Source organism: Cervus elaphus, chromosome 11, assembly GCF_910594005.1.
Source record: "Cervus elaphus chromosome 11, mCerEla1.1, whole genome shotgun sequence".
NCBI classification, from domain to species: domain Eukaryota; kingdom Metazoa; phylum Chordata; class Mammalia; order Artiodactyla; family Cervidae; genus Cervus; species Cervus elaphus.
This window is the reverse complement of record NC_057825.1, coordinates 102,107,228-102,160,561: the sequence shown is the minus strand read 5'-3', so window position 1 is coordinate 102,160,561 and position 53,334 is coordinate 102,107,228. Positions and strand designations below refer to the sequence as shown.

Here is a 53,334-nt window from a genome sequence, read left to right as displayed (position 1 = left end):
TTTTTAAAGGCAAGAATTAGAGACCAAAAATGTTGAGGTTAGACCTCTTCAGAGACATAGTTTGGCACATTCTGCTGGGTAGGGTTAAAAGTATTCATGTACAGAAACTTATGTTGCAGTTTCTTATTTTGTTGTTGTTTAGTTGCTAAGTCATGTCCAACTCTTTGCAACCCAATGGACTGTAGCACGCCAGGGTTCTTTAGCAGCTTCTTATTATGTTCCCAAAATGATTTAAAGGAATTGTTGTCAAAATTATTTACATCTGAATTCAGTACCATACCAGGTGATGTTAGTAGGAATTTAGCTGTCAATCCACCATCATTGAAGGGGCATAGGACGTGCCTTGGGTAATGTTTTTTTTTTTTAACTTTTTAAATTTTTGACTCTGCTGGGTCTTCATCACTGTGCCGGCTTTTCTCTAACTATGGCAAGCGTGGGGCTTCTCTGCGGTGGCCTCTCTGGTTGTGAAGCAGAGGCTCCAGGTGCACGGGCTGGGGTAGTTGCAAGCACACGGGCTCAGTAGTTGTGGCTCCTGGGCTCTGGAGCTCAGGTTCGGTATTTAGGGGCTGCTAACCGTAAACCCTGAACTCAGGTTCAGTAGTTTCAGGGGCTTAGTTTCCTGTATGAGGGATTGAGCCCAGGTCTCCCGCAATGGCAGGTAGATTCTTTACCAATGAGCCACCAGTGAAGCCCAGGGTAACTTCATTTTAGCACACATAAATAAACCTCAGAATGTGTCTGCATTTTGTATGGAGGAGTCTCTGTTTGAGCTGTCTCTGTAACGTGTACAACAATCACCGTTGAATTTTTTAGAATAACCTTAGCTGTCTTGAGAAGGCCTGGGCGCTAGGCACTTTCTTTCCTCCATCTCCCGTCCTTCATTTTGGGTCACAAAAGGTGGAATGTTTATTTACATTTTGATACATATATGTGATGACCCAGGGCTTCCCAGGTGGCTCAGTGAAAAAGAATCTGCCTGCCAACGCAGGAGACACAGTTTCCATCCTTGATCCGGGAAGATCCCACATGCCTCGAAGCAAGTAAACCGGTGAGCCACGACTATCAAGGCTGTGCTCTGGAGGCCCTGGAGCTGGGGCCCCACGAGAGAAGCCACCACGGTGAGAAAGCCAAACGCTGCAGCTAGAGAGCGGCCCCCACTCACTGCCGCCGGGGAAGCAGACAAAAAATAAACAGATCATTAGAAAAAAAAATAGCAAACAGGCATTCGGCTCGCGCCATTTTCCAGTCCACCTGGCGGTTTGGTGTGGCTTTGTGACCCGGGTTTTGCTGATGAAATGTGCCCAGTGACGGGCACCACTCTTTTGCCCTACAAAACCCCGGGTCTGGAGCAGCTCTCCCCTTCTGCTGGCTGGATGCAGATGGCAGGCCCAGGAGATGGTGGGCCCACAGGATGAAAATACACCTTGGGCCCCCGAAGGATCGTGTGGGGCAGGATTGCCCTGCTCACCTCTGCAGCTATCCTACAAGTTAGGAAAAATTAACTTTTTGTCTTAGCCTCTTGAAATGTAAATGAATAATTTACAGCCTAGCTGAACCTAAACACTCTAAGCACCCCTGTGATTTGTTGTCACTCAGTCTTTTCTCTACTTGGTGTTTACATGAGTCCACATGTAACTTTGTATTTTTGAAAATTTTTTGGCTGTGCTGGGTCTTCGTTGCTGTGGACGGGTTTTCTTCAGCTCGGGTGCGCGAGGCCCACTCTAGCTGTGCTGCCGGGCTCCTCACAGCGGGGGCTTCTCTTGCTGCGGCTCACGGGCTCAGTAGTTGTGGAGCGTGGGCTTAGTTGCTCCATGGCATGTAGGATCTTCCTGGACCAGGGATCAAACTCATATCCCTTGCATTGGCAGGCAGATTCTTAACCACTGCCATAAGGGAAGTGCCACATCTCTTGTAAGTACATTTCTATGTTATTATATAGTCTTCATAATGTAATGGTTGCAGAGTAGCTGGTTAACTATAATTCCTTAACCATTCTATTGTGATGTTTAGTTTGCTTATTTTTTCTTCTCCTTTAAATAATGCTAAACATTTTTATGCAGAAGCCAGGCTTCCCTGGTGGCTCAGAATGTAATGAATCAGCCTGCAATGCAGGAGACAGGAGACACGGGTTTGATCCCTGGGTCAGGGAGATCTTTTGGAGAAGGGAATAGCTACCCACTCCAGTATTCTTGCCTGGGAAATCCCATGAACAGAGGAGCCTGGAACTATTGATGTGCTCATTTCCTTAAACACTGAAAGCAAAACAATTGTTACAAATTCTTAATAGTATAAAGATATCGATTTGAGTTTTTAAAAATTTCTCCTTTCATTTCACCTTTGTCACTACTGAGGTTGAACACTTGTCCATGTTTGTTAGTTAGTTGTTCCTCCTCTTTTGAGAAGTTTATGTCCTACTATCTATCAGAGTCTACATTTCCTGTAGATTTTAATAATTTTAGTACTTATAGATATTACCAAGAATCAATCATCCAAAATCTCAGAAAGCATTTTATTGTCAGAACAAATATTAAGGCACAAAAATACATCCGTTTTTTTCAAATAAAAATCTTTGAAATAGTTTTGTGCTACATTCAAAGCAACGTCTTCCAAATTATACAATAATTTAATTTCTTAAATAAAAAATATACAACTTTAGCCCCTAAATTTTCTTCCCAAATAACATGCTTTCCTAGTTCTAAAGAAGTTTCTTCTTGAGCTCCTATGTTATAATATACACGTCTTTAAATCTCCTTTTGTCACTTAAATACATTCTTTAGTACTTTGACCAATACATTAAACTTCTTTCTTATAAGGCGTGGTGTTTTGCATTGCTTATCACACGTTGTTGATCATACCAAGACACAAGTTCCAACACTAGGGGCTTATAAAGCTAGTATAACATGTCTCATAAACCAGTTATGTATAGTCTAGTGCAGCAGACTCAAACCCCTTTTTAAAAAAGATAAAAAAACCAATCACATGTACATCTTTTATATCTTCAGTCTTCACATTATAGTAGTGCAAATATACTGTGTTAGAGTGGGGAAGTCTAGTACTCTCTATAGGATATGTGAAAGATTTTAAATATTTTCTTCACAGGAAAGTGTAGGAACATCTTATCTCTTGGGCTCAAAAAATTCACACATTCATCTATTTTTCCTTATTTTTGAAATGAACTTTCCTTGAAAGCAGATACTAATATTCCTCTAACTTAAAACATGAAAATTCCCTTTTAAGCCAACTTCATACATCACAGAAATCTAACACAAATGGCACAGTAAGAACACTTAGGCATTTTGCCTAGAAACACAAAGAATTGGACTCTTACCCTCAGATCCCTGCAATCACAGGGAGACCCACCCTGATGGCATCCTAAGAATAAATTGGTGTGGCAGCCTCAAAGACCCTGGCCACCAGTTTCTGGAATCTTTGAGCAGAAGCAATGGTGATGAGCTGTAACAGTGCTCCTGAGTGTGACTTCTCCCCGGGGGTCCTTCACAAGATCTAGGGCTACAGTTCTGGGGCGCCCCCTCCTGGCCACGTGAGGGGGCCAAGAAGGCCCTCTGATACCTGCTTCAGGCTGTGAGTCGTCAGTAGACAACACACTGACCACTGAGGGTGACAGACAGTGTACATCCTTTGGAAAACACTTCTGAGGAGGCTATCAGGAGAAAAGACTGCTTTCTGAGATGATGAGGGAAGTCCACATGCTGGTGCGCAGCTGAGCCACATAGGCACAGCATTGCTTGTCTTGCCAGATGCAGAGAGAAATGTTTTCATCAGCACCGTCCAGGTTACGTCGGAGGCGTTTACCCCATCCCGGCACACTTCCCCCTGACTCCCTACTCACACCCCACCACCTCTGGGGCTAGGAGCCCAGGGCTCTGCATTTCAGAATCCAGCTGGAGCCATGTGAGTTGGGGATCAATCTGCTTCAAAATCTGGGGAGTGGTATCAGATACAAATGTCAGGAACAAGACGGAAATGGCCACCTCCAGCTCGGAAACAACTGGGCTGAGGGCAAAATATACACCGCGCTCAAATGGACATAAACGCTGGGAAGCACCTCAGGTGGAGTCCATTATCTTGGCAGAAACAGAAATAAGGAAGGGAACCTACACTGTTAGACATTCTTTTCTTGGGAAGGATATCCCAAAGCAAAAGCATGATGAAAGCCACGCCTTTCTCACTACAACAGGGTCCAATATTCACTATTGAAAATACAGCTGAAAGTACCTTTCAAGAGGCATTACTACTAGAAATCTTTTTTTTTTTTTTTAAACCAACCCCTATGAAATGAGTAAATGAGAAACCAATTCAAAAGTTAGGCTTTTGAAAAAAACCATTTTGTTTTGTGGCTTCACTATGGGAAAGAAAAAAAAAAGGAAGGTTATAATTCAAGTGTTTGTACTGGTTAAGACTTTGATGCTTCTTCATCAAAAACTCTGAAGTCATCCTCAACTCCACAAGGTTAGAACTCCTTCAAAGAAAGACACAGAAGATTCTAACTTTAATTCCTATTCTAAATATCCACTAGCCCTGTATCTTTGGTCAGGAAAGCAGCAAAACAGCTACCATTTCTGTCACACTGTTTCCAATGGCTTTTCAAGTTTAGCATGCTCTGCATTAAAAAAACTTTTTTTTCTAAACTTTCAAATCACACATTACATATATAATAAAATAATGTATAAAAGGTCATTTAAGGTTAAAAAATTAATTACAAGATTAATAGTGATATACTTACTATACAGTTAAATACATGTATTATTACAAAACCAAACATGCTAGGATGATATAGAAGGTTCTAGTTTCCTCAGGGCTCACTGGTAATGAGCCTCCCAGCTTGCTTGGGAGGAAGTGCTCCAGTGGAACCACGTGGCCAGGTGACCCCACCTGTCCCATTGCAGATTCAGCAGCAGTACGTTCACACCTGGCCTAAGGGAGGGGACAGGCGGAGCAGATTTTCATAAGGGACCTCTCTCTCCGTGAACTGTGTTCCCCTGAGCTCAGAGATCAACGATTTGATGTGCATGGTGTGAGCTGCACCCAAGGCCTTTGCACAGACCTGTGCACACACACACACATCACACCCAGAGCAAGACTACCCATATATACATCCTTATGTTCCAACATTAATCGAGTTTCACTTACTGGGTTGGCAAAAGAGTTCGTTCAGGTTTTCCTGTAACGTCTCATGGAACAAATGAACTTTTTGGCCAACTCAATATTACCAAATCACTTCAGCATGAAAGTCAAAGAGAATTATTATTGTAACTTATAACTATAAACCCAATAGATGGAGACACTGCTTTAACCACATCTCAGAAGAATCATATCACTGTTTTGAAGCTCAGCAGAACAATAGGAACATTGATGTAATGTAAGTTATTTTAAATTGTCATATTTTTCAGGAAAAAAAAAAAAGAGAACCCACATGCCCAAATCCACATGTCTGCCACCCATCAGCTAAGGGTAGTTGGGAATCTATCTTTATTACAATACTTCTCTCAGATCATTGCCAAGTAGGCAATTTAATGGACATGAAACTGGCACTCAAGGGTCAGTTTAAAAAGGGTTACAGAACCCTTCTACCATCTGAATTCTTAATTTTCATACATAGATTTCCAAGATGATGCAATAAAAACTTGTTGCACTATATCAAAACAAAGCTCTCTTTTAGTCTTGAGGAAATCCTTCATCATTACATAGGTTTCATTTATATGGGTTCCATCACATTATTTTTTCGGAAGAGAACATTTTTTCTGCCATTTCAGATCTGGTCATAATTTCCTTTAAAAAAAAAGTGGGGGGGGGGGGGAAGATATTCATCAAAATGTTGATGCTTCTTCCAAGACCTAACACAATTCTCTACAGAGTCACTATAAAGTAGTCACAATTTTGTGCCTTCCATGCCACAATATACATAGACATATTAGATACAAAAAATAAAAACCATATAATCCAGACTTCTACTTATGGAGTATAATCATCCAGGTATTTGTCTGACTTTACCAGTTTATGTATTTTTGAAATTAGAAATCAATCATTTATCAAATGAATACCACAAATGCCCCTTTAAGAGTAATTCCATGGTATATATGTCTGTAGTTATAAATCCTGGAGTCCAAAGGTCTTTTTTTGGGGGGGGGGGGCATAATTATTGACTTTTTTAATTGGAAGATAGTTACTTTACAATGTTGTGTTGGTTTCTGCCATACATCAACATGAATCAAGCACAGGGATACATATGTGCCCTCCCTCTTGACCACCCCCCCCCAACTGCCCCCCACCCCCGCTCCATCCCCCACTCCAGGTTGTCAACAGAGCACCAAGGTGAACTCCTTGTGCTATACAGCAAATTCCCACTGGCTGTCTATCTTACATATGGTAATATATGTTTCAATGCTGCTCCCTCAATTCATCCCACCCTCTCCTTTGCCCATTGTGTCCTCAAGTCTGCTCTCTATGTCTGCATCTTTACTGCTACTTGATTCTGCAAATAGGTCGAGTGCAATGGTTTTGTAGCAAGGTTTATGTACACAGCAGCCTTCTTAGAAGTTCCCATCCTACTATGGTCAAATCCCCAGCCAGAGAATAGACTTACGGACACAGGGGTGCGCGGGGTGGGAGGAGGAGAAGGTGGGGGTATACGGAGAGAGTAAGGAAACATATACACTAACATATGTAAAATAGCCAGTGGGAATTTGCTGTATGTGAGAGTACTGAAGTATCCAGGTGACCCATAACTAACTCCCCCCCTCAAAAAACCTTCCTAAACCCCCATCGTCTGTTCACATTTCCTACTTTGTAAATTTACATCAGTTAGAAACTCTATTTACTGCAGGAAAATATCTATAAGTATAAGGGATTAATTTGGACAAACTGCCATCTTGAAGTCTTCTAAACTCTTGTATCTTAAGATGTTAAAAAATCAGACTCAAAACTTAGTAGAATTCTTCCCTCCTCTTATACCAGTAAGCATTTATTATATATTAATATTATTATTACATGTTAGTATCTTGCTCCTGTTTTAAATGAGGATCTAGTTCCCCAAAACCTCACCCATAACTCAGTGCAGAGTCTTTCGGTCTGCTTAATTTGTAATCATATAAAAAAGTAACTTTCAGAATTTCTTTCTGAGATTCATTTCTACTTTGTGAAAATAATAGCTCCAAGACACAAGCAAAAATATTTTACCTCATCTGAATCCACCAACACTGGAAGAGCTCTGAAATAAAAGAAAAAAAGTCGACAAAGTTATTGAAAGGCCAGTGAATCTACAGAAGCCGAATATAAGCATATCCCACGATCCACCAATTCCCATTCCTGGGAGACACAGGTGACAGAAATGACTACCGGTGTCACCAGCAGACACACTTAACATGCTCCAAATCAGTGGGCTGGAATACCACAGAGCCCTCCAACAGGAGGTATGAAGTTCTGAGGGATCAAGTTGTGAAAACCAACACTAGTAATCTACAGTTACAGACACCAGCAGGGCACTAGCTTTGGGAGAGTGGGGTCATGATTTGGGAGGAAAACAAGAGAGTTTTTAGGGTGCTAGTGATGTTCCCGCTTTTGATCTGGTATCTGGGTGCTGGTTACATGTGTGCTTATATTCAAAATGTATTGAGCTATACACTTGGGCAACCAATTATATTTTTATTTTTAAGCCCCTGTAATTTTTACCTTTGAATAGCTGGACAAATGTCTTGATTAGTGATGTGCTATCTAATCTGAAAACCCACATGTCATGTCCTTTTTTGAGAATGAAAGAGCGGTCAACAGGCTTGAGTGAATCATCCTCTCACTATGAACCTGTATGTCACATCATCATGTGCACGTTAAACAGACACCATTATAATTAAAATCACACATATTTTTAAAAAGATGGATGAGTGAACATTTACAAAAGGTGGTACTTGTAGAATCAAGTAGTTAATTCCTATGTCATTGGTATTCTTGACTGGACACAAATCTGTGAAGGGCACTGGAAACAGAAAGAACTACACAACGTAACTGTTCAGAAAGAGAACACTACAGATAAAAAGGAAAGACAAATGCAGCCCTCGGTGTGCGCTGGAGCAGCGAGAGGGAGCACCCAAAGGTCTCAACATGAAAGTCTCATCAATGCACAACCCAAAAGGCGCTATTGGCAGTGCAGCTCGCGCTGGAGACGGAAGGCGAAGTGGGGGCCTCGGAGACGTGCGGGAGGAGCCGCTGAGACGGCTCAGAATAGTGCCGTTGAGGAAAACCCCGAGGAGACGACTACCTCAGGGAAATGTGAGCCAGAAGCCTGGACGCCAAGGAGAGAGCCCGCCGGGCGCTCGGCACCTCCTTCAGAGAAACACTAGCAGTCTCCAGAACGGTTCCTGCTGTGAGGGAAATGACCACCTAGAACTTACTAAGACGGGACCAGTGCACTGAAACGGAAGGTGAACTATGCTAAGCTGGCCTTTCTCATCTATCAGAGATACAGAAAAGTCATAACATACATTATGTGACTGTCAGGTAACACATTAGGTCATATGGGTTATTCATGATCTGTTTAAATTGTCCTATAACTTGCAAAACTTTTGTTCCACTCCTACAGAAGCATATAAAAGGACTTCACATACACCTGGACGTGAAGTCCAGTTTCTTAACTTCATATGTAAACAGAACATGCACTTTGGGTAGCACTGAGCTAAACTTCTTATTAGACAGAATAGTCTAAATAGGAAGTAAATGGGGGCAGGGAAAGGAACAAACAGTATGTGGAGACATCCTCTCTGGCCATCCTGTTGTCTGCTGTGGAAACAGCTACCTGGAATTCATGTGTCACATAGCAGCGGTCCCCAATCCCAGGGACCGGTTTTGGGGAAGACAATTTTTCCATGGACCGGGGTGGGGACTAGGTGGGGTGGGGATGGTTTTGGGATGATTCAAGCATATTATATTTATTATGCCGCCACTGATCTGATAGGAGGCAGAGCTCAGAAGGCAATGTGAGTGATGGGGAGCAGCTGTAAATATAGATAAAGCTTCTCATAGTTGCCCGTCACTCACCTCCTGCCATGTGGCTAACAGGCCACAGACCAACACCAGTCCATGGCCTGAGGACTGCAGTTAGATACAGACAGTAGTCCGTGGCCGGGGACCGCGGCCAGATATAGACACTGATAAAGAGGAACCCAAAGAGGCTTCCTCTGCACTCTGGTTTTCCTAAGCTCATGTTTCCCCTCCAAAAGCATTCCCACTCTACATGTTATTATGGTTACATGTGTTTAAATAAAAAAAAGTTTGAACTTTTCCATATTATAAAATGAAAACAAAACAAAACAAAAAAAATGAAAACGAAATGACTCTGATCCTGATAAACTTATATAAAAAAAAGGAGTTGGTTATGGGCAGGAGTATTAAGAGTTGTTGTACACTAAAAGGGAAGGAGACAGACAGACCAAGGCAGGGCAATGTTTTCTTTGCATTTCAACATGAAGTTGATCTGTCCATCACTAGTGATGGAGGCCTATAGAAACATACAGAGGAGAGAGGCTTAAAAACACATAAAAAAGTACGAAAATTATCCCTTTATAGGACAGCCTAAATGTTAGATTCAAACTTTAACAGAGGATATTTACACATCTGTGAATGAAGAGGGAATATTTTCCTCCACCCACTTCAAATCTTCACCCTGTAGAAATAAACATTTACATATTAGCATTTGCTGAATAACGCCTGGAAGCAGAATTCTGAAATATTACAGATATATATAATTTAAGCATTTACATTTAAATGCACGACATTCTTTTAGTTTCTACATAGCCTAAGAACTTCACTCATGCCACACAGAAACTATGCCAGAATTTTCTTAAATAGTCAAACAAACATTTGGACTTTGGATTTTTGTACTTCTCTGGTTTTAGTTAGATGCAAAGGTATTATTTTTTGTCTTGAAAAATCACAGTAAAAATAAAGAGTTGATTTATAAGATAAGAAACAGCATGAATACTGATTTGTATTCATTGTTTTGCTTCCAGCATTCATCACGCCTAATGTGCTCATTTTATATCATGAGTTTATAATTTTTCAAAAGTAAAAGATGATGGTATTCTAACTTTATAAAGAATCTGCCCGAAGTGCAGGAGACCCAGGTTCAATCCCTGGCTCTGGAAGATCCCCTGGAGAAAGGAATGGTTGCCCACTCCAGTATTCTTGCCTAGAGAATTCCACGGACAGAGGAGCCTAGTGGGCTACAGCCCATGGGGTTGCAGAGTCAGACATGACTGAGCAACTGACACTTTCACTTAGGGTACCTACATTTCTTTCCTACAGAAAACATGCTCATAGTCATTTTACTGAGAGTAAGAAAAATAAAAGGTATACTGAATATTTTGGTTTACAATGTAAAATAAATCCAATTTGCTATATGGAATCCTCTGGTTCTAGCAGTAAAGATATTTTGCTTACCTAGAGAAAAAGAAAAAGCAACTGAGCCAGTACTAATAGGAACCCAATTCTCTGAGTGAATCTCAGTGAGAAATAAGTTGATCAAGAAAAGACAAGGTTCCAAACTTCTGATCAAGGGCTGGCTACATAATTTTGAGAAATGAAAGCATTTTCCCTTGTTATACGTGCAAAAATTGAGCTTCAAAATAAACTGAGACAAATCCCTAAAATAAGAGGAAAATTTCTTAGCAAGCTGAAGGTTTAACAGTTCTAACAGCAGATAACTAAAACTGTTGTACTTTATTTTCACTTGTTTGACCATGCAGCAAGTGGGATCTTAGTTCCCTGACCAGGGATAGAACCTGTGCCCCCTACAGTGGAGGTACAGTCAACCACTGGATTGCCAGGGAAGTCCCAAAACTCCTGTACTTTTAAAGTTTAGTTAAATTACCATAAAACTATTCAAAGAACACACTTTAAAGAATTACTAATTACCAAAAATAAAAATTAAGAGAAGTTACCAAATCCAACAAATGAAACTGTTGCATACACCATCCATCCTGTCAGAACTTATATTTTTACACTTTATTAACCACAACAGAGGTAAGAAAGCCAAATATAAAACTGTATGATAGGCATTTCCATTTTGTTTAATTACTTTCATAACTACCACTTTATGCATAAATAATATGCATTAAACATTTTAAAACTCATTTTACCCTACGTTTTACCATTTTATTCAAGCTTATGTGGTTTAACAGTCCTTCTCCAACAGATAAACATCATCTGAAATGGCTTCAAAGATCACTTAAAAATGCTGAAAAATTAACACAAACTTTTACTATAACAAAGCATCTCGAGCTTTAATATGCATGTGACTCATCAATGGAATCCTGTTAAAAAGCAGATTTAGATTCAGTAGGTCTGGTATATGCGTGAAATTCTGGTCCAAAGACAACACATGAAAAGCAAGGGGCTTCCCTGGTGGCACAGAGGTAAAGAATCCACCGGCCAGTGCAGGAGACATAGGGTTAATCCATGATCCAGGCAAATGCCACATGTCATGGGGTAACTAAGCCCATGTACCACAAGTATTAAGCCTGCGCTCTGGAGACCCGGAGCCCAGAGACTACTGAAGCCCATGTGCCTAGAGCTCATGCTCTGCAACAAGAGAAGCCTGGACACCGCAACCGCTGCAATTAGAGAAAAGTCTGAGCAGCAACCAAGACCCAGTACAGTCAAAAACAAATAAATAAAATTATGTAAAGAAAAGTTTACAGCAGTTGTCAGACTTAACTAGTACCACTACTTGGTAACATTTACTTTCATACAAAAAAACCTAGTAAAAAATGTTCTCTGAAAGGTCGATGAACGCGACATTCATACAGATTTCTAAAGTATTAAAGACTATTAAATATATATTATACTCACAAAATTATCAGAAGTAGCAGGTTTAGCTGTTCCATTGGAAACTGTTTTTGAGGCTCTTAATTTTATTCCTTCAGCTGTAATGAGAAACATTATAGAAATACATAAAATTATAACATTTTCCTTTGTAGCCTCACATTTAATAACTCTATAAAGAGACTTCTAATTTCAAAAACCTATTATATTGGAATTAATTTGGCACTAGTAAAAGACAACAAACTGGTTCCAAATCAGGAAAGGAATATGTCAAGGCTGTATATTGTCACCCTGCTTATTTAACTTATATGCAGAGTACATCGTGAGAAATGTTCAACTGGAGGAAGCACAAGCTGGAATCAAGATTGCCGGGAGAAATATCAGTAACCTCAGATATGCAGATGACACCACCCTTATGGCAGAGAGTGAAGAGGAACTAAAAAGCCTCTTGATGAAAGTGAAAGAGGAGAGTGAAAAAGTTGGCTTAAAGCTCAACATTCAGAAAACTAAGATCATGGCATCTGGTCCCATCACTTCATGGCAGATAGATGGGGAAACAGAACAAACAGTGAGACTTTATTTTTGGGGGCTCCAAAATCACTGCAGCCATGAAATTAAAAGACGCTTGCTCCTTGGAAGAAAAGTTATGACCAACCTAGACAGCATATTAAAAAGCAGAGACATTACTTTGTCAACAAAGGTCCATCTAGTCAAGGCTATGGTTTTTCCAGTAGTCAAGTATGGATGTGAGAGTTGGACCATAAAGAAAGCTGAGCACTGAAGGATTGATGCTTTTGAACTGTGGTGTTGGAGAAGACTCTTGAGAGTCCCTTGGACTGCAAGGAGATCCAACCAGTCCATCCTAAAGATCAGTCCTGGGTGTTCATTGGAAGGACTGATGGTGAAGCTGAAACTCCCATACTTTGGCCACCTGATGCGAAGAGCTGACTCACTGGAAAAGACCCTGATGCTGGGAAAGACTGAGGGCAGGAGGAGAACGGGATGACAGAAGATGAGATGGTTGGATGGCATCACCAACTCAACGGACAGAGTTTGAGTAAACTCCGGGAGTTGGTTGAGGACAGGGAGGCCTGGCGTGCTGCTGTAGTCCATGGGGTCACAAAGAATTGGACACGACTGAACTGACTGAAAAGTACATTCTTCAAAGTGTTATTGCATTGGTAAAACAATCTGAAGCAACAACAAAATCCACTGAACAATATGTGCTGATTTATTTCTGGACTCTTCTTTTAAATTTTCTGAAATTTAATTTCCTAATTTATTAATTTATTTCTTGGACTTTATTTCGATACTCTAATACATCTCTATCCTTCTGCCAATACCACACTGTCTTTAGTATAACTTGAAATTTTGTCTTGAAATCAGAGTAAGTCCATTAATTTCATTTTATTTAGACGTAATTCCCACACCATAAAATGTACCATTTTGAAGGATACACATCTGTGGATTTCAGGACAGTTACAGAATTATGCAATCATCACCACTATTAATTTCAGAAGCTTTACATCACCATCTCCCACACCCATTAGCAGTCACTCTCAATTCACTCCTTCCACCAGCCCCTAGCAGACACTAATCTATTTTCCATCTCCATGGATTGATCTATTCTGGACTTTTCACGTAAATAGCATCATATAACATACAATCCTTCATAATTTGTTTCTTTCACTTAGCATACTGATTCAAGATCTACGCTGTAACTACAAGCACGGTTAGGCTCTTCCAGATCTTTTGTATTTCCATATATATTTTAAAGGGCTTCTGTGGTGACTCAGTGGTAAAGAATCCGCCTGCCAATGCAGGAGACACAGGTTCAATCCTTGGGTCGGGAAGATTCCCTGGAAAAGGAAATGGCAACCTACTCCAGCATTCTTGCCAGGGAAATCCCATGAATAGAGGAGCCTGGCAGGGCTTGCAGAGTTAGACATGACAACAAAAACATATTTTAAATCTGCTTAACCATTTTTTTTAAAGTTACCTAGACTTACAATTGGGATTGTACTGAATCTATTACACATATCAATTAGGGAAGGGATGGGTTAACAATATTGAGCTACAATTCATAAGCATGTTAAAGCTCTACATTTACCTATTCTATAATTTCTCTTGGCGTTGTTTTGTATTCTTCAGTGCAGTTTTGCACATTTTTTCCATTAAATTTATTGTTAAATATTTTATTTTTGAAGCTATTGTAAATCATATTTTAAATTTCATTTTAAAATTATTTCCAGTTGGTATGCAAAAAACACAACTAATTTCTGTGTATTGGACATACATCTTATGACTCTGTTTTATTCAGTTATTAGTTCTACTGTGTTTTTTCTTTTTCTATAGATTTCTTAGGATTTTCTACATACATAACCTTGCTGTTTACCAATACAAACAGATTTCCTTCTTTCCACACTTTATGCCTTTTGTATTTTTTGGGCTGGTTTGTGGGCTTTGCCTTTCTGCACCAGCTGGGACCTCCTGCTCTGAAGCTGAGTCAAAGTGATGAGCAGTTATCTTTGTACCTGGTCTCCAGTCTTGGGAGAAAATTCACCATTTCACCACTAAGTATGATTTCAGGTGTAGAGTTTTTTCATACTGTTCTGTAATTTGTTTGCTAAATGGGTTGCTTTTATATAAAAAAAAAAAATGAATAGGTATCACTGAACTCTGTGATATGTCTTTCTGTACCTATTGAGATAATTATGCCATTTTACTTCTTTAGATGAATTACATTGATTGATTTCCAAATGTTAAAACAGCCTTGCAACTCTGGAGTAAAGTCCACTTGACAATAGTGACCTTTCAATACTGTGCTAGATTTTATTTACTCATGTTTTTAAAGAAATATTATGTCTCTACTCATGAGTGATATTGGTCTGTATTTTGTCTTTATTAGATTTTGGCATTTGAGTTGTGCCGGCCTCATAAAATACATTAGGAAGTATTCTTACTGTCTCTATATTCTGAAGAATTTGTGTAAGATTAGAATGTTTCTTCCTTAAGTATCTGAAGGTTAGTTAAGTCATTTGGGTCTGGTGCTTTATGGGAAGATTTTAAACTTCAATCCAATTTCCTTAAGAGATAAATGGCTATTTCAACTTAGTGGCATAGGGTTAGATTAGGGTAGTTTCTTAAGTGTATTTTTCAAGGAATTTGTTCATTTTTCCAAATGCCCAATTTCTTCATAATATCCCCTTACCTACTTTCTTACTGTAATAATGTCTTATCTATTTTTCCAATGTTGGACATTTGTCTTGCTATATTGTTGGTCTCTATTTCTGGTTTAGATTACCTAGAGGCTAATCCATTTTTATTAATCTTTTCTAAAAGAAACTACATTTGGCTTTGTTGATTTTCTCTCTTTCCCTGTTTTCTATTTCACTGATGTAGACAGTTAACTTTATTATTTCCTTCCTTCTAACTACTCCAGTTTAATTTATCACTGTTTTACTAGCTTCTCAAGATGGTAACATATCATCACTGATTTTATATGTTGTTTTTTTTCCTTGGTAATATAGACAGAGCTATTAATTTTCTACAAATTGGTTTAGTTGCATCCTATAAAATGTGATGTTATGCTTTTATTATCATTTATTATGAAATACTTATTATTCCTTATATCCATGAGTTACTTAGAAATGTATTATTTAATTTCTAAACATTTGATTATTTTGTAGATATACTGTTATGCATCTAACTTAATCATTGTGACCATAAACACACTCTGTGATTGCAACCACTGAAATATGTGGAGACATTTTTAACAGTCACTCACATGGGTTATTTTATGTAATGCAGACTTGAACACTTATTCTTCAGTTGCTAAATGTAATGGTCTATAAATATCAATCAAATCAATAAGGTCAATGGCCTTATTCAGTTCTTGTACATTGTTACACATATGTCTTCATGTCTTATTAATCACTGAAGAGGAAGTGTTAAAATATCAACTTATTTGTATCTTTCTTTAGAGCTTCAAAATTCATGAACCAAAGTTTGATAGAACTGTCATTGGCTATATATACATTTAGGACTACCATGTCTCCTCGATAAATTCATCGTTCTATCATAAAGAAGTGACACCACACAGCCACACTAGCTTTCCAGTGCTTAGCGTTTCCATGGTTTATCTTTTTCCATACTTTCAACCTTTCTGTGACATTTTTGAGGTGTCTCTTGTAACATCACACAGCTGAGTTTCATATATTCTTTTAACAATCTGACAATCTCTTCCTATTGAGTATTTGGTCCACTTGCATTTATTTTAATTATCAAAATAGGTTACTTAAGTCTATTTTGCTTTACTATTCAAATTGCAATTTGCTTTACTACTTTATTAAGAACTATAATACAATATTGATTTCATTTACTTCATGTCTACTATGTTATAAATCTCATGTTATTATTTTTGCTACAAAAAGCTAGTTGACTTTTAAAAGACTTTTTAAAAAAACAGTGACTTTTCATGCTCCTCCACGCATGTACTATCTTCAGTGCTCTGCCTTCAGTCAGTTTCATTTTTGTCTCTTGATCAATTTTGGAAATTTTCCGGCCAATATTTTTTCAAATATTCTTTATGCCTCATTCTCTCCTCCTCTTCTAGAGTTCAATTATGTACCTGTTAGACTGCTTAATACTGTCTTTCTGGTCACAGGAGTCAGTTCACTTTGTTTCTAGCCTTTTGTCTCTGGTTTTCAGCTTGAAAAATTTCTTTTGCTTTGTCTACAAATGCTCACTATTACTTGGTTGTATCCAATTTACTGGTCTACTGTTAATCCTATTTCACGAATTTACTTCAGATATTCTGCTTCCCTGGTGGCTCAGGGGGTAAAGCGTCTGCCTGCAACGCGGGAGACCCGGGTTCAATCCCTGGGTTGGGAAGATCCCCTGGAGAAGGAAATGGCAACCCACTCCAGTATTCTTGCCTGGAGAATCCCATGGACAGAGGAGCCTGGTAGGCTACAGTCCACAGGGTCACAAAGAGTGACCCTGAAGTCACAACTGAGTGACTTCACTTCCACTTTCTTTCCAATATTCTATACTTAGTATTTTTATTTGGTTCCTCTTCTTTTCTCCTGAAATTTCTCTTGCCTTCACCAATCTATTCCTATAGATTCTTTGTTGTTGTTGTTCAGTCGATAAGTTGTGTCCGACTCTTTGTGACCCCATAGACTGTAGCACGCCATGCTTCCCTATCCTTCACCATCTGCCAGAGTTTTATCTAACTCACGTCCATTGAAACAGTGATGCCTTCCAACCATCTAATCTTCTGTCACCCCCTTCTCCTCTTGCCCTCAATCTTTTCCAGCATCAGGGTCTTTTCCAATGAGTCAGCTCTTTGCATCAGCTGGCCAAAGTACTGGACCTTCAGCTTCAGCATCAGTCCTTCCAATGAATATTCAGAGTTGATTTCCTTTAGGATGGACTGGTTTGATCTCTTTGCTATCCAAGGAACTCTCAATAGTCTTCACCAGCACCACAGTTTGAAAGCACCACAGATTCTTTAACATATTTATAACAATTATTTTTAAAGTCTTTCTTGTTAATTGTAACATCTGGGCCATTTCTAGATCACTATTGGCTGATTTTTCCCTTAACTATGGGTCACAGTTTCCAGTTTCATTCCCTGTCTAGTAATTTATCATTGTATATGGGATATTGAGAATGGTATCTTATAGATTCTGGACTCCCTTATCTCTGAGAAGTGTTTTGTCCCAGAAGGCATTCAGATTACGGCTGGATCACTTTACTCTTTGGGGGACATGCTTTCAGATTTTATTGGGGTTTATTTCAGTGTAGCTCTAGTCCTAGGGTAAATTTCAGTGGTCCCAGACTGTGTGGTCTTTATTTCTAAGGAGTAGCCCTTCTGGGGTTTTAATGGAAAGCCCAAGGGGTTTACCCAAGCACTTTAACTTGTTGATATTTGAATTTCAAACTGCAGTGGGCATGTGCTGAAATTTCTGTTCTGCTTCTTAGCCAAACAGCTATTGTTTTCCCCCTTGCCTTTTGGAGTCTCAATGCTCCTTTCAGGCATCAGACAAGATTAGAGAGACTTTTTAAAGACTATGGAATTTCTTCCTTTGTGGCTCTCTTTTCTGGATTTCTTCTCTCAATTTCCAGGCATTATTACAGCCTCAAGCTTTACTCCCCAACTCCTTGCATCAGTGAGATTACGCCTATCAGCTTGAGCTCTAGCCTGTCTCATTGACTGGTCACACACTCTGGACAAAAGCTCTATAAATGTGGAACTTATTAACTGCGGCTCTTTTCTCTCAACAGAGAAAGTTCCTCCAGTTTCTGCCTGCCTTTCATTGCTCTCCAGTGCCTTTAAACAATTAAAAAAAAATTCTGTCCAGAGTTTATTCTAGCTATCAGCAGGAAGACTATCCAATACAATTCATTCCATCATTATTGGAGCCAGAACCAACACACTGAATTTTAATATCTCTGCTGTGAAAAATTTAGCAATCATCATTAAGAAGATCAATATTATTTGGGAGCTAAGTACAGTACATACCAAATCAGTCTTGTGGAAAACAAGTGTACCAACTTCAATACTTAGACATGAAGAGCAAATAAAAGCTCCAACTACATTAACAATCTGGAAAATTTCATCACTGACTCTTCTTCTTGTGACTGTCTACTGTAACAGAGCTTTCCTCAGATACAGTCTTAAAAATATTTTACAGGAAAAAAAGTGTTGCTGACCTTGCATCACAGGTAGAGACACAATATTTCTTTGTTACAACAGATACAGTGGTTATTTAGTAAGAAAACATATCACTCACTTAAATTTTCAGATGTTACCATGAATTCTTCAATTTCATCATCAGAATCATCTATTAAAGGCATGAAGGCATATCTAAATAAAAAACAAGGAGTAGTTTTACTAGTGTATTTAAACCTGTTCAATGTTCAGTTTACACCCGAAACAGTCATTCCAGGGACCCCTCTTCCCTCTTCCTGCGGGGAGACCCCTTTCTTCCCCCTTATATCTCTCTTCTTTCACTGTCTTCCTTTTGTTATATTTGTCTCCCCACCTGACTGTATACCTCTTAATAGCAATGACTACTTCTCTTGTTTCTATAAATGCTTTTCTAACATTGTAGCAGAAGATGAACAAAATCCTTGCCCAACTATGTAAGGTACCTCTGATTATTTGCTGATGGTCTCCACAAAAACATTATTACAATAAGAATAAGTGAGAAAAGGAAGCTCCAAAATGCATCATCAACCCAGCGTTCCATCCAATCCTATAACAAGGATGATTCAAACAGGAAAAGTTAATTTTTTATAAACAGATTTCCCACTGAAATAGTATATAATGACAAGTACTAATGAAATCCTTCCAACCAGTAAGTCTTCCAAAAAAATGAGCAGATGTTTTTTCAAGAAACCTAAAAACTAAGAAATTCTATCTTAAAATCCATATTAAAGCTTAGTTGAGCCTTATAATCAATCCAATGAATAAAACCCTAACAAATTAAACAGCATCATGAAAAGAATTAGAGCTGAAAAGGGCTTCAAAGGTCAATTAATTTATTTTCTAGACAAGAAGAGTTTCTTCTCTCATGAAATTTTCCTTAAGGCAGCAAAAGTTCAGGGTTTTCACAGAGCTCTTTATAATTATATAGAACTAGCAAGGAGATCAAACCAGTCAATCCTAAAGGAAATCAACCCTGAATATTCATTGGAAGGACTCATGCTGAAGCTGAAGCTCCAATACTTTGGCCACCTGATTGGAAGAGGTGACTCATTGGAAAAGACCCTGAGGCTGGGAAAGAATGAGGGCAGGAGAAGGGGAGCGCCGGAAGATGAGATGGTTGGAAGGCAGCATCAACTCAAAGGGCATGAGTTTGAGCAAACTCTGAAAGATGGTGAAGGACAGGGAAGCCGGGCATGCTGCAGTCCATGGGGTCGCAGAGTCAGACTTGGCGACTGAACAACAACCAATATAGAACTAGAGGCTATTTCCAAATCAAGAAATCCCCAAAAGGGACTTTTATATTTTCAGTCCAAGAAATATATCTTCTAACTAGAGAATCCAAGGAGAATACTCCTGAATGTTCATGATGAGTATACTATAAACATATATAAAATCCTAGAAATACGTCAAGCTTAAGATTTAGAATCTCACTTAGATACAAAGCAACCCAATCACACTATGTGCTGGAAGAAAACAATTTCCTGTTACCTTGGACTATTCAGGGAGAGGATTCCTTTTCAGAATACAACAAAAGAAGCTGAGAAAAGGGTGTAATTGGAAATGGAGATTTAGGAGGAACTTTGTTTCAGACTCGTTTAAAGGAGACAAATGTTTTTCTAATCCTGCACAAAATAATTCCAAGTAAATGGAATATCTCTACTACACTTATCTTGGTCTACAAACACAAACTAAACTCTTCAAACTTACACAAAATAAAACAGTACAGTTAAAAATGAAAATTATTTACAAAGGAAGATTATACTTACTGATTGACATTTTGCAAACCTAAATGTCTTAGTTGTCCACACCATAAACACTACAGATGCTAAAACACACCAAAAAAAAAAAAAGTCAACCTCTGAAGGAACATATACAATACTAAAATAATTTATTATAAAAGAAAAATCAGATAACTTACCCAGTATGGCAAAGATCAGGGTATTTGTAAAGTGCCTGTATAAAGAAAATTTTACTGTGTTCTTTCTTAGCCTGAGAGTCTTCATAGTTTGTGCCAAACTTATAAAAATGTGAAAAAGAGTTAAGGGAAAAATTGTAAATAAAAATACATAGTTAAGATTAAAAAACGAAATAAGAATCTTCTGCTACATTTCCAAAACTACTGCTACACAGAGTTCCTATAATTTAAAACTAATAAAAACACAGAAAATGTCTTTTCCACTAATGTATAATCATGATAGCAATTTTATTACAGATTTTGTTGTACAATTTACCATTGTCTGAACTAAGTAAACAAACTTCAAGGAAAAAGAATGTAAGGGACAAGACCTGTGCTGTATTCCTTCAACGCCAAGTTCTCGAAACACAGGACAGAGCAGGACACAGACTAAACGCTAGGTCCCCCTTGGGCCAGACGCACTTCTCAGATGCCATCAGGGCACGCCACTTGGCTTGCGGCTTTCTGTCTCCATTCCTTTCTTATTTTTTTGTTTCTGGTCTATTCTCATTCTGCCCTCTGAATGATCATAATTAAGAAGTTAAGTCATCATCAATTCCATTTTATAAATTTTAAAAAAAATGAAATACATCAAAGTAAAACAAATCTGGACTTAGGTAAGGACTTTATTCAAGAGATTACTGCAATATGGAGAATATTCTGACTGTAAGATCTGTGGGCGTCCCAAAGGTCAGGCAGGGAAGAGCTTTGCTTTTATTACCGTTGTTGTTGCTTAGTCGCCAAGTCGTGTCCGACTCTTATGCGATCCCATGGACTATAGCCGGCCAGGCTCCTCTGCCCATGGGGTTTTCCAGGAAAGAATGCTGGAGTGGGTTGCCATTTCCTTTTCTAGGGGATCTTCCCGATCCAGGGATCAAACCTGCATCTCTGGCATTGGCAGGCGGGTTCCTCACCACTAAGCCACCAGGGAAGCCCTCTGCTTTTGTAAGGAGGTGTAAATAGGACTCGAGAGTGGCAGGTGTGGGAAGGGGGTGGCCTGACGGGCCAGTTGCTCAGGGTTATGACTCTCCTTGAGGCCTGTAGGTTATCAGGAAGGGCTGTGAAAGAGGGCTGTGGGTGGGTGAAAGCTCAGGGACTTGGGGGAAGAAGGCTTAGTCAGTCTGGTGCAGTCTGACATTTTGTCCAGATTAGGTACATACACAGGTTTGTGTCTGGCCTTGTTGTAAGTAAACAAGGGAACACCTGGGAATCTCACTGAAGTCCCATGGGGAAAGGCAGCTTTTGGTATTAATAGTAAATAAGCCTTTTCCCAAACACGAACGGGTGGAGGCTGTCTCAAGCGTGGCTATCTTCCAGGAGCACAGGACTCAGGTAAAAAGCGACATCGTCAGATACGAAGAAGCAGAGAGAGGCCTGTCCACTGGCTCCTCGGCAGTGAGGCTGTGATCAAGCCAGAGCTCTGCAAACATGAGCAGCTTTCTCTGCAGCCCGCCAAGCCCTGTGCAGGGATGACCCACTGAACATACATCACAGAGCTGAGCAAAGGGGGATGGAAGTGGCACATTTTAGATTTATTTATGACTTCTCTTTAAATTCCCGATACTTCATTAATCAAAAAATTCATTCTAGTCCTAAAACTACCGAAGTGCTTTTCAATTTTTCTGTGTTCCGTCGCTTCAGTCATGTCTGACTCTTTGCGATCTCAAGGACCCATAGCCTGCCAGGCTCCTCTGTCCATGGGATTCTCCCAACAAGAATACTAGAGTGGGTTGCCATGCCTTCCTCCACGGGATCTTCCTGACCCAGGGATTAAACCTGTGTCTCCTGCATTGCAGGCAAGTTCTTTACCACTGATGCGAAGGGCTGACTCATTGGAAAAGACCTGATATTGGGAAAGACTGAGGGCAGGAGGAGAAGAGGGAGACAGAGGATGAGATGGTTGGATGGCATCACCAATTCAATGGACTTGAATTTGAGCAAACTCTGGGAGATGGTGAAGGATGGGAAGTCTGGTGTGCTGCAGTCCATGGGGTCGCAAAGAGTTGGACACAATTTAGCGAATGAATAACAACAAATGACCCATTAAGTTGCAACAGAAGATCAATTTCTATCAGAACACAATTCAGCCAATTAAGGTTGCTGTCAGGACTTACAGAGATGGAAATACACATTATTCAATAAACATGATCACGACCGAATACTTTTAAAGCAGTAATGAAAGCACGCAGGCCCCACCATCCTGACAGGAGAGTCACCTTGCTGCTGCCGTGGCTGGAAAAGGATATCCACCAGCACAAGCCAGAGTCAAGGAGAGACAGAGGGAGGCTGGCCAGAAGCACAAGGTCAGAGTCATTTGCCTGCAGCAAAAGAGCAAAACAAAAGAAATAAAACAAGCAGGAAGAGAGAGGCAGGAGGCAACAGCTTTTTAGCATTTTCAGGCTACTTTTTCTATTACTGTAGGTAAAATCAGATTCTTACAGAAGCAGCTAGATTAGGTTCATCGAAAGCAAAGGAAGCATGGTCATGATTCCAGCACTTGATTCTATCAGGATGTGGTCCTGCTTCTTTGCTTGCCATTGGTAATCATTTAGGAAACCCACTACCTCTGTGTACAGAGAAAGTGGACTTTTCTTCTCAGTAATGAAAACTACCAAACAGCAATCTAAGAGCAGACATCAGAAATTCAGGTTGAACTTCCTTTTCTCTCACCATAAAATGCAAACCAAGAGAATTTCAATTTCTGGATTATCTTTATGACTTTGATCTCTAACATCTTTATTAAAAATATCAATAATTGAGCAAGCTAAATCTTTCCCCTTATTTTCTGTATCTCCCCGCCTGAATCTGGCTCATGACGTGTTGGACCAAAGCCAAAGTTGTCCATAAAGGTGGCAAGTTACCCTCATTCAAATCCAGATGGAATTAAAGTGTTTATAGCCACTTTTCTCTGGAATTTTCTGCCAATTTGCATGACTGTGTGTTTTTCCCAATGAACTACCTTGTGGGTGGCTAAGAGCAAGAATTCTTTGAAACACACATCTGTAAATGACCAGTAGAAAAGATAACATAGGTTTTTAAAATGCAAAGTCTGTAGCTCAAGATGGAGGAACATATGCTCCCTCACATGAGCATACCCAAGCTTGGAAATAAGACAATTCCAAACCAGATATTTTAAGCTCCTTTTCTAAACATGCAGTGACAGCAGAGAAGACGCCAAGGTTAGCGATGGTAATGCTGAGCCCACTAGCAGCTAGTCTGCGTGTGTGCTCAGTTGCTCAGTCGTGTCCAACTCTCATGACCCCATGGACTCTACGCTGCCAGACTCCTCTGTCCACGGGATCCTCTGGGCAAGAATACTGGAGCAGCTTGTCATTTCCTCCTCCACGGGATCTTCCTGCCCCAGGGATCAAGCCCGAGTCTCCTGCATTGGCAGGCGGATTCTTTACCACTGAGCCACCGGGGAAACCCAGTAGCTAGTTCGCCTCCCCTGCAGTTCTGCTTGTCCAGGTCCCAGGGTAAAGTCTTAGTCTCTGGACCGCAGGTCCTCTGACGCTTTATTTGAAAAGTCATCTTGAGTTTTCTCTTAGAAGATTTCATCATGCCATTCACCTGTGCTGCTTCAACTCCTTGATATTTTCTGCCTTCGGAGAACTCTAAACTCTTAAGCGTGTCCTTCTCTCTTTCCCTCCTGGCCCCACCTTCTAAGATTCTCCCACACAAGGCACTTACAGGCAAGCTGGTTTGAGGTATTCTGCCACTGTCTCTATATTTTCTTGCTCCCAACGATTTGGTCCCCTCATATCTTCTCAGAATGCTTTCCCCCCAGTTCTTTTCCTGTGCGTGCATGCTAACTTGGCTAACTTGCTTCAGTCATGTCTGACTCTTTGCGATCCTACGGACTGTAGCCCACCAGCCTCCTCTGTCCACAGGATTTCCCAGGCAAGAATACTGGAGTGGGTTGCCATGTCCTCCCCCAGGGGATCTTCCCAACTCAAGGACCGAACCTGCATCTCTTACGTCTCCTGCACTGGCAGGCGGGTTCTTTACCACTAGTGCCCCCTGGGAAACCCTAATTCTTTTCCTAGTAAATTCCCATTTGTCCATGCAGTCTCAATTTAAATGTCACCATCTCCCTGAAATCTTTCTGGACTGTCAGGCTGCAATTAATTCCTCTTTCCTGTTTGCACAGCACCTCTGTAAAATGGCAATTACTATTGCTATGTTGCTCCTAGTTAAGTATTTGTCTCCTCTACCTGATTCCTCAGTATGTTCATTTAAGTTTGCTAAACTAATAGAAAAAAATAAAGATATTTTTTAATTGAGGAATTGTTACTTTTTCATCTTCAGCTAAATTCCTATAACGCATAACTATATTTCTCTCTGGTATTATTACAAATTAAAAATAATATGATTTTGATGACACAACAACAATTTTAGGACACAGTAAAGGATATGAACCATACAAAAATGGAGTCAATAACTGCTAAAATAATGTCACCAAGGACAACAGCTAAATGGTTAGAACCCTGAAAGAGAAAAATAAGGAAAAAAATCTGAACGTAAAAATTTCATTATAATAATTATCATCTGATGAAGAAAAACAGTTTATCTCCTCATCATTTTACAAAAGGCTATATAAAAGATTTTTTTGCCTAACAGAATTGTATTTGAGCACATGGTATTTATCTGTTTCAGCAGCTACAAATGTTAGTTTGTCATCAGCCTGTCTAGTGATAATGTAAAAATGCTATTATGGAGTGGCAAATAAAACACAGCATGTCCCACCCAACTCAGGTCAACCATTTCTCTCTCTGCCCTCTTCTGACCAAACCTGCAGCCACGGCTCCTAAAGCAATGGGCTCCTCCTCTCCCCCCGCAAGTGAAAGGATGTGAAAAAGGTAAAATAAGGAAAAGGAACTGCAACCACAGACTGGGTGCATACTCTACTCAAGAGCTGACAGAGAATCACACCCAAAACTGTCACATCTAAGATACTGACCATGTCAAATTTTAAAGAAACACGTCATCTATCCGTGGAATGTTTATCCTCCTTTCTATTTTCTTCCCAGCAAAGATAAGCTTTTATGAATTATATATGTAAATAGAAAGTTCTTCACTATTATGTAAAAGTCATAATAAATGCACCTTTCAAGGAGTCAGAGATGAAGAGAACAGGTGTCTCTACCCAGAATGCGCGTATGTCAAAGACACTGGAAGAAGGGTGAGGTTTTTAACATTACTGGACAAATGCCCGGCTTTAAAACATCAGATCAAGCTATGTGAAGTAAGCGTATGTGGCAACATACAGATTATTCACTCTGTGCACAACGGTCTGATTTCAGTATCTAACCCAAAAGACGTTTTGAGTAAAAATTACACAGTTCTCTGGATCAAACAAAAATATAAAAAGCTCCTTAATCACTAAGTCATCAAACATATCACTAAGGAAAACCAAGAGCTAGACATCTAGGGGTCTTTGCAGATACAAACACTCGCTCTTCTCTGGGGTAAACTACTGCTGCCCTGGCTGCCAGAGCCATTTCTTCCTAGAACACTACCTCGTCCTGGTTCCTCCAGAAGTGGGGCCACTGAGTGCCCTCAATACTGAGCCCACCAGAGTCAGGGAAAACGGCCAACTACCTGACACTTGAAGGATCGATGACACCTAATGCCTGCACGCACAGAAGGTAAAACTAACTTTCTGCTCACTTACACATGTTTAAACGAAGGGTTAAGGAAGAAATGAACGTGTTCAGACTGTGTAACGATAAAGATGAACATTCTTCAATAAAGAATAGCCATGAACACTTTTAATAATTCCTAGGGTGATATTAATCACCTATTAATAATTAGGACTATTAATAATTCCTAGGATGATACCAGGTTGTGCCTTCATAATCATATCATTTTAAAAAGTGCTCTGGTTAGCCTTTTACTTTCAGGACATATAAAAAAAAAGAAATAGTCCACAGGGTGCGGGAGGGGGTACTCAAAATTGGGCCTTTTTCACAAATTTCCTATCTTTAAAAATTCATCTCAGGAGATAAGAAAGTAAAATCGAATTTCACAGCAACAACAAAAAAAGTGCAAGTGGAATGATGCAGTTTTTACCCCAATGACTCTCATCACGCCTTCAACAGCCGCAAAGATAAAATAAAGAACCCCCAATCCAATGACCCGGTGCATGACGGTTCCTAGACGAGGCCTAGAATGAGGAGGAGGAAACAGGAAAAAAGAAAAAGATAAGTAAAACGCATCCGAGTACAGTAACTGGCCCCGTTTCCAACACCAAGGATGTCACCATCCAATCACATCAGTCAGCTCCTACCATAGAGGGATTCTGTTTAAAACAGGATTAATCCCCGGGAACAAGGCAGAAACAGGCTCAGGAAAAATAGGCCTCCTTCTCTAGGACTTGAAACTGTATCGATGCCTGTGAAACAACATTTAAAACAAAAATTGTTTGTTTATGGCTGCACTGGGTCTTTGTTGCTGAGCGTGGGCTTTCTCTCGCTGCAGAGAGCAGGGGCTCCTCTCTAGCGACGTGCGGGCTTCTCCTGCTGCAGAGCACAGACTCCAGGGCTTGCGGGCTTCAGCAGGTGCGGAGTGAGGGCTCCGCAGCCGCAGCTCCCGGCTCGACCACACAGGTGCAGTAGTCGTGGAGCACGGGCTTAGCTGCGCTGCGTCACATGCAATCTTCCTGGACCAGGGATTGAACTGGTGTCCCCTGCATTGCAAGGCAGATTCTTAACCACTGAACCACCAGAGGCAACATTTCTGAGACCAGAAGATTTTGCTGCTGAAATCCAAGCAGTATAACTAACATAACCCAAGTACTATGCCTACAGAATGGATGAGAAGATTGATGAAACCTAGTTAAGTGCCAACTTCGAAGGGTCACTGGCAGAACTAATCCTTTAAGTCTTTCACGAAGATACATTGTAAACCATTCTGAGATGTGTTTTGTCAGAGATAATCCACTGATTGATTCTATGAGGTGGGCAGAGAAAGAGCAGGATGTCAGGAAATCAAATCCCACCGCTTTCTCTCTCAATACCTCCAAACAAGAGTCCTAACAGACTTCAGTTTTCATTCTTCAAATTAAAAAGAATTAAAATAACAGCTTGGATTCTTTGAAAGTATAACTGAGTCAGAAATATGCAAAGATAATAGTTTTTAGCAATTGGCAATTTGAAAATAGAACTGAAATTTCTGGAATTCCCTGGTATCTAGTGGTTAGGACTCAGCGCATGCAATGCCAAGGCCCAGGTCTGATCCCTGGTCAGGGAACTAGATCTCACATGCTGCAACTAGGAGTTCACAGGCCACAACTAAAGACCCTGCATGCCACAACTAAGACCCACCATAGCCAATTAAATAAATAAATATTAAAAAAAAAAAAAAAGATGTAACTGTGGTTCAGTGTGAAGGTTTGAGCTTCTGGGAATCAGAGTCTTAGAGAACAGACTCCTCCATGTTCACAACCAGGGAGTCAAAGGTAAGAGGGAGAAAAGATCTTGATAGGATCTGCAGGGGATAGCCAGGCTTCAGACAAAAACTCTGCTGACCTGGTGTTTAATCAGAGCATGCTCTCTTACAATATCTCAAACACAATCATAACACCCAACTGTGCTGCCTAGGAAACCAGAAAATGACCTGAGCCTCAAGAATCATTTAAAATTTTCCATTATCCTTAAAGTTGATTATTCATCTAATTATAAAGTTACTGGAACTTAGGGTCTTTATTTGAGGAAAGTATAAAACAGCTGGGCTTCCCAGGTGGCACTAGTGGTAAAGAATTTGTCTGCCAATGCAGGAGAGTGGAGAGATAAGAGACGTGCTTTAGATCCCTGGGTGGGGAAGATCCCCGGAGGAGGAAATGGCAACCCGCTCCAGTATTCCTGCCTGGAGAATCCCATGGAGAGAGGAGCCTGGCAGGCTACAGTCCATGGGCTCGCAAAGAGTCAGACACGACTGAAACAACTGAGCGCGCACGCATGAAACAGCCAGTGCACGGAAACCCATTAAAGGCACTTGCCTGGTGGTCCAGTGGGTAAAAACCCACTTTTCAATGCAGGGGGGCACAAGTTCAATCCCAGGCCAGGGGAACTAAGATCCTACATGCCTCGGGCAACTAAGCCTGTGCCGCAACTAGAGAGCCCGTGCATTCTGGAGCCCTCACCTAGAAAAGCCCACGATGCAACAAAGACCCCAAGTGCCACAACTAGGGCCTGACGCACCCAAATAATTAATTGATGAAAAAAGTTTAAGTCCCTTAAACACACATCCTGGCAGGTATTTCCCTCTGGGATGTTTGTTTCGATACTGAGAGGTGTCCAGCTTCACAGGGGCTATCATGGAGACAGACACGATCACAGGGCAGAGGTGCGGGGTGTTTCCCACTTACTTTACGATACCGTATCCCAAGCTCACGATGATCACCAGGAGGCGAGCCAGAGTCCTCTTAATCGCAGATATCAACTCCGCAAATATCAGTAACCCTTGCGCTGATGGGGAAGAAGGAAAACCATTTGCTCTGGGTCCACCTGGATGCCTGTTGCCAAGTCTACACATGTCTACGTACAACTATATCCTGACCTCAGATGAATTAGCCACATTTAAATTTAAAGGTCATTTAAATTTAAAGGTCATCTAATCTAATGCTGTTTGCAACCTCAGTGAAGAATTCGCTCTGAATCTGATCGGCTCTATGGGGCACGGTTTTCTCAAGTCCACCGGAAACCTGTCTCCTCGAGCTCCCTTCTGTTCTTACTCTTCCACTTGAGGCTATGAAGAACTAGACCTGTTTAGTAGTAGCAGTCACTCACTTTTGTCTGACTCTGCAACCCCATGGACTGCCAGGCTTGCTCCTCTATCCACGGAATTCTCCAGGCAAGAATACTGGAGTGAGTTGCCATTCCCTTCTCCAGGGGATCTTCCTGACCCAGGGATGGAACCCAGGTCTCCTGGGTTCTTGCAGATTCTTAACCGTCTGAACCAGCAGGGAAGCCCAGAGTCCTTTCCTGTCCTGTAAATACTTGAAAACCATAATGTCCTCAAGAGCTCTCTTTTCTCCAGGTTGCCCCCATCATTTACTGATTTCCGCTCCTACTGTGTGGTTGTCACAGGAAAAGAAACACCATGTTCCCTGCCCTTGTGAGGCCTGGACTCTGGGCAGGACAGAATGCAGCAAGAGCTGGAGGAAACACAGTCTGTGTCCCAGGACGGCAAGAAAAGCAACCTGCACCTCATGGGGCAGGAAAAGCTTCTCAGAAGTGACATCTACACCAGGGTTTGAAGCTCTTGTTGCTGCTGTTTAGTTGCTAAGTTGTGTCCAACTCTTTGCAACCCCATGGACTGCAGCACGCCAGGCTTCCCTCTTCTTGACTATCTCCCAGAGCTTGCTCAAACTCATGTCTGCTGAGTCAGTGATACCATCCAACCATCTCATCCTCTGTCAACCTCCTTCTCCTCCTGCCTTCATCCTTTTCCAGCTTCAGGGTCTTTTACAAATGAGTCGGCTCTTCGCATCAGCTGGTCAAAGTACTGTCGCTTCAGCTTCAGCATCAGTCCTTCCAATGAATGTGCAGGGTCGATTTCCTTTAGGATGGACTGGTTTGATCTCCTTGCAGTCCTGGACTCGATGGAGGTGAAGGCTGAGTAGGAGTTAACTGTTCAGAGGAGGGGAAGGGGAAGAGCAAAAGAAATGGCACATGCAGAGGCATGAAGGAAGAAAGAGAAAAAGCAAAATATGCTGCAAGATGGAACCTCCCTGGCGGTCCAGTGGTTAAGATTCTGCACTTCCACTGCAGAAGGTGTGGGTTAGATCCCTGGTCAGGGAAGTGAGATCCTGCATGCCTCACAGCATGGCTAAAAAAAAATGCTGCAAGATGTGAAAGTTTGGCAGGTCTGCAGCAAGGCGTGTAATAAAGAGAGGTCAAAATGAGACTGGGACAGAGGCATGGCCCATTCACCTGGGTTTTATGCCAGGCCATGAGTCTGGTCTTGCTGCTAAGGTCAATGGGAAGTCAACGACAATAAAAAAATAAGAGTGGGACTTTACTGGTGCTCCAGTAGCTAAAACTCCTCGCTCCCCAATACAGGTGGCCCAGGTTCAGCCAATGGTCAGGAAACTAGATCACACAAGGAACAACTAAAAGTTTGCATGCCACAGCTAAAGATCCCCACATGTTGTACAACTAAGACCCAGAGCAGCCAAATAAATAAATAAAAATAAGTCAAAAAAAAAAAAAGAGTGAAAAATGCATTGACAAACTACAGCCTATAGGCCAAATCTGGCCTGACATGTGCTTTGTAAATAAAATTTTATTGGAGAATGTAGCCATGTTCATTTGTTATCTGTGGCATCTTTCAGCTCCTAAGACAGTAGTTGAGAAGTTGCAACAGAGCCAACAAAGTCAAAAATATTTCCTGTGTAGGTTTGCAGGAAGAGCTTGCTGACCCTTAGAATAAAATGGACAGCTTTATTTTATCAAGATTGCTCTACTTAATGGCTTGGAAAGGAATAGACTATAGGACAGGAAAATGCTTAGGAGGCGACTCCAGAATCCACCCAAGAGATGATGAGAGCTCTGGCAGTGAAGACAGAGAGGAGGAAAAAGACACTCAGAAACCAGCTGTTAACCCACCTAATTATTCTTTTCAGCTCACATTTCTCCATCCTGTCCAGAAGAAACCACAGGAGACCTCGTCCAATACCGTGAAGAAGTTCAGATACACCGTGGAGTAAGTTTGTTACATATGCCTAACTGCCCAACCGCAGCACAAGTCAAGTGACCTATCCCTAATGCGTCCTTGTTGGGTCCTAACAATCACTGTTTCTTCACTGCTTGATTTTTCCAGATTCTGTCCTTCCAGGACCAATGTTAAGCAAGACAGCCTGGCTTACAGAGCGCACACTTGGGGAAATCAGGAACATCAGCCCAGGCTCCGTCGAGTACCTCTCTTTTCCACAGGACTCCTCAAAGACAAGGACAGCTGCCTGGGCTTTCTCTTCCGAGCCCTGATGGAGTCATCTCAGAGGGCTTGATGGCCCTGAGGATGGCAGGTGGGCTCTCCTTCTCTTCATGGATCTCAGGCTTTTGCTGCCCCTCACCCAAGTTCACACCACCTTCTCTAGACAGAGACCCCCTCACCACTGGCAGCAAAGAAGCTGACCTACCTCCTCTGACACTCAAGAATGCTTTAACACCCAGTCATAAGCGGCAACTTACCCTTTCTTCCTCATTTGGTTTAGCGCGGGCACACACACACACACACACACACGTGCTTATACATCACTAAAACTCCTTAGAGAGTAATAACACCCCCAACATGCCTCCCTAGATGTATGTCTTTGCTTTATTGTTTTGCATATTGTCCTTTTAAACTTTTCACTTTTGAGAAACTACAATACAGTTTTCTCTCTCTCCAACAGAGAAAGCAATATAATGAACTCCCAGGTACTATCACTTGGCATCAATACTTATCAACATTATGTTGTATTTATCTCATCTACATACCAACTCACCCTTTCTTCCCCAGAGGATTTTAAAATAAAGAACCATATAACTACACCCTTTGAAAATCTGCACCATGACCATTTGTAACTGACTATTTGAGTACATCCTGAGTGCTTTCTATCCTTTTGAGGGATGTCTCTTTCAAAGGTGCAGTGATGAAATTAATTACATCTTTACTTTTCTGGCCACCTCCCACTTTTTTTTTTACCAGCCACACTGCAAGGCATACGGGATCTTGGTTCCCTAAGCAGGGATCAAACCTGTGCTCCCTGTACTGGAAGCACAGAGTCTTAACCACTGCAAGGGAAGTCCTTCTGTACAGACAGTCCACTCTATCTTTAAGCGGTCTGGGGCACACATCTGAAGATGCCCAACTGAATGCCCGGCCGGTGTCCCCCGTCCCACGTTCTGCCGTGTGAACTGGGACGGTGCCTCCCACGGTCACATGAAGTTCTTTGTAAAAGGCTGCAGGCACCATCCATCCTAACCTGCTCATCTGACTCCTGTGGCCAAACTTTCCTTTTTGTTGGGGAAAGGAGAAGAAAGAGGATGGATGAAAAAAAGAGAAATATGCTAAAAGGGCTGGTAGCACCCAAGTCCCCAGGCCAGAATTTTGTACTGCTTTAAGCCAGCCACTGGCAGCTGAACCTCAGGGAATTTTCTTCTCCCCAGGAGGGAAGTAAGGGAAAGTCAGCAAGAATACAGAAAGCAAAGACCATACACATTATCCTAGTTCAAAGACCTACTTTGACACTCTTCTTGACTCTGTCCTTTTCATCTATACTATGGTTGTTCCCAAACCACAGGATGAAGGTGGGGGGGAGTCCCCTCTGCCTTGCTCACAAATGCCAGGACACTCTTGGGTTATACCATGTTCATGACACAGTCACTACTTACTTGATAGCCCACTGCTGTTGATGTTTTGGTATTCAGCATAAAAGACTGCTTTTTCAAGCATTCCCAGGAAAATAACAGCTGCAATCCAGAACTGGATTCTTAATATATCTTTCCAGTAACAGGCAGACCACATCAGCCACAGAACACCATATAAGATATAAACAATACACATCACCATGTAGAACTGTGGGAAGAGAAGCAATTTTAGTCCGTTAAACCTTCTGATCATTTGAAAACTGAGATTCCTAGGAAACACAAAAGACCCTGAATAGCCAAGGAAAGGAAAACAAAGCTGGAGAGATCAGGCTCCCTAACTTCAAACTGTACTACAAGGTCACAACTGCACAGCACGGCACCGGCACAAAGCGGAAAACTGGCAATTCTACATTCAAGTGTGCAACCCTTTACTTTCCAGTGACCAGGGAACCGGAAACAGAGGGTGTGTCAGTTAGCTACTAAGGAATCACTGCCACTGATCTCTTAAAATGTTCGAATATTCTAATGAGGATACAAAGCTCATTTTTAAAAAAAGGAAAAACATTATCAGAGATACTCACAATCATTAGAGGCCAATCTGATGCAGATATATATCCATAAGGTCCCAACATAGAAAGAGAAACTAGAGAAGGCAGGATGGGGATAAAGAAATTAAGGTATTAAAATTAATAGGTTTTTTTTAAGTTTTTCAACGTAAGCTCATTCTAAGGCTCCAAGAACATAAACCAAGTGAACAAACACTAGATTTTCACCTAGCACACACAAAGTGCTGGGTAATTACTAGCTGTTTGATTGTGTGACCTTATCAAGATATCTTTACTTATAGAAATGCTGTTATACAGCATGGGCTAAGTGACGCTTAGGCAGACAGCATAGTGCTGGTCGGAGACTGGCCCTGGCTGAGTCCCTGACCTCACTGAGGACTCTGTCTTTCGTAACGTAACCTGGACAAATTACTGAACTCCAGAGTCTAGTTTGGGTTGTTGTCTGAGACAGCAATAACAGAGTGGCAGACACAGTCCAAGACTTGCAGGGCTCAGCAGCTGCGCCATTCACTATTCAGCAGCAGCGTAAAACCGCCTACCGGTATCAGGGAAAGAAAGGCGGTGGGGAGCAGGCTGGCAGCGGGGCCCCACCACCTGTGTGGCATGGGCTGGCCCATTACAGCACCTCCAGGAGGAAGCCCTGCTTCGCCGTCTCCAGAGCAGCCTCTTTACCAGCTTCAGCGGGAAGAACAGCTCTGGGCCTCCTCCGCAGCCATGCCTGTCTCATCTTACTGCTTTCTCCCTCCGCCTTGGACTGGGTGCCCCTCAGAGACAGACTGTGGCTTCACCTGTGTCCCAGTGGGTGACTCAGGGCAGTCTGCAAACTCCCAGGATGCTCACGTGCTGTTTGGCTACTGTCAGCCCAGCAGACTCCCAGCCTAGAAAGTGAGTGACAAGGCAATTCCAGGGCCTCTGAGAGCACCTGCCCCCTTGAAAACTGCCTGATGCAAGCCTGGGTTCACGCCAGGCACCAGGGGCCACAGCTTCACGTACCAGAGGGCCTACCTTACTGGGCAGGCAGGGGGGCTCAGGGCACAAGGCCACTGCTGCCAGAGAGGCTACTTCCACTCCGAGGCGACCAACACGTGTTTTTTATTTCCTTTTTAGACTTTTTAAAGAACAAAATTTTAAACCCCTAATGATGGCCATTTTCAAGAAACAGAATATAATCTATTTCAACTACAATTAGGGTGTTGCCCACCCATTTCTACATGCTAAAAAACTTTTTCTTTTAATCTGGAGAATTTTGTACCCCTCCATGAAGTTAAAAATTTTTTCAATTTAGTTTAAATTAATTTTAAATTTCTAGTCTCTTAAAAAATAAATAAGCATAAAGTTTTAAGATAAGCATAAAGTTTTAAGTCCCAGAAATAAACAGATTATTCATTTTTGTGATTAAAGATATTTCTTTTTGAATAATGTATTTTAACAGAGAATGTAGAATTAAAGACAAAAATACAGAGTTAAAGACAAAAATACAGAATACAGTAAAAACAGACTGTAAACATGCATACTGTTTAACTATACCGTTCAAATTCCAGCTTGCATCTGTTTTTTCTGTTTTAACAGAAACAATAAAGATATGAAACCCATCTCTTTGTGTTTTGGCTACAACATCCTGAAACAGGAAAAAAAAATCCTTTAAGTTATTTTTTAAAATTGCTTTACAAGATATAGCTAAACAACTGTTCACCATGTTTTAAATCAACTGTTAAGAATCGAACTGGCGGGACTTCCCTGGTGGTCCAGTGGTTAAGAATCCACCTTTAGATGCAGGGGATACGGGTGTGATCTCTGGTCGGGGAACTAAGATTCCACATGCCAGCGGCAACCAAGCCTCTGTGCTGCAACTACTGAGTCTCTGCACTCTAGCGCCTGTGCTCCGCAACAAGAGAAGCCTAAGTACCACAACTAGAAAAAGACCGCATGTTGCAGCAAAGAACCCTGGCACCATAAGGCAGACCCAATGCGGCTAAAAAAAAGGAACTGGGCTCCTTACACACACACACACATACACACACACACGGAACTGGGCTCCTTACACACACACACACACACACACACACACACACACAGATAAAAGGAGAGGCAGGCTGTAGAAGGATAGTGGGGAGTAGAAGCATTTCCTCCATTTTTTTTTAACACCACCCTTCCAGACCCAAAGGATGGAGGAGGGAAAAAGCCTTTCCACTTGCCAATATTTTCTACTTGTAATTTCTACAGGTTTCCTCTTAAAGCTACCATTCTATATTTAGTATTACCTTTCAAGTAGTTTTTCTAATATAATCAAGCATTTGGTTTTTAAATGTGTGTGTTTTAAAATTGAACAGGGGAAGAAAGATGTCATATAACATGATTGAAAATGACTCAGATACAGTATATAGGCTAAAATAGGGGTCCTCAACTCCCCGGGCCACAGAGCAGTACCAGTCTGTGGGCTGTTAGGACTGGGCCACACAGTAGGAGGTAAGCGGTGGGCGAGTGAGCAAAGCTTTCTGTATTTACAGCTGTTTCCCATCGCTGACATTACTGCCTGAGCTCTGACTGGCAGATCAGTGGTGGCATATAAATGCAATGTCCTTGGGTCATCCTGAAACCACGCCCCACCCCAGGTCCATGGACAAACTGTCTTCCACGAAACCAGTCCCTGGTACCAAAAAGGTTGGGGACTGCTGGGCTAAGCTATTTAAATTAAATGCCTGCTGGGCACTCTGCTGCTAGAGTTCAGACCCACTGAGAAGCTGAACCCCCGCCTGGGAACTGCCTGGGACCCTCCAACACCCCCATGTAGTTGGACCAAACTTCTCACACTCCTCCTTCCTGAGTACTTCCTAGTCTTCCCTGTCATCTCCTGCTCCTCCACTGTGACAGCATGTGTACGAAGCAGAGCTGGCTCAGCACCACTGCAGACTGAACGCCTTTCCACCATCAGACTGTTCCGTAAGATGGCTGCAGAAGACCGTAAAAGTAGACAGTCCCAGTCTAAAAGCAAGCCTCAAGTTCTCCTAAGTCTGCTCTCGGTCCCTACACTCAACTCTCTGTAACCCTCTCAACTTCTTAGTCTCCTGACTTTAATAATGCCCCCCGATTCTACATTTCCCTCCACTTGGTGCTACATCGTAGTTTCTGTCTCTTTATTTCCCTAAAGACGATACCGACTAGCCCACTGCTGCGCTAAGGCATGTGACAAGGGGATTTTATTTTTTAAAGTAAAGGAAGACTACATAGAAGTTACCCTTAAATTATGGCTTTAAACAGATTTTTTAAACAAAGAAACAAGTATGTACAAAATTCACACAGACAAGTGTAACAAAATACACTGTTTTAAATTACATTTCTCTTTTTCTTTCCTAATTTTACTCACCCTACTTAAGATCATGAGTATCTATCCATCAGCAGATTCTGCTCAATCTTACTCTAACTTGTATACATTTGATTTAAAGGCAAAGAAAGTGACTTACTGTTGATCCTTCCTGGTTTGAAACATTTCCGGTATTTGATATTAGTTGTTTATTCTGGAAAAAAGAACAAAATAATTCCATTTTATACTGTTGCATTTCCTGAGGAAAAATAGTTCTAACAAATTGAGGGCAAAAAAAAAAAAAGCTGTTACAAAAAAAGTAAAGATTTGAAGGCCGAACACCAGAGAACAAATCTCACTGTACCCTAAACACTACACTTGTAACAAAACCCTACACTTGAAAAATGACTTCCTTCTTCAGGGCAGTGGCTTCCATTGGCAGGGAGGGTGTTAGGAACCCAAAAGTGCTCCGATGGTCTGTACTTGATCTGGGTCTATGGGGGCAGGTTCAGGCTGTGAAAATTCATTAAGCCCTACACTTCCGACATGCATGCTTTATTTTATGTTTATTATACCTCAACACAAATTTTTAAAAGAAACCTTTGAAAAAACTTTTCTTTTAGATTTTTAAAAAAATATTTATTTGGCTGCGCCAGGTCTTAGTCACGGCGCTTGGGATCTTCAGTCTTCACTGAGGCAAGCGGGGTCTCAGCTATGGCACAGGGGAGCTTGTTCCCTGACCGGGGACTGAACCCAGGTCCCCACATCAAGAGCACCGAGTATTAGCCTCTGGACCATCACGCAAGTCCCCCAAATTTTTATTAAAGACATTTTCACTTCAGAATTTACAGGACCAAAAAAATCAGTTAAAACGACCCACAGCCTCACTACCCAGGGATGATCACTATTACATTGTGGAGTCTAGTCTCCAGGTTTAGTGCACAGAGGAGAGTGCTCAGGTGTGTTAAACGCTGGTGAGCTGACAGACCTTCCGTGAGAGCAACAGACGTGGGGTCTAATGACATGGAGGCCGCTGATCGCCTTGACTAGAGCTATTCTGACGGGGTGAGGCTGGCAAAGACCCGACTGGGGTGGGCAGAAGAGAGAGGGATGCAGTGACAGCAGATCACGAAAGGATGATAAAAAGATCCTCTTTCAAGGATGCTGCTGCACAGGGTACAAAGGCATGAAACAGTGGTACCAATATCTCACTTACTATGTACTGCCACACACAGAGAACTAAACCTAAAAACTGATGAATTAAGACCTTTCTTTATCACAATACTGGTGAGACAGAAGTTAAATAGATACTTATATTCACTGGGAAACAAATACATCTGATCTCAACACAGAGAGACAGATACTCACATTCAATGGGGGAAACACCTGTAAATCACTACTGCACTCTACATTTTCATTTTTTGTTGTCCAGCATTCACTGTTCTTGAAATAATGACCACAAAAGTCTTCAGTGACCTGAAGTTCATGTTTCTGTGACAGCTCCTATGCAAGGTAAAGTTCTATGTCATAATTTATTTTCACTTAATATCTAAACAATACCAAAAATTTACTTTGTTTGGAACACTTGAACACAAAATACCAAAAAGAAAAAAAGCTTTGCATATAATTTTGCGTATAATACTTTGTCCTGAGATTACTTTCATTCTACTCCATGTATAAAGGATTTTAGAGAAAGAAGCAGTATTCAATTACAAGGAAAGATAAACCAAACACATAGTAACATAAAGCAAAGATGGCAAAACCCAAGTGAGTGCAGGGGAAATTTCATTTACACATCAACTAACAATGAGGTTCCAGGCTCCTGGGTGGATGAATAAAACCAGGCTCCTAATGGCAGCTCCCGGGTATCAAGAAAAGATTAAGAGGCTTTCACTGGCCAAATGGAAGGCCATGGACAAGAGTTTAAACAGACTCTGCGAGATGGTGACGAACAGGGAGGCCTGGTGTGCTGCAGTTGATGGGGGTCACAAAGAGTCGGACACGACTGAGCGACGACAACTGGCCAAATATGGGACAACGTGAGCAAAATACATAAAAACAGTTAGAGATCATAACACCCGACAAACTGAGCATCAGCGAGTCCATCTTGACAACTGACTGACTGACAGGTAAGGTAAAAGAAAAGAGAGAGTGCATTCTGATAGCAGGCTGCTAGTAAATGTGGAAGAAAACATGGAATTAAGAGAATCACCATTTAGCAGTCATCCTGTGTGTGAGGGCTAAGCCGATTCGGTCATGTCTGACTCTTTGTGACCCTATGAACTGGAGCCCACCAGACTCCTCCGTCCATGCGATTCTCCAGGCAAGAACACAGGACGGGGCTGCCCTTCCCTTCTCCAGGGAACCCTCCTGACCCAGGGTTCGAACCTGCATCTCTTACATCTGCCCGCACTGTCCACTGGGCTATTTACCGCCAGCACCGCCTGGGAAGCCCCAGCAATCACCACAGTGACAGCTAATCAATCAGGCAAGAACCAAAGAGCATTAAAGCAAGGACTGGTGGAAAAAACAGGATATTTACACGTAAATACAAAAGTATTTCTTCACAAATTATTGTTAACAACAGAGAGAAAAGTAGGAGCTTTACAGTGGAAAACTGACAGAAACTTCCTTAACTGACTGAGCAAATTAACATCATCAAAAATGGGACAAAACAGTATATTTTCTAGTGTGTGCATGCTAAGTCACTTCAGCCGTGTCTAACTCTTTGTGACCCCATGGACAGTAGCCTGCCAGGCTCCTCTATCCATGAGATTCTCCAGGCAAGAATACTGCAGTGGGTTGCCATTTCCTTCTCCAGGGTATGGTATGTCTGACAAAAATATAACCTGAATTTATTCATGAGAAAATGTTAGAAACACTCAAATTGAGGGAAATTTTATAAAAATAAATCAGTTGTACATATCAATGTCATGTCATGAATGACAGCTGCCCCCTCCCACCCCCCCAAAAAACCCTGCAGAAATACAATGTGATCCTGGATTGGATTCTGTATCAGAAAAAAGAAAAAAAAAAAAAAAAAGCTGCTAAAAAGGACATTCTTGGGACACTGGCAAAATCTGAATAAGATTTGTTTATCAGCTAATAGGGTAGTATCAACATTAGATGTCCTAAATCTGATGTCTATGCAATCTAAGTGAATATTTTTGTGATTTCCTTAGGAAGCACACACTGACCTAGGCTGGCCTCTTTTTTCTCCTTTCACACTCTCCCGTCTCCCTCCTCACTTCTTGATGAGATCTACTCATACTCACGAAATCTGCTCATCTGCACTAAAGCCCTAGGTCCCCTGCTACTCATTTTCTGAATGGATGAAATTTTTACATTTCTTGTTTAAATTAACTTGGTTTTTATTTATGTATGATTCACAATCCCTTTATTTTGTTTTTTTTGTGTGTGTGTAATAAAGTTTTATTAAAGTATAAAGGAGATAGAGAAAGCTTCTGACATAGGCATCACAAGGGGGCAAAAGAGTACCCCTTTGCTAGTGTTAGCAATGGAGTTATATACTCTCCAATGAGTCCAAAGAATGTCTGAAGGTTGCAAAGACCTCACCAGACCTACTCCCATAATTTACATTTTAAGACAACAGAGTTGGCCAGAAGGTTTAATCCAAAGATTGTCCTCAGGCAGGATACATCCTTGTAAAGACCAGACCTACTCCCATAATTTATGTTTTAAGATAACAGAATTAGCCAGAGGGTTTAATCCAAAGACTGTCCTCAGGCAGGATACATTATTGTTATATAATCCTAAGGAATGTAGAGGAAAAAAAGTAAAAAAGTTTGTCCTTTCTTCCTCCTTGAATATCCCAGACCTCTCTCCCCTTGGGGACCCCTAGACTTCTCATCAACCTGCCTAGGAAATGACTCTCTCATTCCCCCCTTTTCTTTTAGGAGAATTATGTTGCCTAGGGAAAAGGGGCGTCGTTCTCATTCCATAACTGCTTCCGAGCTGACAAGGGGCGTTGTCCCTAAATTGGTGAGGCAACATATTCTCCTAATCCTCATAGTGAGGATGTCTGAGCCAGGGGCTCCAAGTAATAGTTGGAGGAGGCTGTGGCACTCATAGGAGCTCGGACAACTATTTGTAAACTAAAAGCTTTTAGATGGTTAGAAAACCCATTATACAGTTACAGATATAAGGCAAAATAGTCATTAAACCAAGTTAAAATCAAAATGAAAAGTCACATTACGTCCATAGTTACATCAGTCCATCTTAAGGTTGTTAGATGTCATCAGTTTAAGAAGAGGCATCACATGCGATTGTTGAAGGTATTTGCAGACTTAGAGAAAGTCCTTTCCTTGAAGTGGAGATGTCCACCACGGGAAGCCTTCCACTGATGAATAGGGGAGTGCTCCGCAGACCCAGCAGTTAGACTGATTGTGGAATGCAGCATAGGAGTGAGCCCAGGACAGGAAGGCATTGTCTTGAGGATCAAACGGCAGACTCAGGATTTCTGGAGCCAGCAGAAGTAGGCTCACATAGATTATCAGGCCCATCTTGTCCTGAAGGATCCCGGACGAGCCCCCAAGATGAAAGGTTGTTGCTGAACGATGAGACGCGGGATTCTTGGCCTCCGGAGGAGATGAATTCAATCCGGGGCCAGAGACGAGGCTGGATCGCTCAGAGCTTTTGTGTAATAAAGTTTTATTAAAGTATAAAGGAGATAGAGAAAGCTTCTGATATAGGCATCAGAAGGGGGCAAAAGAGTACCCCCCAAAATCCCTTTATCAATGGTTCCTATAACTCTGATTTAAATAATTACTAATGTTCTTCATAAGATACAAGGAAACTGATAGATCTGTATACTCAGAAAGCATATATTTTGACATAATTAAAGCATTTATTGTTAAGTCCCAAAATAAATCTGTGGCACTTCTAAAACTACAGTCTCTATTTCTAGACTCCTCACTTAATGAGCAAATAAATCTTTATACTCTGTAATTTTTCCTTCATAGCTTTACACTCATTTAAAATTTGCGTTTTACTTACTTCCAACTCAGAATATTCATTGTGACAGGTATGATGCTCCAAATGCCACTCGATGGTAAACTTCATAGGCCCGGGACAGCTGAATGACTTCACTGTTGAGAAAAAGACAGTCTCATTTTATAGTAACAATATTGTAAATAATATTATATACCCCAATTTAAATTTCAGGTTTCAAGAATTCAATTTAAAATAGGCTACCTTAAGGAAACAATGAGTAAAATATTACCTAATTCCTCCAAAAAGTCACCGCAAAATGAGACAGATAAGTTCATTACACTAAATTATCACAGTGAACCAAATGTTGCTGTAAGACTAGTCATTTCATCTATATGTTAAGTCCAGTGTTAAAATAAACTGAGTACCCGGATATGCTCAGTCACTGTTTATTTCACTCTGAAATGTTCTCTTCACTGACTTATCCACCCAAGAAGTACTGAGTAAGTAGCCCTTGTGTGCCAGGAAGAAACATAATGGTAAACTAGAATAATCCCTGGATGCCTGACAAAAGAGGAATTAGGGGAAAGGAGGGTTAACAGTTAAACAGGCACCTTTGACAGTGGAAGAGGCTAAGAACAGGGGATCAAGCGAGCCCTGGGCAAGGTGCCTGAGATAGTCACGCGGGCGTGAAGAATGGGGCCCCAGCAGGCTCATGAAGAAAGAACAGAAGTCTGCCCAGTGAAGAGGAGGGTGGGCAGACAGGAGAAGCAAAGGCCCAGGAGGTGTGAGGGCAAGGCAGAAGCATGACCGCCTGAGGCAGTTTGCTAAGGACTGCGGGGTCACCTAAGGGAAAGCCTGATGTCTGACCCACCAAACAGCATAGACACATATCCAAGGGACCAATGCTTAACTTTGCAGGCACTAAAATTTCGCTTTGTGAGAACTCAGAGATGCTGTCTCCTCTTTTGCACTACAGCGGTACATGTATAAACCCAAATACCCAATTGCTCACTTAAAATAAATAGTTAACTATAAAGCAGACATGTCATGATCGGCTAACTCTCTTCAACAAGCCTTCCTGGACGCCCAGCGTGGTGAGAAGGTTGCCTGGTGAGCAGGGCAGCCGAACAAGGAGGCTCAGGTGCCGCATCCACCCCTGCCAGCCACGGCAGAGCCTCGCTCGCGGCTCCAGAAAGACCTCTCGCCCACCAGCGCTGAGGCACTGCCGGCCTTCACCCGACTGAACTCCCACTTTCTAAAAGTGCTTCTGTTCCTGACTCCCTCCTGCTGCCTCACTCCTTCCCCCGCTAGGTGTGTGGACGCTGGACTGCGGCCGCTGTGAGGCTGTCTCACACGTTCACACTCTGCTGCACGCTCGCTCAGAAACGTCACTCCCTGCGCCCCCACGGACTGCAGCCCGCCAGGCTCCCCTGCCCGTGGGTTCTCCAGGCAAGAACACGGGAGTGGGTGGCCATTTCCTCCTCCAGGGGGTCTTCTCGCCCCAGGGACTGAACCCGTGTCTCCTGTGTCTCCTGCACTGCAGGCGATTCTTCACCGCTTGAGCCATAAAAACCAAATTCTCTGTTTCACTGGTCCATATAACCTTTTACTCCCCGCCAGAGTTGTTTTTTTTTTTGGCTGCACCAGTGTTTTAAATCTTGTCTAGACACTGTAACATGAATTTATTAAAGCACTGAGATGCCAAAATCTTTTCCTCACCCACCGTGGGCTTTGATTTATTACCAAGTTCTTATCACCAACTGAAGATCCATGATTAACTGCTTCAACTGCTTTGAAGCCGCCTCTGCTTTCTAGCCGATGACTCGCCTACTTCCGTCAGCAGAGACCACACAGGGCAGAACAGTCCAACAGATGATCAGAGGATGGTGGGAGAGAGAAAATGGGCATGGCTGTGGAGTCCATGAAGCCAAGTGGCTCTACCTGACAAAAAAAAACTACTCCTTATCCCCAAACTTTAGCCCTGGCAACCAACTGACCTAGTCAACTTCCTGGAAACACTAAGAGGAGTGAGAGCACAGTAAACCCACTGAGTTTACCATAAAACACTGAGATCCAGTGTAAACCACTTGCTGTTATTTAGTCGCTAAGTCGTCTCTGACTCTGCAACTCCATGGACTGTAGCCCACCAGGCTCCTCTGTCCATAGGATTCTCCAGGCAAGACTAGTGGAGTGGGTTGCCATTTCCACCTCCAGGGGATCTTCACGACCCAGGGATCAAAGCTGCATCTCCTGCATTGATAGGCAGGTTCTTCACTGCTGAGCCACTAGGGAAGGCTGAAAACCCACTAACCATACTGAAAACCTCCCCCTCTATGACTTGTTAGTCATGACATACCGGTATTTAAACAGACAGAGTCCCGAGCAGTATTTTCGCTTTCATAAGCCCTAAAATCCTAATTAAAATATCAGTCTAATAATTTTTATTTCATACTATAATCACGTATATTTAGACAGATTTCAGAGGCACAAAGGTTTCATCACAATCATGGCATTTCCTATATCCATAAAAAAAATTTATTATACTTTAAAAGGGATTCAAAGTCAAATTTCACAGAAGTGAAATACTTTTTTGCTGAAGATTCCTTTATTAGGCTGTAACTATAATTTTTAAAGAATGATTCATATTTCATTTTCTGAGACAAGATTAGAAAAATCCATTCTTGAAAATAACTATAATTTGACTAGATCAAAATAGACTCTTAAAATGTTATAATCACCTAAAAACATCTGCCTAGTTTAAAATACATAATATTATAATGTGTAATGTTAGTTTATATTATGCTAATATATTAGCTTATATGTTGCTTACTTATAATTTATTGTTACTTCAGTATTATATTAGCTTATTATACTTACCAGAAAACTTGATCTCAGTAGAGTTAAACATGGTTTTCCTAAATATCAAAGGTCCTGATTTCTGTAATGAGAAACAAAGAAATACAGAAAGATCTTGTTAGGGACTTCCCTATGGTCCAGTGGCTAGGATTCCCTGCTCCCCAAGCTGGGGGCCAGGTTTGATCCCTGGTCAGAAAACTAGATCCCACATCTAACTAGTAACTAGCTAACTAGCCACAACTAATATCCGGTGCAGCCAAATTAAGAAATAAATATACTGGACTTCCCTGGTGGTAAGTGGATAAGAACCCAGCTGCCAATGCAGGAGCCCTGGTTTGATCCCTGATCTGGGAAGACTGCACATGCCGCAGGACCACTAGGCCCGGCTGCCACTGGCGCCCACTCGCCCAGAGCCCACGCTCTGCAACGAGAAGCCGCCGCAATGAGAAGCCCACGCTCTGCAACGAGAAGCCGCCGCAATGAGAAGCCCACGCGCTGCAACTGGAGAGTAGCCCCTGCTCGCTGCAACTGGAGAAAACTCTTGCACAGCAACGAAGATTCACCACAGCCAAAATATATACATATAAATACGTGTTTTAAAAAACTAATAAAGAAAATCTTGTTAAAACATTTCTCTCTACTGTTTAAAAGTACTGCTGTATTCTGGAAAATAGGCTAAGTACCAAAGAACTGATGTTTTTGAATTGTGCTGCTGGAGAATATTCTTGAGAGTCCCTTGGACTGCAAGATTGAACCATGAATCCTAAAGGAAATCAACCCTGAGTATTCATTGGGAGGACTGATGCTAAAACTGAAGTTCCAATCCTTTGGCCCTCTGATGAGAAGAGCCAATTCACTGGAAGAGACCCTGATGTTGGGAAAGATTGAAGGCAAAAGAAGAGGATGACAAAGGATGAGATGCTTGGCATCACTGACTCAATGGACATGAATCTGAGCAAACTCTGGGAGATGGTGAAGGATAGAGAAGCCTGGTATGCTGCAGTTCGTGGGGTCACAAAGAGTCGGACACAACTTAGCGACTGAACAACAATCCTTTCATTCCTCCCTATGACCAAATCTATTATTATTATTTTTTTTAATGTAAGTCTGGGACTTTCCTGGTGGTCCAGTGGTTAAGACAACATGCTTCCAATGCAGAGGGCACAGGTTTGACCCCTGGTGAGGGAACTAAGATCCCACATGCTGTGTGGTCAAAAAGAGGAAAAACAAAGCAACCCATAAACCTGGTCCCATCACTGCCTGGCTTAGAGCCTTGTCCCACGTGACCTACTCCCTGCAGCGGACGTGAGGCCCCACAAGGCTCACAGGCTGAGGCCAGCAGGACACAGGAGCTGAGGGAGGGCTGCGTGTGTGTGCGTCTGTGCCTGCTCTCCTGGCATCAACATAAACACACCCTTGATGAAACAGCTGGCCTCTCTCTGAGCTGTGGTGTACCACCCTCTCTGTGTGCGCTCAGTCATGTCTGACTCTTCCACGCTCCATGGACGGTGGGCCACCAGGCCCCTCTGTCTATGGGATTTCCCACCCAATAAGGAAGCGGGTTGCCATTTCCTTCTCCAGGACTTCCCGATCCAGGGATCGAACTTGCGTCTCTTGCATCTCCTGTACTGGCAGGCAGATTCTTTACCACTGCGCTATACCACAAGACAGGTGGGCAGACCACCTGTCTTGTACCTTTCCCTCCGGTCCTCAAAAACATAATACTCCTTCCAGCCCTCAGGACCTTAGTGGTCAACCTGAAAACTTACATGAAAATTTACTCTTCCTCTAGTTATTTCCTTCTGACCCCGAATGCCCAGTTCAAAATCCCCTTCCTCAGGGCATCTTCCACCAGGGCCCATACCAGGCTGGCCCCCCCTTCCAAGGTTCGTGGGACTCACTCCTCACATCCCTTACCACAACTACAATGAGATCTTGTACTAGCTAGTATTTCATGTCTGCCCTCAGTCAGTTCAGTCACTCAGTCATGTCCAACTCATTGCAACCCCATGGACTGCAGCACGCCAGGCTTCCCAGTCCATCATCAACTCCTGGAGTTTGCTCAAACTCATGTCCATTGAGTCGATGATGCCATCCAACCATCTCATCCTCTGTTGTCCCCTTCTCCTCCTGCCTTCAATCTTTCCCAGCATCAGGGTCTTCACATCAGGTAGCCAAAGTACTGGTGTTTCAGCTTCAGTTCAGTCCTTCCAATGAATATTCAGGACTAATTTCCTTTAGGATTGACTGGTTTGATCCATGTCTGCCCTCCCCAAGAATAAAAATTCTGTGAGAGGAGATTAAGTTAAGCAAACAAGCGGTTAGGAATTACAGGAAAACCCTGATAGAAGAAATGGTTCTTTCTTGATAACCCTTTTCCCTCCCTGACGGTTTTTTTCAAGATTTTTTTTTTTTAATGCAGATCATTCTTTTTAAAGTCTTTATTGAATTTGCTACAATATTGCTTCTGTTTTATCTTTTGGGTTTTTGTCCTTGAGGCATGTAGGATCTTAACTCCCCAACCAGGAATCAAACCTACATCCCCTGCATTAGAAGGTTCACTCTTAACCACTGGACCACCAAGGAAATCCCATCCCTCCTCAACAGTTTCAACATCAATAAATCCCTGGTCCAGATCCCTCCTCTGAGTTGCACGTCCACATACCCAATTACCTAAAGGTCATGCCCTCTGGGATGTCCACTACTGTCCACAGTCACCTGCATAAATCAGACGCCTCCCCCTCTGCTCCTCATCAGCTGTTCCTGTGCTGACCAGCTTGGCTGTACGTAGGTTATGCCATCCCCTATCACTCAAGCCATGGTTCCTTCTGTTCTCTCACCTCCATCACCCCATCTCCAAGGCACGCCTACTTCATCTCACAGACACTTCTCAGATTTAGCCCTTTCTCTCCATCCCTAAAGGGCTTCCCTGGTGGCTCAGTGGTAAAGAATCCACCTGCCAATGCAGGAGATGTGGGTTCAGTCCCTGCGTTGAGAAGGCCCCCCAGGGGAGGAAATGGCAACCCACTCCAGTATTCTTGCCTCAAAAACCCCATGGACAGAGGAGCCTGAAAGACTTTAGTCCATGGGGGCCACAAAGAGTCAGTCATGGCTGAGTGACAAAGCAAATACCCACTCCATTCCTGCCACCACTGGCCTGATTCAAGCCTACACTTCTGCAGTTACTGGTGCCTCCGCTCAGACTGGAGCCTACAATTCATCCTCAGATAACAGCCACTGTGATTAGCAGGAATGTCTAGAACTCTTCCAGGGCTTGCTCTCATTCACACTCCCAAGTTGCTACTGGTGGCCAACATATAAAATTCAACCTACAAAATGGGTTATGTTGGGCCCACAAGGAGCCTTTTAAAACTTTTCTGAATTAGTTGACATAGTAAAAATATACGAACTTCCCTGGAGGTCCAGAGGTTAAGATTCTGCACTTTCCCTGCAGGGGGTGAGGGTCTGACACCTGGTTGGGGAACTAAGACCCCACATGCTGTGCGGTGCAGCCAAAAAAGATAAAAATGTGTCGACCTGAAAAGGAGGGGGAGGGGGGGAAAAAAAAAATGTGTCGACCACCCTATAGCATCCACAGCCAGAGCCGAATGGCAAGTGCCCTCTTCAGCAGTGGCACGTCATCTGCAGTTCACAGCATTACCCACCAGCCCCAAACCTACCTTGCTTCACTCACAACAGGACTTGCCTCAGCCCCCACAGGTCCTTGAGTTTGAGATCCCTGGCCATAGGCTCAAGGCCAAGCTCAGGGATGGAAGGCTTATGGTGGTCCAATCCCAACTAACACTCCTGCCTTTAGTCAGCAGACTCACCAAGAGTTTCTCCACGGCTGCTGTTATACTCGCCGCCTCCTTCTTCATCTACGCATCCTTTCAGAGTCAGCCGGGCACCAACTCCAAAAAGTGGGGTTAGGTGATTTCCTCAGTGCTCCAGTAATATCCCAAGAATGCCACCATGTGTGTATTTACTACCCACGAATCTGCTCTCCCTACCACTGTGTGAGCTTCTTGAGAGAGGCGGCTGTGTCTAAAATACATCCTTCCAACAGCGATGGCCAATGTAGTGCATGGCACATGGTAGGCAGGCACTTAAACTGCTGACCTTTACAATCGAAAGAACCACTTCTGGATGAATTTGCAGGACAAATGAAAGAAAACTACACTTTCCTTTCCAGTTCTCCATAACAAGTCGTGACAAACTGAAATAGGGGAGGTGAAGAAAAATCAGCCTACCCTTTGCAAAGAGCTTTATGGCTTGCTACTGTTCTGAATGATCTAAAGATCACCTGGGGCTTCCCTAGTGGCTCAGCGGTAAAAAATCCACCTGCCAATGCAAGAGACATGGGTTCGATCCCTGGGTCAGGAAGATCCCCTGGAGAAGAGAATGATAATCCACTCTAGCATCCTTGCCTGGGAAACCCCATGGACAGGGGGGCCTAGGGGGTTACAGCCCATGGGATCACAAAAGAGTCAGACATGAGTTAGCGACTAAACAACAAAAATAAAGATTATGTGGGATCCAAAGAAAAACTTTCTTTCTCACACAAGAAGCAAAGTTATTTTCTCCCCATGGCTTTAGGAATCTCCCTATCCAAAGTGTACTTGGCAAAGATCTTGACAGATATGGTGAAGGAGTCTGTTTGCAGCCAATTTACTTCCAATTAATTCTGACTTAGTTTATGCTATTGCCCATTCACTACAGAAGCAGCAGGAAACCTTAAGTGTCCTGGAGTTAAAACTCCCCTCTAGGTCCTCCCCACCGTTCTATGCAGAACAAAGAACTCTCTCACCTGAAGAAAAAAAAATGGACATTAAGGTTGATTCCGCCCAGCTCCCAACCGGTCCAGCCTCTGGCTGATCTCCAGAATTCCTTGCCCCAGCCATTTAAGAGATAACTACTCTGAAAAACCTCAGAGAAGAACAGGCCCCCTTAAGACAGTAGCTTTTTACATACATGCCTACATATGCTTACTCTTGGGTTAGTGCAGCAGCTCGCTAATCTGACTGCTGCCCCTTCTCGCCTCATTAAAGGTGATCTATTCCTGTAAAGTGCAGGTCTCCTTCTTTTTCTGAACCTCGCCTTCCCTAACTCCCTTACCTTACACTCTGAATTTTGCTTTTTACTGTTCAGAGAAATTCAATAATGGAGATACGCAGGGCCTATGATTGGTATACAAAATAAGGCACCAACCCAGGAGAATCCTGGAAGAAATGGTTGCACTGGGTCTTAAAGATTCAGAAAGATAAGCACTCTAGCCTCTATGTAGCTTTTGTGCTATAGGAGGAATTTGTAGTCTCCTACACTACTTTCTTTTTCTGATTGAAGAAATCAAAATGTAAGTTTTGCCTTTGGAATTCGGACATCCAGACTTCCCAGGTGATCCAGAGATTAACAATCTGCCTGCCAACGCAGGGGACATGGGTTGGATCCCTGTTCCGGGAAAATCCCATACGCTGCAGGCTCACCACACTACTGAGGCTCCAGTCCTAGAGACCCTGCTGTATAGCAAGAGAAGCCTCTGCAATGAGAGGCCTGAGCACCTCAACTAGAAGTAGTCCCCTCTCACAGCAAACAGAGAAAACCCACAGGCAGCAAGGAAGACCCAGCGCAGCCAGAAATAAAAATAATAAAAAGAATTCAGACATCGCTTCTATACATGTGGAAAATATTCATCTCAAACAGAGATGGATGAATCATCTGACTCTAGAAAAGCGGTAGGTAAGGCCTTTTCGATTTCCTGTCCCTCTTTGGCAAATCTTTCCAAAATTCTACCCGGGCATTCATCCCACAACATGAGACATGAAACTACCGGATGTCAAGTTCTCAAAGGGCCTGCCCTGGAAAGGAAGACACGGGCTCAAGCCTCCGGACTAGCCTTGCAAATGTCCTTTAATTACACATACTCCCAGAACTGTGATAGGAGCCCGAGAGAAATTCAGAAACCCAGAAAGAGGGAAAGGCAGCGGCATGACTATTGCCTGCTCCCTTCTGGAAGGAAGGAAGAAGGAAGAAAAAGGGAGGGAGGAAGGAAGAAAGAGAAAGAGAGGAATAAAGACGAACACGCTTTATAAATGTATACGGAAGCTGAAATCCTGGAAAGTCCTTCCTGTGGCCACGCGGGTGTGGCCCTGTGGCTGCACCCCGGCATGAGGAGGGGTCAAATCCAAAGATGCCGCTAGGAGTGCCGAGGGGTTCAGGGCTCAGTTCAGTCGCTCAGTCGTGTCCGACTCAGGGCTCAGGTCTGAATAAAGAAGGGCCTGATCTAGCCAGAGCCTGTCCGAGCAGAGCGAGAGGCCAGGACTTCGGGAAAGGTGATTTTTACTAACAGAGTTCAGAAGGGAGAGCCGCCCCCCTGCACAGAAGTCTGACTCATCTTTCCCAAAGGCCAGGTCTGCCCGAAGGAGGGGGCGCTCCCTGCCCACAGCGACAAAAGGCCCAGGAAACGCGTCGGGCGCCCAGACTTGGCCAGATGAACAAGCCCGGAACTGGCTCCCGGCGGGCCCCAGAGAACCCCGCGGGCCTGAGATGCGCCTCGCCTCGGTCCCGACATTCCGCTTACGTCACTGATCGTCGCGGTCCAGAGCCCGACCTCGGGGACGGCGCCCACAGCCGCCGGGCCGCAGCACAGGAGGCAGAGGGCGAAGCGCAGCAGCGGGCGCCCGGCGGTAAAGCGGCGTCGGGGCGGGAGCCAGACCCCGTCGCGGCAGACGGCAGCCATCTCTACGCGGAAGCCGCACCTGGCGCTCCGCCACACCGCGAGCCCGCACCTGGTGCAGGCCCGCCCCGGGAGGCGGGTTCGGGCCCAGGAAGTATGGATAGGACGTGGAGGCGGGGCTCAGGACCGACCTGGGCGGAGAGTTGGTGGGGAGCGGGGCCAGAGCGTGAAATGTGAGGGGGAGGGGCGGGGGCGGGGGGAAATCCGAGCGTGGAGGTGGGGCCAGGCGGGGAGGCGGGGCCCGGAGAGGAGGCGAGGGGCGGGGCTCAGGGGCGGGGGCGGGGGGAAATCCGAGCGTGGAGGCGGGGCCAGGCGGGGGGGAGGGGCCCGGAGAGGAGGCGAGGGGCGGGGCTCAGGGGCGGGGGCGGGGAGAAATCCGAGCGTGGAGGCGGGGCCAGGCGGGGAGGAGGGGCCCGGAGAGGAGGCGAGGGGCGGGGCTCAGGGGCGGGGGCGGGGGGAAATCCGAGCGTGGAGGCGGGGCCAGGCGGGGAGGAGGGGCCCGGAGAGGAGGCGAGGGGCGGGGCTCAGGGCCGGCCGGGGCGGAGAGTGGGGGAGGGGGGGGGGGGCCAGAACGTGAAATGTGAGGGGGAGGGGCGGGGGCGGGGGGAAATCCGAGCGTGGAGGTGGGGCCAGGCGGGGAGGCGGGGCCCGGAGAGGAGGCGAGGGGCGGGGCTCAGTGCCGGGGCGGAGAGTGGGGGGGCTGTGGCCAGAGCGTGAAATGTGAGGGGGAGGGGCGGGGGCGGGGGGAAATCCGAGCGTGGAAGCGGGGCCAGGCGGGGAGGCGGGGCCCGGAGAGGAGGCGAGGGGCGGGGCTCAGGGCTGGCCGGGGCGTGGAGCTTGAGGTGGGGCAAGAAGCGTGGAAAGAAAAAGGGGTGGGGAGGAAGACGGGTCCAAATATGAAGGTGGGGCGGGGCAGGGAGGGAGCCGGCAGAGGAGGCGAGGGGAGGGGCTCAGCGTTGGGCAGGAGTGTGGAAGCGGGTGGGAGGGGAGGCGGGGTTCTGAATATACCTGAGCTGGAGGTGGCTTTAGCCAGAGGCCGAAAGCTCAGGTCCCAGACTCCACGTGGCTGTGGTCAGAGGCTTTTGTTGTTGTTCAGGCGCCCAGTCGTGTCCAGACTCTTTCCGATCCAATGGACTGCAGCAGGCCAAGCCTCCCTGTCCCTCATCATCTCCTGGAGTTTGCCCAAGTTCATGTTCATTGAATCCGTGATGCAATCCAGCCATCTCATTCTCTGACGCCCTCTTCTTGTTCTGCCCTCAATCTTTCCCAGCATGTAAAATATAAAGTTTTAACTTAAGTGGATGGCACTGTCTGTATGAGGATTAATAGTTGAACAACATAACCAAAAAATACTGATTAATAGATTAAAAAAAAAAAATCTTTCCCAGCATCAGGGACTTTTCCAATGAGTCATCTGTTCGCAACATATGACCAAAATACTGGAGCTTCAACTTCAGCATCAGTCCTTCTAGTGAATATTCAGGAGTGATCTCCCTTAAGATTGACTGGTTTGATCTCCTTGCTGTCCAAGGGACTTTCGGGAGTCTTCTCCAGCAGCACAGTTCAAAGGCATCAATTCTTTGGCGTTCTGCCTTCTTTATAGTCCAGCTCCCACAACCATATCTGACCATTGGGAAGACCATAGCCTTGACTATACAGACCATTGTTGGCAGAGTAATGTCTCTGCTTTTCAACACAGTTTAGGTTTGTCATCGCTTTCCTGCCAAGAAGCAATCGTCTTCTGAGTTCATGGCTGCAGTCACTGTCCGCAGTGATCTTGGGGTCCAAGAAGAGGAAATCTGCCACTACTTCTACCTTTTCCCCTTCTATCTACCATGCAGTAATGCGGCCAGATGCCATGATCTTAGTTTTTTTAATATTTAGTCTTAAGCCGGCTCTTTCACTCTGCTCCTTCACCCTCATCAAGTGGCTCTTTAGTTCCTCTTCGCTTTCTGTCATCAGACTGGTATCATCCACATACCTGAGGTTGTTGTTGTTTCTCCCACCTATGTTGATTCCAGCTTGTAACATCCAGCCTGTCATTTCCCGTGATATGCTCAGTGTA

The 53,334-nt window shown here is 43.1% G+C and overlaps 1 protein-coding gene across 5 annotated transcripts; it reads right to left on the bottom strand.

Annotated features, from left to right (window-relative positions):
* Positions 1 to 2,495: 2,495 nt before the first annotated feature.
* On the bottom strand, positions 2,496 to 51,427 carry TMEM87B (transmembrane protein 87B). Of its 5 annotated transcripts, none has more exons than XM_043918787.1 (19): positions 51,114 to 51,426; positions 44,558 to 44,618; positions 41,744 to 41,835; positions 38,096 to 38,230; positions 36,888 to 36,941; positions 34,954 to 35,044; positions 33,442 to 33,503; positions 32,885 to 33,068; positions 28,873 to 28,972; positions 26,577 to 26,670; positions 22,751 to 22,822; positions 20,469 to 20,577; positions 20,317 to 20,375; positions 18,994 to 19,097; positions 18,633 to 18,706; positions 11,860 to 11,933; positions 9,621 to 9,673; positions 7,198 to 7,228; positions 2,496 to 5,790 (listed from the first exon to the last, which is right to left on the bottom strand). In XM_043918787.1, exons 1-19 carry the CDS (start codon positions 51,270 to 51,272, stop codon positions 5,731 to 5,733), a joined length of 1,668 nt encoding a protein of 555 aa, XP_043774722.1. In that variant the 5' UTR covers positions 51,273 to 51,426; the 3' UTR covers positions 2,496 to 5,730. The 5 variants fall into 5 exon arrangements, with proteins under 5 accessions (XP_043774722.1, XP_043774721.1, XP_043774723.1 ...); XM_043918786.1 differs by lacking the exon at positions 22,751 to 22,822 and adding an exon at positions 24,920 to 24,991 and having other exon boundaries at positions 51,114 to 51,425; XM_043918788.1 differs by lacking the exons at positions 22,751 to 22,822; positions 51,114 to 51,426 and adding exons at positions 24,920 to 24,991; positions 48,367 to 51,102.
* Positions 51,428 to 53,334: the final 1,907 nt, after the last annotated feature.

Excerpts from the sequence above, each read along its gene's own strand:
- TMEM87B (XM_043918787.1), bottom strand. The coding sequence starts at position 51,272 with ATGGCTGCCGTCTGCCGCGACGGGGTCTGGCTCCCGCCCCGACGCCGC. Across the intron at positions 35,045-36,887 it reads CAAACCAGGAAGGATCAACA|GATGTTGTAGCCAAAACACA; the intron begins GTAAGTCACTTT and ends TTCCTGTTTCAG. Across the intron at positions 26,671-28,872 it reads TTGGGATACGGTATCGTAAA|GCCTCGTCTAGGAACCGTCA; the intron begins GTAAGTGGGAAA and ends TCCTCATTCTAG.